Genomic DNA, 71,295 nt, shown 5'->3' with positions numbered 1-71,295 from the left:
CCCTTCTCCTAGTGCCTCCCCAAACTCCACAGCGGTTGTCGCTCGGGTTTAGTGTGTTACGTCTTTTTCAAAAGCTGCCATGTGGGGTGTTCGGGGTTTTTTGTTTGATAGTTTATTTCAAGTTTTGTATCAGATAAGCTCACCAGTTGGAAAAGAGAGGGCTTCACATTAAAGTGCCAAATGCACACCAATTACAGCACGCAAATCCCGGTGAGGAATATCATGACGATTCATGGGATAATTCATACATGCTACTGAATTGCCCATGTAGGGAAATCTGTTCTGTGTACAATTATTGCCATGTTTACTGATCCAAGAATTGATCTAAGAAACTGGAGCTAAACTGATCTAAATTATGTGGGTTTAGCTAAAGCAAGTTTTTGCAGTCTCTTCGAAGAGAAATGCAGTTGTAAACCATCACTTTAATTTCCCTTAAGTGGAATATGCGTAGGGTAGGTTTTGTATTTGATTTTTCAAAACATTGCAGTAGTATCATATGTGTATGCCAATCCTTTTACGACAACTCTTTTTTCCGCTTTTTCTCTTCCTTTTCTCTTCCAATCAGGATATGGCCAGATCTCTCACAAAAGTAAGTTTAAAAAAAATGCAAATAAGTAATTATTAGAAGATATTAAATAGGGAATAGTGTATTTGACGGGATTAGTTAGAAGATGACTGGTTTCAGCCGAGGAATGGCAGCACTTCTGGTGAAGAAATGTTCTGTTAAAGGATTGAAACCTCCACCCCAGTGCCGCTGTGAGCCTGTATCTCATCTGAGCTGCCGCAAGCTTTGAAATTTCAATCCATATTAATGTGCGGATGTTGCAGCTCTCACTTATTTCCCTAGGGGGGGATTCTGTAAGCCTTTCTTATAGTCAAGGCAGGCTTACTGCCAGACTCAGAGAGGAGCAATTAAGATGACAAAATCTGGAAAATTAGAGTATTGAATTTCCAAATCCCCAAGAATGCTTTCACAGGAGAGCCCATGTCCTCACATGCGAGATGCTGTATCTGTGCTCTCAGCATTGTCTGGCTGGGAATCAGATCCGTGCTCACAGTAGGGGCTGATTGATGATGTGCTGCCATATGAACAAGCCTATCTTGCCCCATTAATAGTGTGCTTTGCTCTGCTTCTGTGTAACATCAAGCAGGAGATGGTATCAGCACTGTGGTGTTACTTTGTTCTGTGCAGTGACAGTTTTATTCTCTGAATTTATCTGAAGATGTTTAAACAGAAGCTGGAAGACTTTTAGTAAGTAAAAATGATCTTGTATTCTGTGACACCTCCTCTGTCCACAGAGATCAACAACTGTCCCAGTGTTCTGTTATCCATAAGATGCTTTCACTAGGGTTATGCCTCTGAAGACCAATAAACACTTTGATACAAAGCTCATGCCAAATAACCTGCTGACAAAAGTAAAAAAATTATAGATTTCTGAAACTGCTTCAGATTGAATTAATACATGTGAGGTCTGAGGATCTTGTTTTGTAGATGAATTAGCCAAGCAAAATTCTTTCCAAAGAGAAATTTCTAAGTTTACCTCAAAAGTCAGTTTAGATGAGGAATGAAAATGAGCCATTCTTTTTTATCTGAAACTATAGCTACTATATCTTGCTTTATGCTGTAGGCCAGAACTTGGAGTAATTTATCCTCTGCACATCCAGTGCCTTGAGAAGTACTAATGGGACAGGAAGGTAATACCTGAACTCATAAATATTCCAAATACAAAGCCAGACTGTCTAGCTCAGACGTGTCCAGACATAGAGTCCCATTGGCTTCCTCTGCAGTAAGGGCTCTACCTGACCTCTGAGGGAGATTTTTCTTCCACGTTACAGAAATAAAACGACAACAGATAGAAGAGATGCCTCACACAGATGCAGGCTATACCAAGACACTGCCTTCTTGTGCATTTTCTCAAATCAGTAGGAATTGTACTGGGAGAGAAATAAGAATCCTTTAGTGGTCATTGTTTTTCCATTATACTTAAAGAAACAAATCCACAAAACGAAAAGTCTATCTAAACTAATGAGAAGATGTCCACTAACTGGCCTGTGCCTTGGTCTAACCTGTTAAGTCTGATTAGTCAGGCTGATCTTTATTTTTTGTTGTCTGAGAGGGATGTGAACAACTGGTCTGTGAGATAAACAGTTTTGGAGCCTATCTTCCTTCCTCGCTAAAACACGTTATCTTAGAAGCCTGCCTAGTTAAAATGTATTAAAACACCCCTAAATATATTTTTTCAGGGCATAAAACAGACTCCTTTGTTGGACTTATGGGCAAAAGATCTTTAAATTCTGGTATGTATATGACTAAATCTGATACTTGGTGATATACAGCCTCTTCATTCCGTTGCCTCTTTGTTCTCTCCCAGCGGATGGAAGAAGCAGTGTTTATGTAGTGTAGACTCAGAGTTCTCTGAAAAAGACCCAGGATTTTCTTTGTTACCCAAGATATTTCAGGGTTTGCTTTACTCCAGTTCTTGAGATAGTCAGGCTGGTCTGAGCTGCAGGAGACCTCAGGTAAAAGTCTCCAGGACACTTTCATTACTGCCCTGTCCTTGCATGTTCTGCTGGTCCCCAAAGTACTAATACAAGAAAAAAATCTAAATTTTACGGACATGCCAAGAAAAATTCAGAGTCTGAAAATGTAAAGTTCATTTACATTTGTGGTCCAAATCCAGACCTCATCGGGTAAAGGAATATCCTCATTGTCTCTGGAGATCATTATTCCTAAAACCTGGAGCAGAAGGTGGAAGAACAGCATCTCATTCTGCAGATCAAGCTGTTGAACATTCCCAACCTCTTCCAGCTTTTCACTTCACCCAAAGCATTTTAAGCTTTGAGTGGATACTGAGAATTTGTATTATTTTCCATAGCATCCATATGGGGCAGGATTCTCCTCTCCTCTAATGTGCAGAACTCCTGTGGGTATCTGCAAATTGGCTGTAGCTCTACCTTCCCTGTGCTATAGGGTTGTACTGAGGAAATCCCTCAGTGTGAACTAAAGTATCAGTTGATTCTCCAGAATGGGAATTAAAAAAATAAAAACCCTGATATATATTTTACATCTCTGAAATAGTTCCCACTGTTTTGTTAAATGGATGATAAATGTTAAATTACTAGCTGACACCTTTATATTATGTGGATACATGCTGTGATCTACATTCTGCAATTATGGTTGTCAGTAACTTTTATTTTCAATTAAACTAGCAATATTGCTCTCTGCATCATTTTACAAATTGCTATGTATCATGAATAATTTTATACAATTTTATCTGTGGTGGCAATAGCTGTTAAATGCATGATACCTGTAAATATATCTGCTATCACAAAAGTAAATAGCCTGGAAGTAATAAAGTGGGTTTGGCTTCCATTGGGATTACATTTACATTAATATGAGAATATAAATACAGCAAATGTTTTAAAAAATGTAAAGATTTTGTTGCCCTAATTTCAAATTGCTAGTAGTCAGGCTACTATTATGTGGTATTTCTAACAAAGGCGAATAATGAAGTTTTGCCCTGTTAAGCTATGTAATACCTGCCTGACAGGTTAAACTAGAATTCACTGCTTTTCTGCCTGATTCATTGGGAGGGAAATGGTAAGAAGTTGCTTCCCCAAAGGACTGTGTAATCAGAGCAAGATCAGGAGTAGTAAGCGTTAGGACTATCCTTACTTATCCCTACTGGAAAATGTTTAACTGGGCAGGATCTTTACCTGGTGCTATGGTTTTCTTCTGCAGAAAGCCCCTGAGAACTCCAGCAATGTGCAGGAGTTTATGCTGTCTTGCTGGGTGTGAGTGGGGTGCTGATTTGAAGTCTTGTGTGACAAAGCAGGGTATTGGATGCTGATGTCTCAGTCCCTGTTTTGGGGACAGACCTGACCAAGAAGGGCTCTCTGGGGTTCACTCTCATTTTAAAAGAGCAAGAAGGAGAGATCTACCACTACTAAACACAAAATATGTTACTGAAGACTATTTTAGGCTGCAACTAGTCCACAGGAAGTCTGAGTCAATTTGAGGAGCTTGGCTTCTGCCATAGTCTTTAGTAAAAGTTAACCCTGTGTGCAGGGCTTGGGGACATGGAGGGTTTAAACCTGAGAAAGAGCTGACTGTGCAGGAACGAAGGTGGACATGTCCATGCAGAAAGCCTCTACCCACAAATTGACCTGAATGCTCAGATCCCATAAATTAGATGGATTACTGGGAGGTAAATGGGCTCTGAGTTAATGGTACTTCAAGCAGCTCAACAGATGATAGGTCGAAAACACTGCTCAGACCTTCAGCCTCCAGGAGGACAGTGTAGTCTGAGAGATAAAACAAATCAAAGCAGCTCAGGGTTGGGCAGGGAGGCCTCGCCTCTGTTCCAAATATGCCACTGAGGTCCAGCAGTGACCCAGCTGGCTGCAGGTCTCTGACATTTCTTGTGCTTGCAGGGGTTTATGCAAGGCTGTACTGTGTGTTTCATTCTGCTTCATTTTTTGCAGGGTCCTCTGAAGGGAGCATAGCACAGAATTATGAACGGAGGCGTAAATGAGACATTCCTGCGCATTATTTACTAAACTTCATTTGTTCTGATGGCCAATGCAGTGTAATATAAACTAACCACTGTATGGAATAATTATTTATTTAACAACTGATGGGGTTTGGGTTTTTTTGAGTTGTACATTCAATAAAATTATTATTTTTCATATTGTGGCAGTGATACATGTTGTGTAGGTGTGTTGTGGTTCTGAAAGGACCAGCAACCCTGGTGATGTCTCACAGCAAAGCACATCATTTGATATGACCCATAAAGTTATGTTTACTAAACCAAGCAAATATTCTTTTGTTCATTGAAAGCGAGTCTATCAGCTTCACAGCCAGTGCAGAACAGAGCTGACGTTCAGTCTAGTGCCTCAATTTGTTTTCATGTTTATAATGTACTGTAATTTCTGTATCAAAAAATATATTTGTATCATTACAGCATGTTTTATGTTCTGTGACTATGTATCTATATATTTTAAAAAGGGGGTGGGTAATGTTTGAATGGGAATCCAAGGTCTTCATTTCATAGTCTGGAATTTTATGACAGTAACATTTTAAATAAAAACTACTCTGGGGCTTTTGCAACATAATTCTTTTGGTGATAGTAATGGAGTTATTTCCCACGTTGGTCTGGAATGAGATTTAGGTCCAAGCAAGAGCGGTCTGAGACTGGAAAGAAATATCAAATTAATGGTTTCTTTTTGCAGGGAGACTGTGAGCTTCCTCATGTGTGTTTGGTGAATGTTTGGAGGATATGCTACTGGACACAGGAATTCCTGAGATTGCTTCAGGTCACACAAGGTGCCATCCATCCTTAACCTGATGGAAATCAAGAAGCATGTTGTCTGAATGAAAAGGGCGTGGTGTACCCCCCAGCTCCAAGTGGAATAATTTGCTGTGGAATTCACCCAGTATTGTAGGTTTATTATTTGAAAGCTAAGCTTTTAATAAATTCTAGCCCTCAGATTCACAATAAAAGCACCTGTTGACTTGAATCCATGCAATATAAGAGAAAAAAAAGTGAGCGTAATTATCTTTTTAATTAAACTCTCTGGTTACTACATAAGCAGGACAGTCCTGAAATGCTACATACATCTCACCAGATGCCAGGGCATCTGGAGATCTATCTTCTTTCCCCCTGCTAAAAGCTATACTTCTCCATTTGATGCTATGATGTGAGCTTTCATCGCAGATGAATCAGCAATGAAAACAGGCAGTATATATAAACCAAGTAATAAGTAATATGAAGGGATTCACTGGGGTTTTTTTCCATTTTGGAAGTGAACTCAACAACCTCCATTTTCAAGGCTACCTAAGGCATCAGCAGAACTGCCCCCATTACGAGCGGGTGGGTGCAGGACTTCTCTCCTGCTAGGTTAGAAGCAGCACCTAAGCCTGGCCATGCTTAAAACAGATCCCACTTTCAGCTAAGCAGGAGGCGATCTAGCTAGGTGGGGGGGTGTATGGTAGGAAAACTGAAGCTGACTTACAAGAGGGACCACACTCGTGTGAGAGTGGTTGTACTGGCACTCTGCCAGTTCTTCATCTTGCCAGCGCTAATTTTCAAACTAATAAACTTCTGTATGAGCTCCCACTGTGAGGAGGGGAAGCTGACTGACTAACAACATGGCAGAAGGACTGTGGAAATGGATGTTGAATAATGCTCAGTGAAAAAAAAAAATTTAAAAAAAAGAGAAAAAAATTTAAAATGCTGTTCTTCCACCCTGGGAGCCTACAGTGCTCCCAGAGCTCACAGCCCATGTGCGCTGAATTGTGAGATGCAGAGAGTAAAGCGAAAGCTCCACTGTTCGCTCCCTGCAGCCTGCACATCTCACAAACTTCCTCGCAGAGGCAACCACTGCAAACATATTTGCATCCAGAGAAAACCACAGAGAGTGGGCTTTAAACGTTTGCAGGACAGCACAAGTACTATTTAACAGCATCCAGTAAATAGATAGGACTGACTTTTCTGGAAAAAACATAGATGGTTTGGGTTGGAAGGTACCTTTAAAGATCACCTAGTCCAACCCTCTGCCATTGGCAAGGACATCTTCCATTAGATGAGTTTGCTCAGAGCTCCAACCAAACTGACACTGAACACTTCTAGGGATGAGACAGACACAACTTCTCTGGGCAACCTGTTGCAGAGTCTCACCACCCTCATTGAAAAGATTTCCTTCCTTACAACCAATCTAAATCTACCCTCTTTCAGTTTAAATATCTGATCATCTTCATGGCCCTCTTCTGGACTCATTCCAACAGATCCATGCCCATCCTGTGCTGGGGACCCCAGAGCTGGACACAGTACTCCAGGTGGGGTCTCACTAGTGTAGAGTAGAGAGACAGAATCACCTCCCTCAGCCTGCTGCCCACACTGCTTTTGATGCAGCTCAGGGTGTGGTTGTCTTTCTGGGCTATGAGCTGCATCATGTTGTTTCACATCCACAAAAAACCCCAAATCCTTTTCCTCAGGAATGCTCTCAATCCATTCTCTGCCCAGCTTGTATCTGTGCTTGGAATTGCCCTGACCTTGCACTTGGCCTTGTTGAATTTCATGAAGTTCACACAGGCTCACTCCCTGTGCCTGTAAAAATTGTTATTGGTGGTATCCCTTCCCTCAAGCGTGTCATGGCACTACTACCATTGTTCCACTGCCAAGGCTGAGCCTCTGGCACCAAAGCAGTCTCCTTTTACTTGTCATTCTGATCAGTGGTTTTAATCTGGCATTTGGAAACAACTCATTTTAATTTCTGGTGGTAAAATAGTGTCAGATTTGTGCTAATTTGGGTTTTGAACAGTAAGGTTAAAATTGGCATTGATTTATATGTTTGTATAGATATCTATTCCAACTCAGAAATAAAGCAAATACACCAAAAGGCACTGTCTGAAATGTTCCAACTGACTCTACCAACAATACAAAAAAAGCCCTTCATTACATTTCAGTGCTGGCAGGGACTGCTTGGTCAAGCTGTGCCATGTTGGGGCTGTGGGGCTGTGCCTGCCCAGCAGGCCTAGGGCAGATGTGGAGATGCACAAACAACACATCTGCAAGCATCCAGCTCAGCAGCTGCCCATCCCTGCCATGGGCTCACTCCAAACATTTGTCCTCACGGGCATCCAGGGATCCTGGAGACTCACACAGGAATTCTTATTCTTATATCTTTTATCTGCCTTTAGTCTTAAGCAATATAGTCTATACATTACTGAGTAATTCAAAGGGACTTCTAAATAATTTCCATGGTCTTTAATCTCCCTTTTAAGGTTTCTTCAGCTTTTAAACACTTTTATGTATTGGACAGCATTGTTTGCAGCCCTGGGCCACTGGGCCACTTATGCTTTTGATTGCTGGGCAGGGCCAGCTTTCCAGAGCCATTGCAGGTTTTGGAGAGGCTTTCACTAAATCCCCTGCTGTCTCCACAACAGCCAGCCACGACTGTGACACACACTTAGCTCTTTCTGATGGCAACAGTCTGACACCCTTCAGGCTGCAAAAGCTAATCAATAACATTGCAGCAAGGGCATCTGTCAGCAAAATGCAAGTGAGCTTTAAATAAAGCAATAAAAATCTTCCTAGGAAATCAGCATGAAGAGTGAACTCAGGGTTATGCTGGCAATGGTCACCACCGGGGAGGTGCTACAGGTAGTTTGATGTAACAGCCCACCTCCAACATACTCAGCCCCCTTTTTGTTTCTTTTTTCCCTCAGAAACACATAATTCATCTGCATCCTGACAAGTGGCTGCTCTTCTGGTAGGCACTGTCTCCCTCACACACAGAAACTTCACTTCCCTTGGATGGGGATGCCAAAGTCAAGATCTCGGCAGCCTGCCTTGCCCAAGCATGACCCAGAGGACATAACCTCCATCCAGCATCTCCATCTCTCTGCTGTTCCATGGAGACTGGCCATCCCTGGTGCAGGTTGCAGCCAAACTTACCCTGGGAAGCCAGAGCCATGGCACACATACCCAGTCCATGAACTGGGAAGTTGGGAGGGAGATTTGGCTCCACCCTATGCATCTCACCAGGGGAGCTCAGGTTCTGCAGCACTTGCAAATCCTTCGCTGTACTCACATCAGGAAGCTGGAGATTTTCATCATGATTTTAACCAAAAGAAAAGGAAGAATCTGGAAATGTTTAGGCACGGAGATCTTGCAGGAATCCAGCCCCCAGTCATCATTAGCTAGAGCAGAACAACATCAAGAGGTTTTTGTAAATTATTAAAGTGATTCTTTAAAATGCTGTTTATTCAGAGTATGTCAGTAGCAGCTCCTTCAGAGCTACCAAGAGCCATTATTTAAATACAGACTTTGTCCCTTAAACTATGTCTCTTAAACTGTGGCTTAGACAGTGGTTTTAGCATTAAGAGATATCGAGCAAGTCCCAGTGCAAACTTTGGTAATGACAAAATTTTCTTCTGATGAGCCCAAACAGTTCCCTTAGCCAGCATATCACAGACTGCATTAGCAAACATCTCCCAGAGTGACAGGACAAAAGCACACAGCAGCTGCTTCCCTGGAGTTGTACTGTGTCAAGATGCAGCCACCTGCTGTTCCAGATACACTCGAATGTCCTCATATATCTCCAAAATAACTCACTCACCTTTGCAGAAAATAGTCTTTACTGGAAGATTAGGGATTTTTTAAATTTGTTTTCACTGCTAGCAAGTGTACAAATATCCTCAAACAACATCTTTCAGGAAAGACCAACACACTCTTTGCATTATTCTTTTAATGGTACTGATAGAGCATAGACTAAAACATTTGTCAACAGGAGAAGCTGTATGGAATTCATTATGATATTAATTCAAAATTATCACTGCTCCACCTCTGATAGATATCTGGTTTCCATCAGAATAAAAGAGCAACTCATCAGCTCAGAAACTCCTTTTTAAAGAGAGGTACGCAGAGCGTGTGCAACAAACCACCTCTTGTTTTCTCATCCATCTCCAAATTAAACAAGGTCACCACTTACTGCATATAGAAGAAATGAAATGTGAACAGACTGTTAAACAACAAAACACTTCGGCTGTCATGGTGCTTCATGCTCTCCCAGAAGCCTGGAGGGAGGTCAAGGTGAGATGGTTTGGCAAGAGGTAACTACAGCAGTTGAGCTAGAAATGCAATGCACACCCTGTACCTAACCAGTCACTTCTGCAAGGTGCTACCTAAGTGCAAAGAAATTTAGGAAATTACAAAAGAGAACACTGAATGTTTACAAAAACTCCTGCAAATTAAAAAAAAAAAAAAGCCTTTCTTTTCCTATCTAAACCATTTCTCACACTTATTTCAGAAGCATAGCTGTAAGAGATTTAAGAGGTATAAGATGTGCACCAATACATCATAAAAGACCCATAAGATCATCAAGTTCCAATCATATGTTAACCATTATGTTAACATTGGAGACACCATCTGAAGGCAAGAGAGGGCAGAATTGTGTGGAGTAGGTAAAGAGCTGCATAAATTCATGATATATATTCTCAACCAGAGCTTGAGTGCCTCAGTGCCAATATATGCTGATATAATTTTAACATTGTTTTCTACATGAACTAGTTTGCATTGAAAACATCTAGCTGGGTAACAGAAGAAACCTTTAATCACAGACGTTCAATTTTGGCACATAGAAGTGCATTTTATTTTCACTGTTATAACACTCAGACAACAATAGGCATATTGTATTTCTGTGCACCAAAGCATTAAAATTCAAGCAATACCCTCTGGAAGCAAATTTTGCTTGGAGAATATACACATTAATTACTGAAGGAATATATACATATGGTGTAGCTACTCTAAGACTGCATTTAAAAAGTGTTTATAATTCAGTGAATTTTAAAGCAGTGAATTTTTATGATTCCCAAAAGATGTAAGAGTTGTTTTGTGAGACCTGAGCATTTGCAGCTTGGATTTCCATTGCGTCAATTCAGCCCAGGAGAGGCCTGCATCATGTGAGCATGAGTGAGACCAGCCCAGGGCACCAGCAGTCATCACCAATATTGTATATAGGCACAAGACAGCACTTCAGAACAGTTTCTTGAAATATAACATAATGAATTCTGATGTCTGCAGATAGCAACCTGTTTATCCACAGCACATCTTCCCCACACTTCCTTGCCAACCCAATTCCAGCTCTAGGAAACAATCAAACCTTCCTGCCCTGCCCTCCCAGCTGCCAAAGGAGTTCCAATTAGTGTCAATTGAGATAATAGTTCTATTTGCATTTTTAAGCTATTATTAGCAAGTTGTCAGTCAGCCAGTAATTTGTATCCTTTTGGTATAATGAGTATTTAAATATTTAAAAAGAGAACATTCCTTTCTACCACCCCCTTCCTTTTTGTGCTAAAATAATAATAGTTTTAATCAAAAGTAATTTGTATTAATATACATTTTGCCCCAGGTGTTAAAGGCAGTCTTCAAGAGCAGTGGTGAGAGATGTTAAGTAATCATGGCTAGGTTTTGGAACAAAGATTTGGGAAAGGCTCTACTCACATTCATTACACGTGCACTGGTGGCTAAAAAGGCCAATACGAGATAGACACGTCCGACTGCAAAAGGCACAGCAGAAAGACTCCTTAGGTGGTATATTCTGCAAGGCACGATTCTTTCTGCGTTGTCTTTTCTCCTCGACAGTGACCCTGCGTGCGTTCTCAAAAGCATCAGCAGCGTTATAGATGGTGTGTCTCCAGACCTCCCGATTGGAGGCCAGAGTAGACCAGTTATGTTGATCAATATGGCCAAGGCTGAGATGTTGTTTCAGGCAGTTTACTAATATAGACAACTACTTCTACCCTCAATCGTAGCAGGAAGGCTGCTTTTGCAACCAGATCATTGTAGTCTCCTCTTGGCCTCTGCAAGTTGATTATGGTGTAAGAACTGAGGTCAGTTCCAATAATTTTATGTACCTAGGATTATAATTTTCTAAAGGACTATTTTGGACCCAATCACTCTATCTTCTTCTTGGTGAAAATTCATAAGCACCCTGTACCAAAACCAACAAAAGGCAGAAGACCTGCCTCAGAGCAAGCATGGAGTAGGCAAGGGGTTGTGTGTCAGATTGGACAGCCAGCTCTCCATTGTCATTACACCACTGATGATGACTGGGTGATGCTTTTTTCTGACAGGGTTCAAGTCTAGATGCTCAGGTATATGGAGTCTGCTGCTGAGAGAAAAGAGGCCTTAAACCTTTCTGATGTGCATCTGTAAAACTTTCTAGTAGGCTTCAGAGGTGAGTCCACATGAACTTCACGGAGTTCAAAAAGGCACATGGGTCAGCACAAATACAGACTGGGCAGAGAACGGATTGAGAATACCCCTGGGATGAAAGACTTGGGGGTGTTGGTGAATGAGAAGCTCAACGTGACCTGGCAATGTGCACTCACAGCCCAGAAAACCATCTATATCCTGGGCTGCACCAAAAGCAGTGTGACCATCAGGTCAAGGGAGGTGATTCCCCCTCTACTCTACTTTGGTGAGGCCCCATTTAGAGTGCTGCATCCAGCTCTGGGGCCCCCAAAATAAGAAGGATGTGGACCAGTCGGAGAGAGTCTTGAGGAGACCACAAAGATGATCAGAGGGCTGGAGCACTTCTCCTATGAAAACAGCCTAAGAGAGTTGTGGTTGTTACGCCTGTAAAAGAGAAGGGAGACCTTATAGCACCTTCCAGTATACACAGGGGGCCAACAAGAGAGCTGGAGAGGGATATTTACTAGGACATTTAGTGATAGGACACAGCGTAATGGCTCTAAACTGAGAGAGGATAATTTAGATTAAAGGAAGAAATTCTTTACAGTGAGGGTGGTAAGGCACTGGAACATGTTGCCCAGGGAGGCTGCGAATGCCCCATCCCCGGAAACATTCAAGGCCACATTAGATGGGACTTTAAGCATCCTGGTCTAGTGGAAGGTGTCCCTGCCCATGGCAGGGGCACTGGAACTAGATGATCTTTAAGGTCCCTTCCAACCCAAATCTTTCTGATTCTATCATAGCGTTCTCTCTGTAGGACTACCTGAAATTCTGTGATCCACATGTTAAAAATGAAGAAAATAAAAAAAAAAAGCCTAACAACTTCAGAGGTAAAATTAACATTGCTTATCCCCTAGCCTGGGAATTATCTTCCATATTCCCTAGAACTGACATTGTATACGGGTTCCAACTCACATTAATAATTTTTAATATAACTGGGTTTGAATTACCTCTAAACTGAATACTCAATGTCCTCAATACTAACGCAATTCAACTTTCAGCTGCCTTCTTACCTGCAGCACCAGCATGAGAAGCTCTGCACAACATCTTGAGCAAGATCAATTAAAAAACATTTTTCCTTTATGCTTGGCTTTATCCCTGTTCTAATCATGTACTTATTAAATTCCACGAGGCTCACGCACGAATCCCAGTGACAAGTGTGTGTGAAGGAAGAGACTAAAAGCAGAAGCAGAGCAGAAAGGATAGCAGCCTTCCCTAGGGATGAAGAGCTCATTTGCACAGATGCACTGACAGCGGCTGCCATCTGCCGGCTACAAAAAAAAAAAAAAAAGAAAAAAGTAAAAAGTTAGGAAATCGTTCTTGAAGCAACCTCTCAATCTGAATTCGAACTTTGACAGACACTTTTTGTCACGTGGGAGGAAATGTGTCGGTTTGTTGGCTTCCTGGAACACAGTGCAAGGAGCAGAGCCAGCTCCAGCCCACTTGCATGTTAGAAACATGATGGTCAGGTAACAACTCCAGGTACCGTCAACATCTTTTTTTGTAGCTCCGGGGATGCTTGGAAGACCCAAACCTGAGCATACAGTGCTGAAAAAAACCTAGTTGCCCAGGTAGTTTTCTCTTACTGGAAGAGCTTCCAGGTAACAACAAGATGGAAAGTGGCACTACAGAGAGGAGTGGGTGAAATACCACAAAAAGATCTTTGAAAGCAGCATGCACAAACCCTGTTAATGTATCACCACCCCTAGCTATTACCCCTACCAACTTACAGGGTATCACAGTAGCACAGACCACCTCTCTGCTCCATCCTCCTTTGCTCCTTCTCTGTTTCTTCAAGTTTTGTAAATAAAAAATTTAAATTACTATTTTAAATTGAAATGATAAATTTTAATAATTAAAATTCTGTGCATTACCTGCATCCAAACAGAGGCTCATACAAAACTAAGACTTTCCTAACTGCAGCCTTTTTGTCAACCACAATGTCTATGCAGATATGTAAATAAAAAACAATAAACCCCAAAAGAATTCCAAAATGAGGAACCAAGACAGGCATGGTGCATGTGATGTGCTTTGGCTATCCCTAGGAAAATGGCTGAGGAACAGACAGCCTACCTTACTACAGAAATAAGTAGCCCCTCCCACATTTCAGCCCCACTCTCCTGACAGACTGTCATTTATTAAGGGGAATCAGACATTAGGTCTGTATCAGAAAAAAAAGAGTAAGTCCACCTCTCCAAAGGCTCACTGTGATTTTTTGGTTTTAGCTACAATTTTACTTCAGTTCTGAGTGGAGAAAAACAACCACCTTGACTGATATTAATTCTGAATCTGAATAAAAGTATAACACTTATTGAGGAATTAGCTTCCACAGCACTACTGTGAAAAGGTTCAACATTGGTTCCTGCAGCCTAGTTTTGTAAAGTTTTTTTATTATTATTATTCTTGGTGAAGACAGTTACACACCTTGTAGATGATATTTCCCACACCAAAGGTCCTTCACAAAGACACTCCCCATATTCTATTAAAATAAGATGCTTTTACATTTGACTGTGATTTTAAACACAGTTTCAAAGATTTTATATAGCTTCAGACCATCCCACATAAAAAACCTCTGACCAATGGACTAAGGGTCTCCAAAGTCCTGTCAAGTGATCCCTGGCTCTTACTTACTGTCAGAATAGTCCAGCTTAATTTTACCCAAAAGAAATGGAGTGGAAAAAGAGGCAACCACAGCAGGAACAAAGACGAAGAGCAGAGAAGACAGCATTACACACTGGACCTGCATCCCATTCCCTTCTGTGACAAACTACAAACACATACGTAGTTCGCAGATGACCCAGCACAGCTGGATCTTTTTGTCTTACATTTTCGGGGTTTTTTCCTTTTTTTTTTTTTTTTTTTTTTGTTTGTTTGTTTGTTTGTTTGTTTTAAAGGAAAAAAGAAAAGAGGAAGTTCAGTGTCATGGAAGCCCAATAAGGCTGTAGAATTCAAGTCTGTACGTGGAGAAGGAATGACCAGATTTTACACTCCTGATATCCCTAGCATTTTTACCTTTTACAAGAATAAAGCAGCAACCACCGTATTCTTCCTCTGCACATCATTAAAAAGCTAAAATAACTGGATCACCTATCTAGAATATAGCCTTGATATGTATATGCCCAATGAATTAGGAATTAAAAAAAATTAGGCGGATTTCCTTGAATGCCTGACAATGTTGCAGCAGAAACTGCATTTGAGTAATGACCCAAAAATGTGTTTAGCCCATTTTCACTTCAGGCAAATGCTATTTTTTTATCTCAGCCTTGGGAAGTTTACAGTAAGTACTAAATCTTATCACATCAGCACCTAGTCAACATAATCTATACTCCTCTCTTCCCTCAAAATATACTTTACTGCTTCAAAGAAATCCAAAAAGATAAGTGCATGGCCCTTAGGAGGACTGCAGGGTATTAACTTAATACGTGCAAGTTTATGTCAAAATATTGCCACTATTGGCCATAACTGGGCAGTTCACGAGTGCTCTGGTGCCACCGAAAGGTTTCAGTAAAGTTTCCGGAATACACATGTAGGATTAGGGTGCAGTAACAAATAGACATCAGTCATTTCATGAAGATTTTAAATCAGAACAGCATATATTTTATTTTTTAAATAAAAAACGGCTTTGGTTTCCTAGTCAAGAGGGACAATAAAGCAGACTTGTCTTCACAAAGAGCATGAAGCTAATCAAGTCAATCTGTAGCACAGATATCTATCTCTTGACCACCTTTAAGTTACCTTTAAAAAAGCAGCCTCCATGACTAAGTAGTTAATAAAAAGTTGTCCTGGAGAAAAACGCAGGTGCTTTTCAACAGAGTATTACAAGTTCTCGCAGTTTGTGAAGACGCTTTTTTCCCATTCTTCCAAGCAAGGCATCTGATCCCGCTGTCATTAGTGACGCTTTGTCTGACTAAAATCTATGGTTAACAAGGTTGGTTCACCACAAAATTCAGCAGCAACACAGTCTACCCTTTCATCACACAGGTGGAAAAACTCTCAAAGTAAGTGAAAAATTTCTTAAAATACTCATGCAATTTCCATCAGACTGACACATATCATCCAGTTAACACCCTTTCTTTTTTTCAAGAATAATAAATAAATTTAAAAATTGAACTCCTTGAGTTAGAAACAAAGACATAACTTGGCTTCCTTCATCTGTTCTGCTCTTCAGTAACAGCCACAATATCTTTAGACTCATGGTATATTTATAAGACTCTAAACAGCCAGCCAGTGGCTTCACAGAAACAAATAAGATTCCCATTCATTTAATTAACACCCAGTACCACACCTATTATAATCTCTAGTAAGCATCTCTGCATAGCTATGAATATCTAAATACTTTTTGAAAACTACACCGAGGTGTGCAGAAAGACATTCAGAAGAGAATAATATAGAGACTATCCAAGTCCCACAGCCAGGAACACAAGTCACTAAACAGCTACAGCCAAATTCCCCTTTGCTCAGACGGCCTTCAGCAGTTTGCATCCCTCAGCCTGATTCAAGTCCTTGTAACAGAGCTCACACTAAAATATATTAAATAACTGCCAGGCAACTGAATACAATGGAGGTCACATAAGGAACAGAGTTGTCAAATAATGTAGTTTTCTATCCATAAAGTATTTTCCCATGAATTACAAAGTTTTGGTACAGCAGGATAAATCTTTAATAGTACACTAACTACAGAAAGCTCCCATTTCCAATAGCGTTTTCAAAATACATCTTAAAGACGATTTAAGCTTTAGGTTTGCATAATTTGGTTTTCTTAAAACAGTGCACACAAAATGCTTGCAGCACTTTCATTTGGGGGATTATTTCAACAGTCTATTCTTGGGTGGCCGACTTGTAATGTTTCAATGTGCGTGCAGAAGGATCAGTAGCCTTAACCCATCTTGGCATCCAGTAGTGGGGCAGCCAGCTGCTTCGCCCTGGGTAGTGCTTTTCAAAGATCTGGCGGTAGTAGTAACTTTCTTTTGTTTTAGGAGGATTGAAAGGATATTTCTCCGCTGCCTTTTCCAGCAAAAGGTCATCAACCTACAGAAACAAGCAAAATTCAAGTTAAGCTGCAAATACATTTAACTTTTAAAGATACACAAGAATTCACAAACCACTAAATGCCCACAGGTTTACAAAAAAAAAAAAAGTCTATTCCAGAGGCAGAGGTTTGACAGGTCAAACCTTTGTCATACACTCCCTTGATCTTTATGAATATGTAACTGTATTTCCAGTGCTGTTGATATTTCTCCTGCATGACACATGAAGCCCATTTGTCTGGGTTACAACCACCTTTGTTAGTAAACTCACAAAAACTTCTTTCCTATCCTTTCCTTTGCTGTGAAACAAGTGGAAAATCTTAAAGCAGTCACTTTGCCACATAAGTGGCTTCCTAGGGTTTTTTTTCAACTTGGAGAACTGTTGACTCTGTTTGTATAACCAAGCTCTTAGAAACAAAAGACCTGGGATGCAGAGGCAAAGACACCTGCAGTTGTTAAGTTGGCTCTGAAAGGGAGGATGAATAGTTGCACCAGTTGAGGCAATTTCTAAAGCAACTTCCATTGCCAAGAGGTTGTCTGACTTTTCACGGCCATGAAATAAATTTGCTCCTCCTACAACAGTACAGGCTCAGAACAGGCAGCACAACACTTGCCTGACCCAACTACTTTCTTGCTTGTGGATATAAAGAAAGAAAATGATATGCTGATAGGACAGACAAGCACCCATCCACAGGCTTGATTACACATATTTCTGTGTAACAGAGCTCTGGTGTAAATAGGGTGTTATTCCTTTTTCTTGGGGATTAAACTACCTCTGTACTCCAGAGAGGATTATACTTTGTCCAGAGCCAAAATGCAGGTTAGCAATGCAAGCAGAGGCTTTAAAAAGCAAAATGGCTTAGCTAGGAACAGCTTTGAAAAACGAATGACGTAAACGAAAAAGTACATTATAAAGTCATTATGTTGTTACTCAGCAGCAGAGTAAGTTCATGCAAGTGCCATCAGCTGAAGCAGCTGCTTTGCCTGTAACCCAGAAATTGTGTTTGTCAACACATAATATAATTTGCAATGCAGACACTTAAATGATGTTCATTTCCTTACACAATCATTTCTGTCAGGCTCTCGCATTTCTTTGTACCTAGCATTATAAACGCCTTCAACCAGCTCAGATACCTAGAAGAGCATTGACTAAGGTTTACCTTGCTCCTTCACATTAAATGGTATATACCCAGATTTATTCTGTTAACTAAGCATGTGAGCTGCCTCCCCTTGGTAACCTTTTCTAATACACTTAAATGAGAAAGACCTAAAAAAGTGATATTGTACCTGTTGATCAATATAGTCCTGAAGAATAGAAAACCAGGATTTCTTCACTGATGCTATACCATCACTGAAAGCTTCTTTGGGTCTCCAGAGTATTTCTTTGGGAAGTAAATTGGAATCTTCAAAGGACAATCTTAAAAGGTATTTTTCAATTCCATTCTGTTTGCAGAACAAAAAAAAAAATGTCATGAGTCTGAGGAAGTGCAAAAATCTGGATTTAAAAACTTATGAAACATTTCCTTTCAGAAGGTCTAGTCAGAAAAGGGTTCCAAGTAGTCCAACGATCCAGCAAAATATTTAAGAGCGTGCTTGACTTTGGGTAGAGGACTTAACCACTAAATTCAGCAATTTGCTCATGCTTAGAACATGTATCAATGAATTTGTACACTTACACTTGGGTCCAACCCTAGTTTTACATACCTTTGGAATTCGCAATTCTGCTGGTAGAGATAAATAATAAGAAGTAAATCGATGATCCAAAAATGGGACTCTCAGTTCAAGGCTAAACAGGAGGAATAAACAGAAAAGATATTGAATTAATCCCATAAGCCATCTACTTACAAATTCCACAACAGTTTTCCTGTCTTTCACACAAACACTAGGTTTTCTGCTTTTAATTAGAAGAAATTTCTCTTGCGTATTTATGACTATGTGCATTTAATTCACCAATTTGGAAACTGAGGTGTATGGTCCATGCAGATTAAAGACCATGATGATTTATGATGTCATATGCTGGGCAGCTTATAGTACCCTGAATTTAAAGACTACAGTACTGTAGGATTTGCAACAACCATTGCAATATCTATGCAAAAACACATTAAAAAAATCCTCTTGCTCCCAGAGAACGAACTAGTCGCTCAGGTGTCAGTCACACATATTGTATCCTACTACCTCTTTATTATAGTCAGCTACCTGACTATACACATACTTTTCTCTTTTCAGTATGTTGTTTTAGTTCTTTATATGCATGCTGATAATCAGATTCAAGATTCCTCTTTGTCTAAACCTCAAAAAAGCCCAAAGTCAAACACAGTCTCACTTTCCCGCCTCAACTCTGAATATTGGCATTTCTAATTCACTGCTTCTGTAAAGAACAGTACAGTCCCAGACAAAAGATATTTCCTGCATTGGTCGGCAAGAGTGGGCCCTATGGTCACAGACCAGATTAAATTTTGCAGTGTGCTTTGCTGTTGCTGAAATTCCTTCAGGCTACATCTTCAATTTCATCTTGGCATACAAATCCTCAGCAGTCTTTTCCTGCTACTCTAAGAATCAAGAGCTACTCTAAGCAGATGCAATTTATCGAGAGGTACTGTAAGCAGTTGCAATTAGATTCAGTTTTATTTCTCCTCTATTTGCTCATCCAACAAAACTTTCTTTCACAAAACGTTGTCTGTAGCAATTGCAATAGCAAGTTTGTCTCACGGTGTTTAGAACAGAAATGCGATTGATGATTCCTCTGATGACCAGATTTGCCTGCCCTCATATACTGTGCTTCCCACACACTCAGAGCTCAGGGCCCCTGAGTGCCTGTGCATACCTGGAACATTAGCAATGACTGTTCTGCCAAAGTGGGTCATGTCTTCAGTTATATTGAGATAGGGAGATCAAGCAGAACATGGGGTGCACCCCATTTGTTACTAGTATTCAGAAGACTGATGACTATCTTAGATTAGATTAGACCTAGACTGCAGGAGTAAAACTATCCTGCAGCACAATATTCTGAATCACTTAGTTATTCAGCCAACAGTTAACTGTTGTAATTTCCTCAACAGCAGCAGAACTTTTAAGATCTTCTTGTGCTTTCAAATCCCATGAGTCCTCACCATTCAAGAGAGTACATTTTACCCGTGTGCTGCAGTAGTTCTGTCTGCACGAAGTACATCAAACAGGTAGAGCTCCTTCAGAAGCCTCTCGCTCTCCTCTGCAGCTTCCTCGGGAGATGGTGCCTAAAACCAAACACATGCATAGAGCACATGGCTGGAACACAGCTGCACTGAGGGAGCCACTGCTTGCTGTCCTGCCCTTGTAGTGATCACAGAGTGATCTCAGAACTAGCAAAAACTACATACAAGAAGTAACAGTCTCAGGAATTGCTGAAGATTTAAAAAGTTACTTTTCAGGTGATCAAATCCCTTGGATTTTATGCCACCTCAGGAAAAAAACAGCAAATATACAGTTGTGACAACTCTCAAACATCACACCTTGAAATCTCGGAGATGTTCTGCTGAACGGGAGAACAAGCAGCTCGAGGGCTTTCTGTATAGTGAATATACTTACCTTATGGAAATATATATATCCTTGTGTCAGCTCATCTGATCCTTCTCCTGAAAAAATTACCACACTGTCTGTTTTCTTCCGAATATATTTGGAGACAAGATACATACCTTAAAAAAAAAAAAGTATGTTAAAGTACAGTTACATGTATGATGCTATATACAGCTAGTAGTTTTAAATTTAGCATTTTAGAAGTTTGTCTCCTACACCACTTCCTTCTGTAGCAAACAACTAATGTAAAATAACATCTTGCTATTCAAAGCCATCATCAGCCATGCTAAGTGCTGCAAATACATCTAAACTGTGTATCTAAACACTTAACCCTCAAAATATGAGAAAGATGTGTCTATTTGTGATCCTGGGAATGCTGAAGGATTCCCACGGAAACACACAGAGGAGCTGATTTGACTCAATTTGAAATTAAGCACGTGATTAATTCCAGTATAGTGCTGAATAAACCCTTTAGCCTTAGGGAACAAAGCTACCACTAAAAGTTGCTGTTTAAGTCTCTGCCACTGTGGGTTGAACTGGATAAAGCCCTTTTTAAATTTTTTTTTTAAAGAATTATTTATTAAATAGAATTATTTCTTCCCCTCAACGCATCTTTCTGAACAATATGCTTTTATAACATAAGTATTACAAATCTAATGAAAAGGATCAAGTTCATTATTTTTTATACTAAGCAGCAAATCACAAAGGAAAAATTGCAGATGAAAAGTTGGCTTTAAATTTTTAAAGAATTGCATTCAGCATTTCACATTTCACAAATTCAGTATTTCACAAATCCTATCTTCTTGGAGCAGATTTCACACAGGGAGCTCAGCCTTGAAAACTGTGTTGACTATTTGGTTTCATAACACTTTAGGATGACACAAGATTAACTGGGTAAAGTGTTGTAGCTTGCATTATGCAGAATTGCATTGGATTAGTGTTTTTCACTCCAATCAGGCTGGCAATGCTTTGTAAAAAGCTGCTGGTGACTTCCTTCACTTCTCAGAATCAAACATACATTATAAGAATCTGTGTTACTAAAGGGTGACAAGAAATACTTCCCATTAGTTTAAAAATTATGCAAGGAAAGGGTAATCATAATTGTTCTGCTATCACAACATTCAGTATCTCAGATAACTTATAAATTTCCCCCCTTTCTCCAAGGTTCTTACTCATCAGAGCAGAAAACCTAGACCTGCTGATTTAATATTTCTTCTTCATATAACTTTTGTTTTTCATCTCAAAAGCTTCGAGAACAATTTTTGACAGTTGTTTTTTGCAGTCAGGGATTTGGAAACTAGTAAGTGCTTTTGCCTCAGTGTGGTATCGTAGATCAGACTGGGAAGTAGACCTTCAGAGTCACAGTTCCCAAGTTCTGTGTCAGCTAAGGGATCTAGTAGATGACCACATGGTTTTGCATGAAATTTTATTTGGGTGATATAAACCAAAGATTACCATTAAAAAAATCTTACCAATTGAAGCTCTTATTGTTGTTATATCATAGGTTTCCAACGAGAAGATAACATCTTCTATTGCCTGAATTCCCTCTTCAGTATTAAGTATTACTTCATGATGTTCACTTCCTATATGTGCTGCCACCTGTTTGTAAAAGGTTACAATCATGTATCCCTTTTCAACTAGAACAGTTTATAAATATGCATTGTGTTTAAAACACACAAACTGAGCAAAAGCACCAGTTCCCTTCTGCTACAGTGACAATTATGACATTAGGCCAAGAAAAGATGTTACTTAGCAGCCACTCTGACTTGCAGTGATACATTCACCCGAGAGAACAGTCTCCCTGATTACAGTGTTCAATCATGATTGCAAGAGACCATCCAGCTGCTTGCCAAAAGCATAACCAAATCTGTAGAGGCTCTAAATACTCCAGATATTTGCCCTTAAGAGAAAAAGCAGCTCAAAAGGGGTAACCCACATGCCAAACAGTTTGTACAAAGAACTTAATTCAGAAAAGTGATGATTAACTTGCAATATATAACATATATACAAATGCCATAGTATAGGAACTATAGAATGGAGATCTACCCTAAAACCCAGAGGCAGAATTGAGACAAGTCCAAAGTACTGTCCTTTTGGCAACACAAAGGGACTGTGTCATGAAAGTCTTCTGATTTCAAGAGAAAACAGATAAGGTTCAGTTGTCTCTTTTGTAAGATTAAGCAGCAAATGTTGTACTAAATGATTTACTGCAAACTGATTTACATCCTAGTAATAAATGAGTATTCAGTGTTACTGTAAATGCCATACCATGAAGTTAGAAGCATTAATACACAGTTTAGCATTCAGCAGCTCAGAAGAAACTTAAAGCAGCGCTTAGGATACCTTTTTGGCAGCCAGTAAATCAGGACTGTTTTCCATCCCAATTGCAAAGGTTTGCAATGGATAACTGATGTTGATTTCTTTCATCAGTTTCAGAAGAACAGCTGCAACCAAGCTGGAATCTAAGCCCCCTGCCAACAAAACAAATTATTTGATTAGGCTTTTGAATGATGTTTTATTTCCCCCTTAAGAACACTGAATCTAGATATTGGAATCTTATGGGTGGGCTTCATTTTTAAGCTGTGTGAATACAAGGTACTTCTCATACAAGTGTACCTTTACCTCTGCTTAACAAGAGAATCAGGCAACTTTAGTAGAACGTCTTTAGTAACAGCTGTTACTTGGTGTCAGAAGCATCAGTGGAGATCCCTCTTTAAGATACACAGAAAGTATACTGAACACATTGTACTGCTAGAGAACATGCTCCTTCTCAACTCTGCCAAAATGGGATTTATTCTTCATTTCAAAACTGCTCCCTATCCTCTTCTTACCTACACATTTGATGGTCTACTGACAGGACTACGGAAGTTTTTTCTTCTGTTTGAATAAAAAAGAATTAAGTAACAAACCAAAATACTTAGTGTAAGCATTTCCCAATCATTCTTTTTTCCCTCGTCTTTCTAGAGGACAGTGAAAAGATTTGAACAATTTGGAAAAGCAAAAAATAAAACCAATACTCTAATACAATAAAGCCAATACTCTAATACAATAAAACCAGTACTCTAAGGCTCCACCTTCTTATTCTCATGAGCTAGTTCTGCTAATCCTTGACTAGTTCTACTTGCTACTCCCCTTTGAAGTACTGAGCAAAACACAGTACCTGTTTGCCCATATCTGCCTGCAGTTCTGACAAGCATGAGGCAAAACCCTCTTCTCTTTGCTTCCTACAATCTGCACATGTTTTTTCAGCTGAGTGCACTAGCATCAATTCCCACCCTGATCCACTTTGTGGGCATGCTATCTTGTAAAAAAAACATCCTGTTGAAATTATATGCAGAACCTGACAAAAGGAGAGCACAGAAAACAAACTGAGTGCTTAGGATGAAGAAATCAGGAAAATTGAACTTCCACTGTGATTGGAAACAGAAGCAATTCTCTAACCATGATGTGCCAAGCATACTCAAAACTGTGAAGCACTGAAATACTCTGGTATTATGCCAGCACAGGCACTTAGTTTTGCTACTACAGCTTTCTGCATGTGCATCTGAGGAGCTGCTGACTGCCTTCTAATTTGATATCTGAAATCTGGGGTTTAAACAGGCTTTTTTACTGAGATTTGGATCTCCCAACTCTCCGTATCTTCCTGTTTAATTTACCTCCTTCCTACTTTTTACGATGCCATAGTAGGGAAATGGTCCAACAGTATCTCCTGGTCAGTTCTCTCTCATTCAGATGCACATTTATTAGGGTTCATGACAAAAGAGTGTAATTACTGATGTTCAATGAATGCATGAACAGCATGAACTCTAACCATAAGTAAAAAGTGCTACACAAACACAGGAAATAAGGTGTCAGTCCCATGGCTACAGAGCTTTAGCTCTGTAAAGTACCTCTGTGACACTGAACCACCAGATCACAATAGTGATCAGCTAAGTCAGTGAACAACTTCCTGTACCACATGCTATTACCTCATCTGCAAAACAGTGCAGCAAATAATTTTGGTCCAGGTGGTCTCCTGTAATTTGGTAAATCAAGGGAGTTTAGGATGAAGACTATAGCAAAGGTGACAAGTAAAAATTTCAATTCCTCCTGCTATCTGAAACATGCCAAGCCTTTTTTTCTAGGCTCAATCTGTGCAAAGTGAACATAATAATTACATTTATCTTTTAGACACCAATGTAAGCATAAATCTCAAGTATTTAAGAATATATTGAGTGATTTTTCAATAAGAATATATTTATTTCCTCTTATTTAAAAATGGTGTCTCAACAAGAAGAGATCCCAGCCCAGAGTAAACTTTAAAAGCATAAGATTTTCAAGATATTTGTAAACTGGAGAACTTTATCCCAAACTAACAAGTTCTCTGTTGCCTGTTCTAAAAAGGAAATGAAGATAAAAAGCAAATGAAGATTCAGACCACTTCAGATACATCACAGTTGAAGAGCCAATTTACTTTCCTCTAACTAGCAGAGGATGGGCAAAAGAGAGAGAAGATACAGAATCACTGTGGTTCTTGTTACTTACCCGACAGAAGACAACCGATTCTTCTGTGAGCCATCAAACGTTTTCTAACAGCATTTTCAAATAGAATACGGATGTTGCTTTTCACCGTTTCAAGGTCAAAGCCTGCTCAAAAGAGAAAAGAGAAGGGGAAGAAAGTCCAAAAAGTGTTACTTAGACTTTAATGGATTATGCTAATAGAAAACAAAGATATTTGTTTGAATCTCCTCTGGTAACAAAGGCGTTCAAGTCCATCTTGGCACACAACTGCCTACAAGAACAACTCTAAAGTCTCTACATTTTAAAAGTTCTTCCAAGTTGGTATTTTTTTTCTTAAATGGTACTTTTTTAAACCAATCAGTACAAGTTTTATATTCAAAGACTATGATTTTTTTCACTTTTAAATCAGAATACATAGCAAAATCTTTGCTGTACTACCTGGAGGCAGAGCTTCCACTGTATCACACGCAACATGGAGCGGTTCATCTTTACAGCTATGAAATTTTACTAATTCCACTGACGCAACCTTGCCAGAGGGCTTTAAATCCAATACTTCATAATGACCCGGGAGAAACGGTTCCACTTTAGAACATAAGGATGTTGAATGCTTTAAGTTGATAAGTCCTGCACATGAAATGGGAAAAAAGAAAAATGTCAACGTTTTTGACCTAGGACGGTTAAGTCATACCTCACTCAACAGCCTCTGTACTAAAGCTATATACAAATATTTTCTCCAGATCCTAAATCTGGTATTAAAAAATACCCTTTTAAGTCAGAGTCAGTCCTGGCTATAGCGTGACTCTGCTTCTGGCAGGATGCACACATAGATCTGAGCTGTCTCAAGCTGAGGCAGACAACAGAGAAAACAAACCAGAAAGTTTTACTAATTGGCAAGTAGCAATTTATCCCTGTGAGCATTAAGAAGATCACTTTTCTAACTGACTACATGATGTCCAGGTCAAGGTGTAATATGCTTATAAAAATTCAAATGACAATTATGAACTGATTTTGTATTTAAAATTAAGTGTAGTCAAGCTAACAAGGGGGTTGAAATAAAACATCACTGACGTGATAACTTAATTGACATTGATTTAGTGATTTCATAATTCATCAGTTCCAGACTTTTCTACTCCACTGGTATTGAATGTCAAGAATCAAACTTTATCTACATTCCTCTTGTGAAAGAGGATGTTGAGCACTTGCTGGTGACCTGGATGCCCCTTGAGGAAGTCCTCAAAGAGATACTGAATTGATGTTAGAGAGGGACTGGTAATTCACTGCCATGGTTATAGGATAGTCTCCAGAATATTCACTTCCCTTCTTCCTTCACAAGAAGCAGAGATGGTACAGCTCTTAGTACTAGTACACAGTACTATTAGAGGAGTCAACCTCTATTGCAGCCTGATAATGAAATAGATACACAGTAAATGGGAGAAACACAAGCAATCGTGAAAGTAAATTTTAGCCAAAGTGCATTTTAGGCAATAAATTCCCCTTTGACACTGTTCAGATTCGTTTATGAAAGTGCCAAGATTACTTTAAAAAACAGAGCAGTGGATGTGTCCTCTCAAAGGAAAAAAACTGTCATCAAATAAAATAAGTGATACTGGAAAATTACCCAATGCTGCAGGCAATTTCAGTAAGGTTTCAAAATTATGGCTTTTACAGATTAGCAGTTCTTGTGGCATTATTTCCCAGTTCATTATAGAACACCAGGAACAGTCTAATACATTTATTGTAGCATAAATCTACTCTAACTCTATAGACTGAATTTAACTTTGGGGTAACATAAAAAAAAGTCTTGATTTCAATACTGCCATAATTCCAGAACACAGAATTTTAAAATTAAATAAACAAGTTATTTTAGAGATATTAAGGACAATTAAACATCTTGGAGGTTTTTGTTTTAATGATGTGTAGTTCTTATACTAGTAAATATAGTTCATATATTACTGAACTTACAGTTCATTTTCTCTTCACACTTAGAAGAAAAGCCTGACAAAGCAGTTTGTCTCCAACACCAATACCTAAGATTATTTAGGCACTAAACACAACTAGTTTTACCTTTTGCCTCAGAACAGACACCCAAAAATCCATCATCAGTCAGCACCTTAAACAGTGGTCTGACTCCATAGGTATCTCTCGCCAGAAACACTTTTCTGTTTGCAGTGTCCAGAAGAATAAAAGCAAATACACCATCTAGCATGGACGCTGTTTGTTCTATTCCTCCTCTGTTGTAAAGATGAAGGATAACCTCACCATCCACTAATGTTTGATATTCAAATCCAAACTGCTTCTGCAGCTAAGAAAAAAGATAAAGAAGAACATGAATAAGCATTTGCAAACATTGCCTGCTTACCAACTGAAAAAGCAACACCATTCATGTAATTGTTTAATAAGAAAACCAATTTTTTTTGTGTAAAATCACACTTTAAAAGTTGCATAAATATTTCCACCAAAGAAGGAAATTATACTTTGGTGTTCCAAGCTGTATTGGGTTTGCATGGCCACGTTTTGGTAGTGGGGGAGCTACAGGGGACGGCTTCTGTGGGAAGCTGCCAGAAGCTTTACCTGTGTCCAGCAGAGCCAATGCCAGCAGGCTCCAGGACACACCCACCGCTGGCCAAGGCTGAGCCAGTCAGGAATGATGGTAATGCCTCTGTGATAATGTATTTAAGAAGAAATAAAAAAGTTCTTCCGCAGATGAAATTGTGGCCAGGGAAGAGTGGAGTGAGAATATGTGAGAGGAACAACTCTGCAGACACCAAGGTCGGTGAAGGAGGGGGAGGAGGTGCTCCATGTGCCAGAGCTGAGGTGCCCCTTCAGCCCGTGGTGCAGCCCATGGTGAAGCAGCTGTGCCCCTGCAGCCCACAGAGGTCCACAGTGCCGCAGAGATCCACCTGCAGCCCATGGAGGAGACCCATGCCAGAGCAGGTGGGTGCCTGAAGGAGGCTGTGACTCCACGGGAGGCCCATGATGGAGCAGTATCCTGGCAGGGATCTGCTGACCTGCAGAAAGGGGAGCCCATGCTGGAACAGGTTTCCTTGGGGCCCTGTGGGGGACCAATGCTGAAGCAGCCTGTGCCTGAAGGAACGCAGCCTCGCGGAAAAGTGAACCACGCTGGAGCAGTTCCTGCAGAACTGCTGCTGTGGGATGGACTCATATTGGAGAAGTTCATGGAGGATTGTCTTCTGTGCAAGGGACCCCATGCTGGAGCAGGGGAAGGAATCTTCTCCTTGAGCAGCTGCAGGAACAACATGTGATGAACTGACCATAACCCCCACGCCCTATCTCCCTACACCGCTGGGGGGGAGGAGGCAGAGCTTGACAAGGAAGGAGGGGTGAGGGGAAGGTTTCTTTTTTAAGACTTATTTTACTTCTCATTATCCTGCTCTGATTTTGTTGGCAATAAATTCAGTTAATATCCCCAAGCTGAGTCTGTTTTGCCCATGACAGTAATTGGTGAGTGATGTCTCCCAGTCCTTATCTGAGCTCATGAACCTTTCACTATATTTTCTCTTCCCCATCCACTTGTGTGGGGGAGTGATAGAGCAGCTTTGGTGGATGCCTGGCATCCAGTGAGGGTAAACCCACTACAAAAGTATTATCCAGTATGATCTCTTAGGCAATGAGACTGTCTCTGTAGTCTTAAGGAATTGACATTATGGCAAGTTTTCAGGGATACACTTCTATCTGAGGATGTGAAGCTGCAAACACATGACCCCGGTCTTCAGAAGCACTAGCCAGCCACTGTCTCAAAAAGAAAAAAAAAAACTCTAAACACATAGACACTTGCAACACTTGCAGGGTAAAGTATTTCGGAAAGAAACTTTGGTTTACTTATGCAGTCACTGCAATTCCTCAGTGTTTTTTTTATGCACAGAGAATGTCCTTCTGCCTAATCTTCCTCCATTCCTCAAACTAGCCCTTTCACTCTGCCTGTGCAGATGGAGTGGGGGAGGAAGCAATTAGCTGTCAGACTTAGGTCAGTCCAAATATTCTTCATGTTCTTGTGGTGCTTCTCTAAAAGTCCTTTCAATACATACAAGACAAAGAGAAGTAGAGGGTTTCAATACAACACTAACAAGACAAGAAACCCCACAAAACCAATACTTTAGCATTTTAACTCAAGTTCTTTGGTTTTAATTGTTATTTATGGGGCAGTCTTAGGGCAAATTGAGCCAACATTAAAATAACTAAGTCATTTCCCTAAACAAGACACCTGTTTCTCCAGTGATCCTTTCCTAGATAGGTTTCAGCCACAAGTTTGAAAGAAAAGTCTCATTATAAAGAAAGAGGATACATAATGTAGCGACAATGACCGAACAAATTCCTGCAGATGGCAATGCAAGTTTTGCATAATTAAAGTCCGTTTGAGACTGTGTGTAGCATGATGGAGAGTAATTCTTATTGCTTTCAACAGCAGAAAAGCCACAATGCAAATCACTGCAAGTATTACAGACTGTTGGTACATTTCACATCTATTGCAGGGCAAAGTTTATCTCATCTTTCAAACAGCCAGACACTTGAAGACTGGGAAAAAAGATAAAATCTCCTGCCTATTCAGTCAAATTCCCAGTGTCACTGACATGAGTAACAGGATCCTGAGTCCGACTTCAAAACTGTGATATTAGAAATACTATGACATCTCAGATTATTCATACATTTCTGATACTACCACACTTGGTATATGATACACTTTACACATTCATTCAGCATGATTCCAAATCAGACACAATTTTAAGTTGCTTTATACATCGAATTTGGATTATCTGAAGCATCTTCCCAAGTAACACAGGCAGCATGGACATCTCAGCAAAGGGACGAAGGCCCACTGACAATGTTTAGCCCATCAGGGACATTCGGACACTTCAGGAAGTAAGTAAAGTTGCTGCTAGTTTTGTGCCTAAGAGACTTACTTAGGTGGCTCTCAAAAACCCCACAAAGAATATGGCTTTTGCTGCAGACATCTAAGGACTTTGGTAGCATAATGGAAACAACTTGGAGTTTGACGACCCAAAATAACTGAAGAGCAAGACAGTCTAAAAGCATTTGCATTATGAAGAGAAAATGGGAGAAAGAAGTTTGAAATTCCCCGACCCAAGAGATAATGAAGAATGTATCTTTATTTAAAATTGATCAAACCTGAACATACAAATACCTATTCCCCTTCTTGTCAATTAAGAAGTGATTTTTTAGTATTAAAGACTAAGTATGTTACTAAGCCACCAGATTCACAGCTCATCATTACTCCTTTACCAACTTTAAATTTTTTTCTGACATTCTAGTCTACCACATTTTAAAGATTTTCCGAATATCCACTAATTTTTAAATAAAAAAAAAAAAAAAAAAGACAAAAAAAGCCATATCATCAATACAACACTTACTTGTTTGAAATTGTAGATTTCCCCATTGTAACACAGCCACAGATACGGGAATTTCTTCACCCGGATAGGCTGCATACCATATAACTGATCAACAACTGCAAGGCGGTGGAAACCAAAACAACAGTTGGTGAAACCATTGACGTTCTCAAAACGAAATGCATCAGGACCTCTGTGTGCTATCTTCATGGCACTGAGACACTGGACAGAAAGGCATTCATCGCTCCCAAACAGGGCCCAGATCCCGCACATTGTGAGGCTGTCGTTGTACGCGCAAGTGGAGAACCTGTTCAATAAAGATACGAACATTACAAGCAAGAGCTGACACTTTATACTGGGTCTGGTTGAGAGGGAGCTCATTTTTCCCTCAGTGCTGTGTTTTGTACTGGTAGTTAGCGAGGTGATAGTATCACATCAGGGATTTGGCTACTGCTGAGCAGTGCTCCCACAGCATCAGTGCTCTTCAATTCCCCCTCACCAGCAGGCTGGAGGCAGGCAAGATGTTGCCTGATCATAGCCAGGCAACATACCCAGGACAGCTGACACAAATGGTCCAAAGGGATATTCCTTTTCATATGATATCTGCTCAGATAAAAAAATCTAAGGGAAAGGAGAAGGAAGGGGGGCATTTGTTATTTATGACGTTTGCCTTCTAGAGCAATCACTATGTGTGCTGAAGCCTTGCTTCTCAGGAAGTGGCCAGATGTCGCTTGCTGATGGGAAGGAGAGAGTAAAATCTTTGGGTTTTTTCTTCCGCTTGTTTATGACCTTCACTTTTGCTTTAGTAAACTGCCTTTATTTCAACCCATGAGGCTGTGTTGGGCTTTTTTCATCATATTTTCTTCCCCCACCCACCCCACCCTGCTGAAGAGGGGAGTGTAAGAGTGGCTTGGTGAGCACCTGGCATCCAGCCAAGGTCAACCAACAACATACCTACAAAACACAGATAACAAATGTAGGTTATTAATCACTTAACTGCCAAGAAGACTGATCAAGAGAATAGCAGACTTTACTAAGTAAAACCTGGCTTGCCCAGAGTATGATAAACAAACTTTGGACAGCAAGAAATTAGGTTTAATTTTTATCTTTAGATACAGCAAGGTTGTCTATGATTTGTTTCATAGAGCACAAATAGAACAAGTAATTACTGGGAATATAGTATGATCTCTTGAAGAAACATCATCTCAGCAGAATTTCTTTCAATTTCTTGCCTTTACATACAAAGGGGGTTTATAACAAAGACAGATGCTCTTTAGCAAGACCCGTAGTGACAGGACAGGGGGGAATGGTTTCAACCCAAAAGAGGATGGGTTTAGACTGGAGTTCCCCAGCAGCGTGGTAGCCCCAAATGGGAAAGATGTGAAGGAAGCAATTGTTGCAGTGCCGTGCTCGCCCCGGCATGCCTTTTGCAGTCCCAGGGTCCCTGGAGATATACACAGGCCTCACAGCTGTCAGAGTAACAGTAGAGGTCTCTAATAGTACAGGTGGGCTGCAGCTGGGGACCTCCAGACCAAGTGATGTTGCTGGGGACCTCCACCCGAAGGGGCCATTAGGATTAGGGTTCAGAGAGCCACAAAGCCTACAAAGCCCAGGGACTCTGGGGCTGTAAAAGGCGTGCCAATGCGAGCACGGCACTACCACACTGTTCCTTCCCTCCGCATCTTTCCCATCTGGACAAGTGATGGCGCTCCGCACCTCACCCTCAGCACATGGAGCTAGGCTCTCCCACCAGCTGGAGCGTCCTCCCGGGAACGCACGGTCTCCGTGCGACCGCGGGTACCGGGAGCAGGTTCCCTCGGCGCACGCTGCTGCCCCGGGCTCCCTGCGGCACGGGCCACCCCTCCCTCGGCGGCTGCCGCTCTCCCGGGCCCGCCGGCCCCGCCAGCGGGCCCCGCAGCTCGGGCCCCGCAGGCCGCTCTGTGCGGGCCTCGGCTCGGCCGCGATCCTGGCGGGGCGGCGGCCCCCGGCGGCCCTGCCGGCACAGCCCCGCGGCCCGGTGGCCCTTACCCGCTCCGCTGCCTCACCCGCTCCGCTGCCTCACCCGCTCCCGGCCGCCGGGCGCAGGAGAGCCGCGGCCGCACCACGCCGGAGGATGGGAAGAGGCGGCGCTTCCCGGCGGCTCTTCCCCAGCCGCCAGCTTGCTGTTGAAACACGCCGCGAAGTTTCATCATGTGCCTCCCTGCCCTGCCTTTCCGCCCTTTTCCTGCCCGCAGGGCCGGCGAAGCGGGGGGAAAGCACGGCCAGGGCCCGCATGCACATCTGCATTGACACCCGCATCTGTATCCGCACCCGCACCCGCACGGCGGCCCTTCCTGGCGGCCCCCGCTCGGGCCGCCCCGCGGCGGGCAGGAGCTCGCAGGCCGAGCAGTCCTGGCTCTGGCTCCTTCCCCAGAGCGCTGTGAAGAAAAGCGTGCCCCAGCAGCGCTGCTGGGCGCGCTGGGCTCATGAGGGCGACTCGCAGCCATCAGAAATCCTGTCTCTGCAGATCTTGTGTGGCTCGTGTGCTGTCCAGTGCAAAGAGCTTAGACACCTGCGTTGCCGTAAAGCCGCTTCATTTGTTTTGGGAGAGGGAGCGCGTGCGAAGCTCGCACCTTTGGAAGCGTTTGCTGAGGATGTATGATTTTGCTGTGCAAAACTCAGTTCTGAATCATAGACACAATGGGTAAAATAGGATTTTGGTACTTACTTGAACTCTGTTATTGGACAGTTTTGCCTGTTTGCCTTTGAGAGTGCTAAAGTAAATGCAATTCAACTCTGAAGACTAGGATGTGAAGTGCTAAATACACCCCCTAATTCTCCATGTATACTTCAAGAGTCATTAGTAATTTGCATGCATATGCTTTCATAGTTAGTTTTAATGCACTTAGTGTAAAACTGCAGTGCTGTTCTTCAGGTCATGCAGACTGTCAGCAGTAAGTGTGGTCTGGGTGTTGAATTTTAAAAGGACTTTTAAGAAGCCATTAAAAGATATTTTTAGGCTTTAGAAAGAAAAATGCCTTGAAGTGTCCTGTGCATGAGAATTAGACTCCAGTGCTGATCAGGAATAGATATAGGATAGTTGTGTGCGGCACAGCCTCACCTGAACACAGGACTGGCCTTGGCAGAGGCCGTGTGTGCAATTCTCAGAGCTGTGCACTGACTGGAAGATGGAGTCACTGTGCATAGAAGAGTAATGGTTGTGCTGGAGAACACCTTATATCTTAGTGTTCTGATTTTTTTTCCCGTATATCTAATTGTCACTCTGCATTTTGAAAAGGTACAAGAAATACTGGACAAACGTTGTATTATCCTAGGTTGTATTTAGGGTGTTTGCTTGTTTGCCAGAGACTTTTGTAAATTGCTATTTACATCTTTACTTCTTTTCTCTGCACAGGAAAGATTTTTGGATGGGTCAGATTAGGTTTAAGTTGTTGCCTGGGCATTTTCATTCAATGAACAATTTCTAGTTCATAACTAGATCTCATACAGTGCTTTATGATAGTAAGTAACAAAACATTTGCTAAAATAAGAATATTTTCATGGAGAAACTGAAGCAGGGAAGTGAGAAGCAACTTGCAGAAAGTGGTCCAGTAAGGCTGGGCAGATACAGCCAGGGAAAGAGCAAAACCTCCCAAGTCCTCATTAATGTCTGCATCATTAGGGCACACTGGGTAACAGTCACATCTTTATCCTCCCCTTTACTTTCACTTCTAAAAACCGGGGATAGCTGCGTTTCACTATGTCTTACATGTTAAATTCCCTATCTTAATGGCGTTAATGGGACTAATGGTAGAAATACTACATATGATTTGTTTTTAAACACTGGCAATATTACTGTTTTGTAGTTACAATGGTGCAAGTAATAACTGGTATGTCCCTGGCCTTTTCTGGCCTTTTCTCTACTATTGTCAAGTAGCCCATTATAGTCTGTTTACATTGTGTTGTTCTTCAATATCCAATCTTTTTTTTCCAGTGTATCCGCAGACAGCACTAGATGTAATTACACCCCAGTCTCACACCTCTGTTCTTCTCAAGTCACATGAGAAACCCTCTGGGTTTTTTCATTCCTGCAGACATTACTATGTGTAATAGCTTTACTGAAGCATTGTCTTCTCCACTCTTCTCCTTTAAAGCTGATTTTTTCCTCTATTTTTGTTGAGAGAAATTTAAATTGATGCTAGATGGGTGGAGAGAACAGGTTTGAATGTAAATGTTGGGTGCCATTAGTAGCTAGGAGACTTTGCACTCATGATATCATTTGTTTAGTATCTGAGAGTAACCACTTGGCTACAGACTAAAACCATTTAAGAATGGCTGAAAAACACTGTAAGAAAGTTCCTGATTAATTAGTTAGAAAATGCTTGCATTAGTTTTGTTTCTAATCAGCTGAAATGAAATGCTAAGAGGTTTCTCTGCAGGCAACAGGTAAGTGAGTAAATGCAAGGTCCATAATGTAGAACAAATGTGCAGCCTCGTGACTTACACTGAGCTTTTCACTGGCAGCTCAGTTCTCAGTTGAACATTGCTCATTAATGAAATCTGTGCTCCTCATTTTTTCCCAGTAAATATACACATCTTTGCTGCATCCATTGGATATGGTGCCATCAACATGCCTGGAAGACTGGAAATATGTGAGTTTTGTGAGATTGGTGAAATCTGTTTGAAGAGGAGACAGAGCTGAAGGGGAAGTGGAGAAGTCAGACACTGTGATTAGGAGAGACATACAGTGAAGGTCTTTTGCTTTCACTGTGGTTAACAGAGAGTAGCCTCCTGATGGTAACCCTCATGATTTCTGGCTTTTTGCCTGAGAGAACACATTTCAGCTGTTTTTGTGTTGGTGGCTCTCCCAGCTCTCTGTTCTCATCCTTTGCTCTCACTGGAGCTGTGCAAGAAAACAAGATCTGAATTAAAAACAATGGCCAGACTCAAATATGAGAGAAAGACTTTCCCTTTTCTGTCAGCATCCAATACATATTCTCTGCAGTTTCTTAGGCAGGAATTGAAGACCTTTTGTTGATGGTCAAGGTTATCACAAGTGGATTCATGGGCCAGGTCATTATGATGGGCAGGACTGTAAAACATCAGAAATTCTATTGGTATGCATCAGCTCAGCCTTGTACCAGCCCTTTACACAAAAATTACTAGTAAGTAGCAGTGGAACATTCTGCACCCTACCAAACCATCTATGTAGTCATGGACTGTTTAAGATGCTTCATCACCAACAATTTGAGAGATAAAAAAGACAGTGCTGAAACAATTTCTATTTTTGAAAAATAGAAATTGAAGATTGTGGTTGTGGGAAGGAGAAGGATGTATCTTGTCTACAGTCTTAGGACTCCCTTTGCATCCAGAATCCAGTTTTAGCTTGGACCAACTACTTGGACCAGGTGGACTCTCCATCTGGCCTTGAATACACTGTAGTAGCAAGACTTGGCTTTTTCTTCTCCAATCCTAACTTATGTAATAATGGATTTGTGGGAATAGGCAATTCCAGGTTTCCGGATACCTCAAACTATACTTTTCGCAGCTCTCAGTGACTGAATGTTGATGACGTGAGCTGGGCAAAGATCACCAAGAATCCTGTATTTTCCCGTCTGAATTTTTTCCTTGATATGTTTGCTGCACAAAACTTTGCCACACATTGTTACAGGCCTAGCTGAATGGCATGTGGTACTATTGGTTTGCTTGTGATTGTCAGCATCTACAATTTACTTTGGTGTTGAAGTCTCTGTACTTTACTTTGTGTATTTATATCTATTCCTGAATGTGCTGTAATAAGAATCTAATGCCATTCTTGGTGCAGGGAGTTAGTGTATGGCTTCATTTCCACCAGGAAAGAATAACTTTAGACAGGCATTGCTACATGATCCAGCATTGTAGCAATAACAGAAAATGAAGTGGCAAATGCTCTTTCTGGAAGCAGCCTAGTCTATTTTCTCTGACAGGGACTGAGCTTGAAAGCAGAAGGTTGTTTCTCTTAATGGAGCCACACAGAAACATCCATATACCATGGCAGCATTGTGAGCCTGTTATACACTGGGATAGATCAGTGGTGGGCAGGACTTAGGGGAAGGTGGAGATCAGTTCCTCCTCCCCAGTCTCATGGGTTGATATAAATAGCATAACTCATACCCTGGCTGTCTTTCAAATATAAAGGCTTATTGGATACTTGTACATTCACCAGGCAATAACTGTAGTGCCAGGTGTTCTGGCACATCTGAAACGTGTTTGCATGTCAAGGACATGTGTATGCAGAGAGCAAAGATCTTTGCCTATATTGGTTTTCTGTCCCCAGGAGACTAGTAACACTATGTGCTCTTAAAGTTTGAGTGCTTGCACTCAAAATCTCAGGCAGAACCGTACTTTAATTTCTGTATCTGAGTGGAGAAAAAAAAGAAAAGACAAACTGTCAAATTCAAAAGCTGTTTGAAGATCTGTAGTTTGAAGTAAGGTAGGCTCCCATTTGTATCACTTAGTCTGGCTTTTACCCAGTGGAATACACCACATGCCAGAGAGCTTGCAGCTTTTAAATAACTTATCAACCTAACAGAGCTATTTGTTCCTACAGTTTGAATATATTTATTTTTCTTTTTTTTTTCTTCTCCGTTTTTTTTCTCTTCCTTTTGAAGACATTTAAAGGACATGCAGTCTACTTGTCTCTCCTCCAGACAAAATCTTTTCTCTCATAGTACAAATAGTACTTGTCTCTCCCACTGGGAGTTCCTATTGCTATAGTCTCTCTTATTTAATCCTTTTTCTTTCCTTTCTGCTTAATTATGTTAAGCTTCAAAACAAATAAGACTTGCTCTGACCCTGGAGTTAAAGGTCACAGTGCTACTGAAGTGTTAAAAGAAAATCTTTTCTAGAGCCCAGGCATTCAGGACTTCAGTAAAGTACTAGGAAGACACGTCTAGTGTAGCAGCAAGAGAGAACACAAAGTGAGGTGATTTGTTATTGCCTGCACAAAAGACTAAGCATTTTTTCCCTACAGCCGCATCCTTTTTTTAACATCCCAGCCCTTCCATTATCCCTCATGTTTCTTAGCACAGACAAGAAAGGGTTGTTGAAAGAGCTGTTGGCCATACAGTGCACATGGCAGGCACGGCATATGGCATACCAATGGCTCTATTGTCAGAAGGCCCAGGACCACAGAGGAATGAAACATTGCTGACTTTAACTCAATAGTGGTCTTGGCTAATGAGAAGGAATCCAGTGTAATTTATTCTCCTCCTGGGGAAGAGGAGAGGGAAACAAACCACAAAACCAAAGCACTATACGTATGCTTTTTTAACCACTTACAGGTTAAGAAAGAAAAATTAGCTGTCTGATATTGACTCTGCAACATAAAACAGCATAATTCTCTAGAGTTTTAGAACCATAATAGTAGAACTAATTTAAATTCTGGTTCTTTTTTATACAGTGGTAAAGATTGGGTGTCAGCTGAATTAGCATTTAAAGTAACTCTTGTAGTCAATACTAAAATCTTCAGGTCACTTTTACATTGTAATTAGCCCATTGTGAGATTTTGCCCTGTTCAATGGATGTTTTGTTTAATACAAACAAGATTTATTTTTACCTAGAATACAACTAAATTCAACTGTAAGAGACATAGTTTGCTGGTATAAAGCTGTAACAGCTAAATTCATGCTTGAATATATATAACTGAGTTTTAAAATACACTAAAATATATTTTTTCAGCTGGAATAAATGGACATAATTCTAATAAAGTTATTTTGACACCCTCAGTTGTGCTGCTTTAGTCTTTTAAAGCACTGTATTTAATTTTGTGATTTGCGTCTTGAGGACAAAGTGTTTAGTAAAATGCGCTAAAAAAGGAACCTATATGCTCTCTTAAATAAAATTAAGAACAATAAAGAAAGAATAATAACAGTTATTGAACACTGCATGAGAATTAAAGAAAGTTAGACAGTCTTTGGTTTATAAAAGATTGAGGAACTGTTCTAATACATATGACTGTAGCAGCTCTTTCTCATCACTAGGTCGAGCTATTACCTCAAAATGAGAAACTGTCACCCTGCTAGTACTGTTGTTACCAGAAACAGAGAGGTAGAACAAATGCAACAAAGGTCTGCAATGAAATAACCAGACTGGCAAATGTAACACTGCAGTGTGGAAAATAAAAAACTACACTACCACATGTACTAAGCCAATTACTTCTGTAAAGAAAAAAACTAATAATGAAAGAAATTTCTCCCCATTTTCTCATACAAGTACACACTAAAATAGAGCTCACTTCACAGTATGTCTTAGCAATTTTGTTAAATCCAGCAGCATTGAACCCTTCAAATGTTATATAATTATTACAGCTACTTACTCTCCTTTTTTCCTAGGAATTAATTCTGAATTCTGTACAGAGGTAAAATGTCTGTTGTTGTCCCTGCTATCATATAATCAGTAAAATCAAGTGTCTCTCCTCCTGTTTCTTCCGTAACAAGAAACTAACAACAGACTTCATAACAATAGCTTTGTTTCTTTACATATAAAAAGAAGAAAGAGAATTCTTCCTGATTCAAAAATAGAAAATCAAAAAAAGAGAAGAAAACCAATTCTAAAGGAACTCAAAATGCAGTACCAATTAAAAAGGATTAAAAGAATTAAACGGTGGGTGATTGCAAAGGAGAGTTAGTTCTGCATTCCAGTTCTTACTAAACAATATCTCATCTCTTATTGCAGATGCCAGGTAATAATGTGGTTTCCGGTATTAATTCCAACATTTTTATTAAGCTTTCTTTTTTACCAAAGAAAAGAAACACAAGTCAACAAAAATCTTCTATCAACTCTCATAGAAATGCAGTTATACAAGACTGATACCTTATAGCAGCATTACTTGGAGTCCTGGTTCACTACAACCCTCTGAACCTCTTTGCTTTTGACAGGTACCAAACAGGCAAATAAAATAATCTAACTGCAAGGGTTGGCTACTCCTTGATCTGTTCTGAAATATCTCTCTCTTATCAGAGTTTTTATTATTAGGGAATATATTATTTTATTGCTATTGTAGGATTTGGCAGAGAAAATATTTGCACTTGCCCTAGCTAACTTTTAAGTTGCATGCATATGTAAAATAAACGGAAATATACTTATCTATACAGAAATATATCAGTAATAAGAATAAAGAAAGATGCATTTTTCTAAAGTGCTTAAAGAAGGTTTTGTGAGGCTGTTTCTACAAATAAATCAGGGTGAGAAAGTAAATTCAGGTATGGGAGCCTGACTATTAGCACACTGATTAGTGGGATTTATGTCCCACTAAGTAGCATTCCTTGAGAAAATGCCTGGGCAAGGTAATAGAGTAACACTTGCCAAGTGCTACTTCTAAGGAGCAATATGGACAGGGCTGACATTTTGGTCCATCCACCATGCAGCCCTCCCGGGGAATCCCAGCAGACTTCCTAAGCTGTCAGTGCTCCTGCATGCCTTCCCATCACTTTCCACAGCACTGAAAGTGAGTGTGATTTTCTCAGTTTCATGATATGAAAATCTCATTTCGAGGTCTGCAACACAGCCCTCAACTTACTTTGAATGGTCCCGGGCACTGTTTCATCCATAGAAACATAGATGTAGCCCAGACCTTTCTGAAGTGGGTTTTGGGATAGGTCTGTAAACAGGATAGAAACATTGTGACAAGTGCTTTTCTTGCAGAATTTCCAGAACGACCGCCTAATACATTTTGTCTGATACTTCCCATCAAAATAAAAGACGTTTAATATTTTTTTTAGTTTTGATAATGAAAAAAATCCCTTTATTTCAAACTTTTAAAAAATGTTATTTTAAATTTCACATTTTTTTAGCAAGATTCAGTAGTTAATTTCTTATTCTGCCATTCAAAATGTATCACTGAATTTTTTGGCACACACTGAATATTGATCTGGAAGTTCACAATGGCTCATTTTAAGACAAGTATTTGTTGCAAGCAGATCTGGTTAGCACAAACAGCAGCATAGAGATTGTACAATTGTTTAAATGCAGACAGTACTTCTAACTTCAGTAACGTGTATTATTCCACTATTGGCAGTTCCACTATTGTTTGTTCAAGAAATACAATGAGTGAAGTTCCGTATCATAACAAGATGTCAGACTTTCAGCCACCTGGTGTTCTTACACGTAAAAGAAAGGTGGGGTTATACACTCATGGAATCCCAACAATCTCAGTTGGGAGAGACCCAAAAGGCTCATCAAGTCCAACTCTTAAGTGAATGGCCTGTACAGGGATCAAACCCACAATGGTGTTATTGGCACCGTGCTGTAACCAACTGAGCTAGTCTCAGGGTTTATTATATTATATTATACCTTATTTCACACAGTAATCAGATCACGGTGAATAAATTATTCTTACAGCTCCATATGTGGTTCTAACTGTTCCAGGAAACCACAGCACTTTCCTAAAGACCTTTGTTCTGTTCTAGGAATTAGGGTAGGTATGTGTAACATGATCTTTATAACTTGATCCAGGTCCAGTGTGCCTCCAATTTGTGGGTTCACAAGTGGGCACAGAATGAGTAATAGGTTCTGTAGAGAAGAGTGGCCTTACTAAATGTGAATGGTCAAGTTAGTGAGGTTTGTTTTTTTTTTTTATATAAATAATATTAAGCAAATAAGGTATTCAGTTTAATCTGGTTGTCTGATCAAATAGGAGTGAACAGAGAACACAAAAGTAGCTTTCAGTCAAAATACATGGAAATTACTCATATAATATTTTCATGGTCTTGCTGATGATCCATAAAAGCAATGGCATAAACAGACTCAATATAAGACCATTTATAATTAAACAAAGTGTTAAGAAAACAAAATGGTGTGTAGAATTTGATCTGGTAAAGCTGATTACTTATCACCCATTAGCTTGTAGAAAGCTAGCTACAGAAGGAAATCACAGTTTCACCGTAGATATTTATTAGAAATCCAGTTAAATATTTAAATGTTACGTATGTAGTCAGTGACTTGTCAAATTGCAGAGCCTCACAGCAGCTGTTGCATTTTGCCTTCCACCTTAACTTTGTGTCAGCTTTCCTATTTAGAAACCTGTGTTCCCAGACTCCTGTGCATGGAAATGAGGAGAGTCGAGAGCAGTAGCTGATCTGTGAGTGGGCTTTTATGGTTGGTCCATACTACAGAGTGCTCTCCAGAGGATGTAGATGTGAAAATGCCCAGACAACTATCTCATGAAGACCTACCTAGTGATGAGCAGAGGGATTAAGGACCTGCTACCCTGCTTTTGCCCTGCCTCTTTTGGAATCATGCACAAAACAGTCTTTATGTTTGTCCTAGTTAGGACAGCTGAGATCAGTTCATCATGGTGGGTGTAACCCAAAACTGTATTCTATAGCCTTCCATGTCATTTCCCAGAAACTAGACTATTGTTGTCAATAGACTATTCGCACCCTCTGCCCATAGAGCATGGTGGGTGTAACCCAAAACTGTATTCTATAGCCTTCCATGTCATTTCCCAGAAACTAGACTATTGTTGTCAATAGACTATTCGCACCTTCTGCCCATAGAGCCTGACTCCTCAGGCTATAAACTAGGTGTTAAGAGGCCTGTGAGATAGGAGGATGTTTCTGTCCTCACACCCTTTGTGAAACTCCCCGCCCTGAGGGGAGCACTGAACATTCCTGCCTGAACTGGAGGATATATAATCTTGGAGTTTTGGAACATTTTTGCAACCCACTCGTGGGATCCAGAGGACGGCTGCATCTCATCGCTCTCAACCAGACTTAGACCACCACTGGACTGCGATCACCAGTTCTGGCCAGACTGCAGCAGCTCTCCCACCAGCAGGTTCTTCCCCTCTCCCTTTACTTTGGACTCAAACAGGGCCCAAGGAACACCACTTTGTTCAGGCCCCAGGGTACTGGGTTACACATTTGGGTTTTTTGTGGGTTGAGACCAATTGTTTGTTTGTATTATTGTACTTACTGTATTATTTTAATAAATTGTTATTCTGACTTATAATCTCTCCTTTGAGTTGGGTTCATTCCCCCTGCTGGTTAACTTTTAAACCAGCACAATGTTGAATATGGCTGGCCCTCCTAGGCAAAGACAGATCTCCTTCTTTTCTCTTTACTGATGTGAAGACCAAAGTGATTGATTTCCTTTCAAATTAAAATACTAGAAATTTAATTTCCCTCTCATTTGTTCCTAGCCACACATGCCAGAAGGTAATGATATGAATCTCCTTGACATATTATCATGATATGATTGTCCCCCACCTCTGCTGGGCATTCTCAGCACCTGAGGAGCCTCCTGTAGCAGTAGTATATTTATATAGAAAGTAACTGTGGTCAAGCAGATCTGAACACCCTGCAAACAAGAGAGAGCACCAGGCCTGCTTCCCCTTTCTGACTCAGAACAAGAATGGCTTTTCCCTCTATGTATCCACCCACAGGCAGTATGTTATGCAAAGCAGTGCTGAACAGTAGAAGGTGTGGAATTGTTTGCTACCACTGCATATGCAGGACAGTCCCTTGCAGGGGCACATTTCCTTACTCTGAACTGTAAGAGATTGCTCACCTATCCCTGAGTGAAAAAAAAACCCAAACCAACCAAACAAAACCTGCTCGTATGTGTGGTATGTAAATATCTCCCTAAAATATTAAACAGCCATTACAACGTGGCCAAAAAAGTCACATCTGTTAAAGCAAACTTTATGTACCAATGTTAATAGGCAAGCTGTGAGAGACTTTTGTTAAATTACAATACATTCCACCTTCTCTCTTTGAAAATTTCCTTTCAAACTAGCCTAACAGAGACTGAAACAGCTCAGTGAACACATCAGTATGAAAAAAGTGTAGCACTTCATGCATAAATATATGTGTATGTAATATACATGGGATATAGTCCTTGACAGTAGAGCTCCTGTGATGCAAGACCAGGCTTTAGAGTTCACCAAGCAAAATGGAAGTCATGCGTTCAACTCAGACATGCTGCATTATCTGTAGTATAAGACAGTTTGAAAACTTCACTTGATCTATTTCAGAAATTTAATGCATGCTCTGGAAATGGGATGGACAGTACTCCTATCAAAATGTGGTGGGGATGAAAAAAAGGGAAACAAGAAGGCAGACTTTTTTTTTTTTTTGTTTCACAGACTCTGCAATTTCCATTTACAGAAACACTAGGGGCCTTCAGGAGGGACCAATTCTTGTTTGCACGTACCTGCACCCAGTACCCCCCAAAAAAACCCGAACCCCCAAACAAACTACAACACAAATACTCTCCCTATTAACTACAGAGATCCACTAACTACCCACTGTTAGCAAAAATTCTATCCTTCAGTTACATGGTAATGAAAAACACCTTTTAAATCTGCAATCCCTCTTATTTAAGAAATTTTTCTTACGGAAAGACACCGAGAGATAAACGTCAGAGATGTTGGAAAGGTAGGCAGCGTTAGCACAGGGAGATAAGGAGCGATTGCAGAGGGCTCGGTATCCTAGCAACACCCCTTGCAGTTGCCTAATGGTATTTCGGAAGAGCAGCAGCTCCAGACCGGCTGAAGTGAGGGAATGAGGGGCTGGAGCGCAGCGGAGCTCCGCAGCCCGGCCCGAGCGCCTAGCACAGCCGCTCCCAGGCAGGGAAGAGCAAGGTAACGCGGTGGAAGGGTGGGCGGACAGTGCCCGGGGCATTTCCCTACTGACCGTGCCGGGCATGCACTGCTGGAGCGCCGCGCCGCTCACCGACCCTGGGCGCCGCGGGGAAGGTGCCGCTCTGCGCTCCCCCGTTCCTCCCGCACCCTCCCCTTCCCCCGGCACGTTTTTTCCCCGCACTGCTCGAAGCCGTGACCGAAGCACGAGGGAAGCGCGGCAGCCGAGCTGCCCGCCGGCCCTCCCGCTGCGGCCCCGCTCGGGTTTCACCGCCCTCGCCCATTCGCCCGCCGCCACGGCCGGGGCCTCCACTGCACGGGAGGCGCCGCTGCTACTCGCGGCCCCGGGCCGGAGCGACGTGGCCGCACTGCCGGCGGAACGAGAGGAAGGGCGCATTCCCGTGCCCGCGGAGGAGCGAAGGAAGGAAGGAAGGAATGAAGGAAGAAGGAAGGAATGAAGGAAGGAAGGACACAGCGGGGTGGCAGAGCCCAGCGCGCGCCGGAGGCGGGGGACGCGGCGCGTGCCACGCGGCGCAAGCCGCACCGCCGCGCGGCGGGAAAAGTGTGTTAAAAGCGCCCGTGCCGGCCGGCCACGCCTCCCGGGCGGCTCGTCCGCCCGAGGAGCGGGCGGCGGGCGGGTGCCGCTCCTCCCGCCCGCCCCGGCGGGGCCCGCAGCGCGGCGGGGCGGCCTGCGGGAGGGGGGCCGCCGCATGGGCCACCGCCGGCAGAGTGGCCCGCCGGCACCGCGGCGCGGAGGGTCCGGGTCCCGCGGCGGCGCTCGCCCTCGGCTTCCCCTGCCTGCGCGCGGCCGCGGGTGCCGCGCAGCCCGGGCGCGCGGCTGATTCGCGCGCAGGGGCTCCCGCCGGCCTGCGACGGTGAGGGGGGAGCGGGGCCGGGCCGGGCCGGGTGCGGGGGCGGTTCAGGCCTCGGGGGCAGGCGTCCCCGCTCGCGGTGGCGAGCGGAGGTGACCACCGGAGGGGGGCCTTTCCTGCCCTTGGGGACGGGGCGTGGGAGAGTGCGGGGCCGGCGTGTCCCGCCGGCGGCGGAAGCAGGAACCGCGGTGTGCGCGGACAGCAGGTGCCCGGCCGCCCGCCGGGGAAGGAGGGGCGCCGGACGAGCGGTCTCCTGGGAACAGCGCCAGTGCCGCGGGGCTCAGCGCAGGCAGCGAGGTGCCTGTGGAGGGGGGAAGCGCTGAGAAGCAGCGCGACTTCCTGGGCTGACGGCCTGGGCAGGGGCTGGGCTGCGAGAGGTCTAGGAAGCCGCGGGCGCGGGCTTTTGGAATGAGGAAGGAGGTCACCAGATCTTCCTTCCCGCGCACCTGTGCTTTGGATTGATACGCGTCTGGTTTCAGTGCAGGATTTTTTTGATGTGAAGAGTTCCTCTCCAAAGAAATGCTCACAGCATTGGTTTAGTTTTTTTGTTTAAGTGGAAAAGTATAATCTGTGCTTAGTCGATGGAAACTGCAGCACCTCACAGTAATTCTCGATGCATGCAACATTATGTACAACTTGTGCATGTTTTCATTTTAGAAGCATGTGAATATCTAAAGCACCTAGCAATAAATGTTGCTTAGCAAAAGACCTTTCTCATGCATTGCACAGCTAACTATGTTTTTTTCTCCATTTTGACTTAAATTATTCTGATGTGTTGCCTGACTGTTAAGGACATGGTGGTAGAGATCAATTTCATTGCTATTTGTGCAGCTCTCAGGGGATATTTAGGTCCTGTTTCATCCTGGGGCCTCAGAGCTTCCCCCTCATTTCCTAAGTAAGGGATATAAGAAAGAGCTAGCTGTGTATATAGTTTTAACCACATTTCTCATTGTTGATTCATCAAATCTCAAAGTGATTACAGAATGATACTGGGATAAATATGGGTAAAATTAGAGTTATGTTCTGCATTCTGTAAATTTCAAAATCTCAGATTTGATGGTTGGCTGGTTGTGGGTTTTTGTTTTTTGGGTTTTTTTTTTTTTGGTTGGTTAGTTGGTTGGGGTTTTTTTGTTGAATGTGTTTCCCCTTTAAACAAGCTCAGAAAGTTACATGGTTCAAAGACTGTGTGACAGTATTAATTTTAGAGGTGGTTGAGTTGTTTCGTTTTGGGCATTTGGGAATGAGGCAAGCTCCAGTATCATATATTCCTGTTGCATGGGTGTTCCCTAAGTTTCCATTGGCTTGGGAAGGTGACTTTAACACACTGTTGTAGCAGAGTGAGAGCAGTAATTTAGATTGACATGTTAAAAAGCTTGTCACCAGGACTGCACAGAGGCACAGCAGGAACAGGAGGGATCCAGTCTCATCAGAGGAAGCAGCCCCTGGTTCTGTCACCGGAGAGCCACCAGCCCCACTGCCCAGGTGTGATGTGAGCAAGAAAAGTCACCAGGAAGGCTGTCTCAAGCAGCTCACAAGATTGAGGGGGCTAACTGCCTAGAAAATAAGGGACATATTATGGGATTCAGGAGCAAAGTATCTTGTGACTGTACAGAATTTATGGGGTGCTCAAGGGTGAGTCTAAAGGAAGGAAACAAGTACAGGAAAATAAAAGGATAAGATAAAAGGCCTGGTCAGTTGGAAACAAGTGGCTGGTCAGTATGTTTGACTGTGCCCTGCCTTTGCTCATTAAGCTGCACTTCCAACTGTTTTCCTGGACAAGAGGACTTTGTGCTGCATTTATGTGTGCATACTGAGCTCTAAGTGGCAGCAATTGGAGACGCACAGTTAGTAAGTAGCACATACAATAAGTCGGGACTTGTGTCTGGTGTGCCAGCAACTGGAGACAGTGGAGTGAGTGAGGGTCTAAATGCCAGCAGCTGGAGTGGAGACCATAAGTCACAGAGGCTGGTGTGTTGGGAGTGCTCATAACTGGGGACACTGGGGTGCAAGGGTATTGTCTTGGCAAGTATACCAGTGTGTGATTGCTAGTGAATGTCACTCAGAGCTAGCCAGTGAGTGGAATTAAGAGGCTTGGGAGCCAGGTTTTGAGGCAACTGAAAGTGTGAGACAAGTGCTAGTAAGATCAAAGAGTCTTCAATTTGAGACAGAGTAGGGCTCTGGGGACGCTGAGGATCTCAGGTTGGTTCCTGAATAGATTGAGGGTCTGAGGCCAGTTACTGGAGGTATCCACCTTGTACATATGTGCGTATTACCCACTAACAAACTTTTGTGCTTGTCAGCTAAGGCGATGAGCAGCATAAGGCTGGACCATGACTGTGTTTGCATGAACACCTCTTTTAGCTGTGTTAATCTGTGTGATCAGCCATGTGTGTATCCATCTTTGCATGCATAAGTATGGGAATACATCCTCAGCCTGGCTGGATCTGGGGACATGGAGTTGCAGCAGCCTTGTCTTCAGTGGGCTACCGGGTTCAGCAGTTTTTCTGTAAGCTTGAAAATGTAGAAACCATTGATTCACAAAACTTAAATTTGGAGCCAGATCTAAAATGACTGTTATGTTGTGACAGAATTAAGTTTTCTGTCCAGTTTACTGTTGGAGTTTATAAACATATGGATACACACCCACACACATTTGTAGTTATCCAGTCTGTTGGTATAAAATTGATAGAATGATAAGCAGATTATTTTAGATTGAAAACTGTAACTGGAGGCATTTCATATCAAATATGAAACGCAACTACCTACCTACTCTGAGAAATCCTCTTTGTGTGTGAAGTACTGCCAAATCAGCTTCTGATTGACAGAGCATCTAATGTGATGCGCTTTTTTATTTTTTAGCATTTCCAATACATTTAATTTTTTTCTGAAGAATCCCATTTAACTTAATTCCATGGTTAAATAAGCTGCAGCTATTTTCAATTGGTTTTCTTTTTTTTTCTCTCCAAGCAAGAGTAATGAGTTGTTAGAGCAGATAACTGAAATCGTATGGCAGAGAGACATCTAATATTGAAAAGTAGAACAATGGAGAAAGTGCTGTAGCTACACTGTGTGCATGCATGGGTTTTTATTTTTTTCCTCCTTTTAATATGCTGAAGGAAGGCATTGTTTTATTGTGGCCATTTCCCTTTGTGTATTGCAAATTTTGAGGGGACTTTGTGGAAAGCAAACCCAAAAAACTAATAATTTTATTACAATTGGTCTTTTGCATTCTCAAAGGCTGCTCAAAATCCTCGTGTTTTCTTCTCAATTTAGTGGCATAAAAGGATAGAAATAGAGCTGGAAACCAAGTAATTTTTTCAAGGCCTGGGTCACAAATGATTATACAGTCAATTTTATACTTTGAGATGTGCTGTCTAAAGGCAATCATTCATCTCCACCAAGATGTAGCACTAAAGTGAGGGAAGACAATATGCGATTAACAAATTGTATGATGTGTTTTCAGAGCTCCTTATCAACCACAGTTATAATCATGTGAATTTTATACAGCCTTTACATTTCTTGATTTTTATTTTGTGTATCAAGCTGTGTTTTCAGTTTTATTTCTTTTTTCTAGCAGTGCAGAAAGAAAAGCATTATCACGTTAGAGCCGCTTCACTCTCAAATGATCTTAATCTGCATGTGTGCAGTAAATCTGATGGATTTCTGAAAGTGCCAACCTAGCAACATGCACACTTGCGTTCTGTCCTCTCTGCTTTTCCTTCAGGAGGGTGAAAGGACAGACAGACAGCTGGACTTTTGCATGCATGTTACTGCACAGTGATTCATTCTTGCTTGCTTGGGGACAGCCTGTTTCCGATAGACCGTACAGCCAATGAGAGAAGGGGGGAGCAGGCTAAACGAGTTGTTTTGGTGGCTGTAGCTCTGCTCTGATCGATGGTTTTCGTCGATGCTCTGTACGTTCCATAATTTTCTTTTTTTTGGCTCCCTAATGCACTTATTTGGGTTCTGCCCGCTGTCATTAATAATGATCCTAAGGGAGGCAACATCATCGACTTGTTTGCAAGGCTCTGGCTTGAATCCAGTATATATTTAGCAGTCAATGTTTTTGTAGTTTAGTCATGAGTTATTAGAAAATATCTCCACTCTTTGCAAAGATGAAAAAACCTCAGGCCTTAGAAATTGGTTTTCAAGTGTTTAATATATTAAAATTCATACTTGTTTTGGATGTATAAAGCTCCCTTTATGCAGACGTACATGCTGATTTGGTTTAATAAAAAATGGTCACCCAAATCCTTTAGTTTCTGAGGAGCAAGGGTGTGGCTGAAATGCAGGGTTTTTTTTATTACTGGAATACAAGTTTTTGAAGTGTAAAAGAGGCCTTAAGGCTGATGCACTTTCTTCTCTTCATTTTAAAAATGGGTGTTTCTGTATGAAAATTCAGATGTCATCTTACTCTTTCTTCTGAAAGTCTATCCTCACTGCTTCCTAAAAGTTTAAGGAAAACTGCCCTAATTTGGGAGTAGATTTGCTTTTATAATCTTCAAAACCTACTTGTGATTGACATCTGCTAAAGAATTCCTGTAATATACTTACTCCTGGAAATTTAAGAACACCTCATGATCATGCTGTATCTTGACCTGTAAATTGCTATAGATCATCATCTTTTAGCTCATAGAAGATTTGGGTATTACATTTTAAAGCGCAGTTTCGTGGGATGAAGAGAATAAAAAAGTCAACATATATTACAGTTTTATAAAGCTACTGCACTTCAATATACATTCTTATATAAATGTCATATAAACATAATGAGTATTTTTTTTATATACAGCCACTACTGTGATTTATTACTGTACTTTCTAATTTTAAAATAAAGAATATATGATAGGCCTTTTGCACTAAACTTATCAATGGATGTACAATGGATGTGCTTAAACTTCTGTGCGAGCTCACGGGAGCTGAATCTGAGCTAGAACTGAGTTTGCTGCTTTCAGAGATTTAGTCCTTGATTTTTTTGGATTTGATTTCTGTGTTAAGCTTTAAGCTTAGTGTATTTTTCATTTGGTTTTTACAGTGTCTTACCTTCAGGAGATGGCCTCTTCTAAGTCTTTGATGAACCTTCTAACCTTCACTTTTGGATCAGCAATAGGATTTTTCATCTGCTATCTTCTGTTTAGCATTATACTAGAAGAACAAGTTAAGATCCAGCCTCATGTTCTTCACAACGATCCACATGGTCAACACTCAGCAGATATTGATAACAATCAGTTGCAAGGACAAATGAATTTCAATGCAGATGCTGGACAGCATAAAGGTATTTTGTTACACCTACCTAATGAGATAAAGTCCTCCCTTTTCATGCATTGCAAAATGCTGCTTTCTTCACTGCCAAGGATTTATATGAATAATTTTCTTTTCCTTTCCCCATGTTCAGGTTGTATCTAAATAACTTTGTTTTCTTGAGGTTCTACTGAACCTCGTTTTCTTTGTTCACATTTTTATTACAGTAATGATTTTTTTTTTCCGAGAGTACAACTGTTTGTCCAACTTCTGTATCCAGAATTGTTTATAGCAGTGACTTCTGAAATGAAATACTGACGTCAAATGACAGTTTTACCAAGCAGATATATTTGCTGGCATTATAGATCTGGCTGAATTGCTTTTTAGCCATAAGGAAGTAATTTTGCACCGCTTCTAACTTTTGATCTAGCCTCTAAGATAAAGCTATAAAAAAAGAAACTCACTTTTTGATGTGATTAATAAAACATGGAATTGGGGCCGGGAGGGAGGACGGAGGGAGTCACTGTGGACATGGCTTGCCAAGCTGATTGTGCAGCAGTCCAAGCACACTTTGCTGTTTGCTGTCAAAACCAGAGAAATTCTCTCGCACTCTGATTATTTTTATTTTTCCAGAGAAGGTAGACCCTTCAGATACTTCAGGACTGCTTTTACATTTGACATATCTCATTAAATAAGTTCATTCTAAATCCTAAATACAGATAGTTTTTGAGTAGGGACAGCTTGGATGAGAAAAACTGCACTGTAATGCACATGCTGAAGATGTTAGTAAATAGTTGGTTATTTAAACACATTTAAACTCCGAACTTTGTAAGAGGAGTTTGTGAGTGTTTCACATTGCTACAAATGTGAGTAGCACATTGATACAAAGAAATCTGATCTGTAGTTGCATAAAATGTAAGCAGGGATATTTTATGATACCAGTTATGCAGATCTTACTCTCCATGGAATATTCTTTTACATGAGTTAAAATCTTTCTGTATGTATCTAGTGAAAATGTTTCTTTGATGGAAATGAATGCTTTGGCAGCTTGAAAAATGTTATATTACACACCTCAGGTAACTGTGTTTATTCTGCTGGACTGTCTGCAAATAAAAACATTTTAGCACAACAATAATACTAGTTTCATAGTATCCTAACTTATTTAATCTGGGGTTTTTTTTACAAATAAGATTTAATTTGGTTAGGTAATAAATTATTTCTGGCTTACCATCTACTTTGTTCTTGAAAAATATGTTGCTATTTTAGAAATATTCATTAGGCTTTGTGAATATATGTAAAAAAGCTTATTAGCTTTTTGGCCTTTCTGTGTTGTAATCGTTAAGTAGTGTTCACTGTGAATAGCAAAAATATTTTAAATTTTCATTAGTCCTCCAAACACCATAAAGAGGTTGCTTCTGAACAGCTTTTATATAGAAATCAAGATTTGCTAAAGCCACGCTTCCCTGAACAGATAATCATTTTGATATGACTCTTATGGTGTCCTTTACCCTGTGAAGTTGAAGTAACTTTAAGAATTTTAGTGTCTTGGTTTTTAGTCTTGCTCGTTTCCTTCTGAAATCTAACACTGAGTTCATTAACTGGTACATTTGGAACCAAAAGCCTCTTTTCTGTCTACATGTTTTTTCTGATCTGGAAACAGAATATCTGGGGGAGATTGCTCCTAGTTTGTTTTGCAATAAAGTCTAATACTGGTTTCCAACTTTCCTCTTTTTTTTTAGATGAGGATAAAAATATTGCAGAGGGGCTGTATCAGAAGGTGAAAATACTGTGTTGGGTCATGACTGGACCTCAAAATCTAGAAAAGAAAGCCAAGCATGTTAAGGCCACTTGGGCTCAACGCTGTAATAAAGTACTTTTTATGAGCTCTGAAGAAAATAAAGACTTCCCAACTGTGGGCCTAGAAACCAAAGAAGGCAGAGACCAACTGTACTGGAAGACTATTAAAGCTTTTCAATATGTATATGACCATTATTTTGATGATGCTGACTGGTTTATGAAAGCAGATGATGATACATATGTTATATTGGACAATTTGAGATGGCTTCTTTCAAAATACAGTCCAGAACAACCAATATACTTTGGAAGAAGATTTAAGCCTTATGTGAAGCAGGGCTACATGAGTGGAGGAGCAGGGTATGTTCTGAGCAAAGAAGCTCTGAAGAGATTTGTTGCTGCATTTAAAACAAATAAATGCTCTCATAGTTCCTCTATTGAAGATCTAGCACTAGGAAAATGCATGGAGATCATTAATGTGGAAGCAGGAGATTCTAGGGATACAAGTGGTAGAGAAACCTTTCATCCCTTTGTTCCAGAACATCACTTAATCAGAGGATATCTACCAAAAACATTCTGGTACTGGAATTACAATTACTATCCTGCTGTAGAGGTAAGTCCTTAGGAACCTGGTACTCATTTTGTGAAGTGTATCTTAGGATGTGTATGAGCGTGTGATGTGTTAATTAGCAGTTTAATAGCAGCTCAATATATTTTAGAAATAAAGACTTTTTTGTGACATCCTCTGACATCTACGTGTGTAGATGTGTTAAATACACTAATCAACTGAAGTTGATGCTAAAAAGTTAATGTTCCAGAAGAGGTAGTGAATCTTAAACTATTTTTGCTGTGCTTTATGGACAGCAAAAAATTGTGAAACCTTTTTGACATGTTTGTCAAGTGCTACCAGTAGTATTGTCCTTGCAAAGTTACTGTTCTGTTCCCCCATATCTCACACAAAGTGTTCCTAGCTTCTCAACCCAACTTGAACTCTGCACTGCACTACCTGCCCTGCCCTCACTGTTTTATTGAAAGTTGTTAAAATGTACATGTAAGTGAATTGCATTTAAAAAAATGCAGAAGAATAAACATTGCCTGGTACAGAAATAAAAACATGACTCCAACAAGGAAATAGGATCAGATTTCCTTGTATAGTTGTATTGGACTCAACTCCCTTCTGTAGAAATGAAGGCAACCACAAGAGTTGGCAAAACTTTTTTTAATTCTTTTGTTGTAGCATCAAAAATAGCATTTACAAATGGAAACATTCTTACAGGAAGAACTTCAGGATTCTCCTTTATGTTCCACATCTGAAATTTCCAGGGTCAAAAAAAAAAGCATGGGTGGGGGAGCAGTTATTTTTTTCAGAGAGCTTCGAGATCAGCATAGGTGGAAAAATTCAAGGACAGGATTTGGGATTTTTTACATATTAAAGCTGAAAAAAAGAGAGTCTAGTTTTTTTAGTGGATTCTTTTCGTTGGAAAGCAGCATCTATTTTTATACTTGTATTCAGGAGCTAGAGCATTTCTGTAGCTTAAACCAGCTATGATATACTGTAGTGTGCCAGGATGCAGCAGCTTTAGCTGCAGTGTACAGGTAGCTGAGCTGTGGACAGTTCCATCTGTAACTGATCCATAATGGAAATCACCAATTTGATTTGTCCTGTCATATTTGTCTCATATCAAAGCCTCTGACATTGATGAGGGCAACTAGTTTTTTCACTGGCTTGATCACAGAAGCAAAAGACTTTGTCAGCTTTATTTTGAAAAGATGCTGTGGCAGATTTGTCTGGTACATTTTGCTTGCTTAACATTAAGTTTTGAAGTATATATGTAACTGATGATAGTGAATTTCCTACCATTAAATCAAGTATTTCTTTGAATTCTCCCTGAATCCATGGTCCAGGGCATGCTTTGCAATTCTTGGTGATTATTTTGCCTTGTTTTGTGTTTCAGGGTCCTGGATGCTGCTCCGATCTAGCAGTTTCATTCCATTATGTTGATTCTATGACTATGTATCATTTGGAATATTTGATTTATCATCTTCGTCCATATGGGTATTTGTATCGGTACAATCCTGATTTGTCAAAGAATCCAGAAGAGCAGAGCAAAAATGAAGTACTGGAGGATAATCAAAAGCTAAAGCAAAAAATTTCTGAGAGATAATTAGACTTCGAAGAAACCAAAAAGAAGCCAGTACAATGAGTAAGAGTCTCCTCAAACTCGTGCATGAAGCTTGTGGACTGAAATTACTCCTGGCAATTCTTATTTCAAAAATCAAGTTGGCAGTACTTCCTGTCACACTGTGTCCAATAGAGTCTGGTGCTGGCTCTGACTGTTTGGGAGAGTGTTACCTTGGAGCCCTGCTTACAAAGATTTGGGGTCCTAAAGCTGTGAAATAGGAGATTGTTCTGTAGCACTAATACCTGGAAGAATTTGTATAAAAAACATAGTGGGTGGGTTCACAGATAATCATACAGTATATCTGTTCCTTCTTCTGTTCTCCGCTGTTTCCTCTGTGTTCAGTCAGTTTTAATACTCGGAATTGGATGCTGCCCAGTCAAACACTTCATGATGGCTTTCTCTAGTGTTACCAACATCTTGAAGATACTTTGTGTGTCTTGCCCTAAAAGGAAGGGAGAGGCACAATAGTAAGAGTCTCAAGTCTGCTTTGCCTTAACAACAGACTGGTTATTATGAATAGGCAGAAATTCAGACACAAGATTAATCTGAGTTGTTTCAGAAATGGTATTCACTGCTATGAGTTAGTTTTAAAAATTTTAAGTCTCTGTTATACAAAACAGTACGAAGTTGGATCACTACTGTTTTAAGGAGAAACCTAGAAATAGTTACTGTTGTTTAAGTTGCTGAGGTGATGCAAGCTGCTTACATATTTGCCTGTGGCTTTTTTTTTTTCTCTTATTAACTCATCCTGTTGGTTGAATGGAGATAAAAATTAATCTGAGTATTTCTTAACATAAGGTAGATGCTTTTTGAAATAGAAGTCTGTCTTCCATCCCACCTTCTAGGTAAACCGGAAAGAATAGTATCTTAGCAAAGTTACAGTGGCATTGTAACAACCTGGTTTCAGCCACTATTATAATTAGTTTGTTTCTGTTTAATTTTCACATCGCTGTACTTAGAGATTAAAATTTTCAGATACGAACAAGTCCTGTTCTAAAACTGCAGGAAAGCCAGTTTATTTGGCTGAAGTACTTAATTGCACTTTTCTGAACGTTTTTTTCTCCACTTAAAAAATTTCTTCTTTATCTACTTCTTGTACCCTTTTTCAGTACAAAGTGGTAAATGATCCTTATTTTGCTCTTTCTGAAGCTGAAGCATATAGTAATTCAGGTAAGCCAACCTGAATGTAGGAATCTTTCCAAGTGCATTAACTTTCTCCACTACTTCATAAGTATCTCTGCCTCTTAACTGGAAACACTTTCTTGGTGTGGGACAAAATAGGTGTTTTAATTACTGAATTTTTTTCAGAGGCCAAACCTATGTTTTATAGAGTTAACATAAAACTTTCTGGTTTTCTCCTTTTCAAATTGAGTGAATAGCAGTAGGGGGGGATGGGATTAAGCATGACATGTAATGTTTCTTTATTCCACACTTGAACAAAAGTTTCTTCATGTTTTTATTACTTTTCACCTTCATCATATTGATGAATTTGGACACAACCTAAATACCTCCAGTCATTGTTTTGGAAAGGGCACATACTGGTAGCAGACAGCCTTAATTACTACTGCTGTCCTTCAGGATGTTCCTGGAAGAAGGTGTTACCATAAAGTACTGGAATTTTTTTTTCAAAGGTAGTTCTAGTACAGATTGAGGTTCTATATGTTGTCCAACAGTAAAGTCATGACTTCCTTTCTGACCATTGCTCTGCAACAATGGTAATTACTGAAACAGCTCATGGTGTTGAAATGCTGCATACATCATCTCTGCCTGAATGTAGGCTGAATTCATATAGTATTAATTAAACACGTAGTTCTTGCAGGGTTAAATCTATTGGTCTTTCATAAGCAGGACTGCCTCTGAAGTACTGATAGGGACATGAGCTTTATTTTATGTTCATTGACTTTAGCAGAAAATTATAACTGCATTGGTTTAAAAAAGGAAGAAGTTTTCTGTTTGCTCTAGGCAGAGGGATGCTTGTCCACAGGACAGTGGATGTTACCATGCTGAGAGGGGCTTCCTTTTGTGAGCTAAATGTTTATCCCATGTGCAGCACAAACCAATCATATTGTGAAATCCATATGGAATTGGTAACTCCAGTGGCATTGTTCAAACATGCAGTTAAAATATTAAGAATACTTAAGGAAGGTATAAAATGAAATCAAGATCTCAACCTAATCTCTTTGTAAATTCAGCCCATGTAGAAGAGCTACTGAACTACTGTACAGTTCCTTTGTTCCTGATTTCTTTCTCAGTTCATCTGTGGGGATTAAAATATTTTCTACCACAACAGGCAGAACTAATCCTGCATATTTTCTGCAGATTTTTGTCATATGTTTGCCCTGTGCTGCCTTATGAAACAACATCATTTTCTCTTCATATTCCTTACTATCCTGACTATCCTGACTCTGGCTTTGCAGTGTCATCCTGCATAAGTCTCAAGTGGACAGGAGGAAGCAGGTAGTGGGATGTTTGAGCTTCACGCAGGTTGTTTGCTGAGGTGACAAGGTAAACCAGCCACTGCTGAGCTCATGGTGAAGCCTTTTCTCAGCAGCAGTTCTAATTCTTATCTGCGGCCCAGCTGGGGCTTGTAAATTTAGCAGAGCAGGGCAGGAATATCCCTTTCCACAAAACATGCAGGACCTCAGAGAGACTGGAAAAATAAAGAGACAAGTTCCGTTTCTGAAGGGAATAAGGCTAAGGACATACTACCTTATGGTAAGTGGGTGTCCTGTCTGGAGAAACGAGTAGCCTTTTCTTGAAATGTCCATTCTTGCTTTGTTTTAAAGTGTCCTTGTACATAGGTCTCTGAATCTATTTCTTTTGCCTTTTTAACAGCACTACAGAGAATTTTGTTTCCTTCCAGACAAGGTAGAAAAGTATCGGGTTTTACATTCTGTGATTATAACAGAGGCCTGTTGTTCGCTGTTGAACTGTATTGCCATAACCATGAGCTGATACCTCTGGAATAATTGGTTTCTTTCTCACTGCCTTCAGAAGCCTCAGTAGACAAGATTGGAATGTGAACAGTTAGTATAATTTTCATGTACAGTACTATGCTCCTATTAGTACTTTGTTATTTCACTCTCAGATCTTTGTGCTTTGAGAAAGTATTTATTGAGTTTGAGCATTTTTGTGGCCCAAGGAAGGCTGTATTTCAGGTGGAGAGACTTTCTGAAGCACAGGAACGTGGACTCAGGCCGTGCAGGTTATTGCTCTCTGGTTTGGTTTTGTTTCTAAGAGAGATTTATTCATTTTATAAAAACTAAAAGCTTCTGTTGGCACTGTAGTGATTTAAATGATCCATTTAAAAATTTGGAACTGTTTTCTTGAAATTACTAGGCAGTGGATGTGGAAATGTCTCTTAGTGTGACAGAGTAACATTTTAACCTTGTATTAAGTGCTTTTCAGTTCACAAAGATTGAGAATGCCAAGAAGTTACCTCCTGATCACTGTTCTTAATCAGAGGAGAATATTAATCTTGGTTTGCAGAAAAAGACCAATTTTAATCTTCTTTCACTCCCAATTCATTTTTGCAGTCTGTATTGGTCTTGTTTAAGAGTTTACACACTGATGATGTTAATACCTGTTCTCATTTTGTGGAAGCTCTTTTCCCAGTACCTTTTGCCTTTAAGGACACTTTGTTTTGCTTTGGTGGGGGTGTATATTAAAAATTACTTTTTCTTCACATGTTGCCATTTGTTCTGTTTTGCTTCCAGAATTATAAATTTCAGTGAGTAGCTGATAGAGTAGCTCTTACAAACAGTTTGTTATCTGAGCAGAGTGTTTTGCCTTTGTACAACAGAAAAGTGTGGGTTATTTCTCTGCTGTACCTGCTACTGATACTGATAATGCACGCACAGATGAAAATGGATTCCTCAATACAGGACCACTGGGAAAGGCAGTTTTGTCCTTTTTCTGTCAAAACATTTTCTGTGGAACTCTAAAAGTGTAATTTGCTTTGTTCTACCATACTGTATTTAAAATACTCCACAAATGTTATTAATAGTCTAAAAGAATTGAATCTTGCTGCTGGACAGTATACTCCACTTAAAACCTGTGAATGTTTCACTTTGCAGTAATGGGTAGCTGTGTTCCTAACAGTAGATAAAAGTTGGTGACTTGTCTGGAATGATCACCATAAGGATTTGTTTCTTAAATATCTTCTTTGAAGTGCCTTTGACCAATTTTTAGCATCAAAATTAAGTTGAGAATTGAATAAATAAAATAAGTTATCTCATACACAGTTCATGTCTGTCTTCATTTCCCCTCCTGCATGCTAGCTGTGTGGTATAGCAGAACAGTTTAGCCTAATAAAAACATTCTTACTTTTTTTTTGGGGGTGGGTACAGGAAATTAAAAAAGATTCTCACACTTGCTATGATTCTGTGATTCTATATTTATGCTATTAACAAATAGCAAGCTACCTTCAAAACAAAGATAGTAATTTTTTTAAGTGTTAAATAAGTATTTTTTAAGTGCTAGTCCCAGATTCGCATAAGCAGTCAGTTGTTTCTGCATTGTCCTGATTTTTCAGTGTCTCCAGACACTCCAGAGTCCTGAGTGAACTGACTACAGCTGATACCTCAAAGATAAAAGCAAAACTGTTCAAAATTAACCACCTTTTTCTTTTTTAAAACGATTTATTTTTTCAGTGAGCCTCTTATTTCTGAAAAAAACCCTATTAAGATTTAAATGTTGTGCTTTCTAACCTAGATGTTCATGCAGAATAGTATTCAGCAGTAAAGAATATTACACTTTGGCAGATGGGAGGTGTCTTGATATCCAGAATACTGGTTATTGGATAAGGTGTAGGCACAAGCACAGTACAGCTGTGTGTTGTTACCTTAGCACTGCAATAGACCCCGCTAATACTATTAACCTGAATTAATTAGCTGTTTCATTTCAAAGTACAGGAAGTGGGTGGCAACCAATTAAACTATGCTCAAAAGCTGCGATATTTCAGCTAAGGAACAAGAGCCAGTTGAATAGATGATAAAAGCTCCTCTTGAGTTTCAGGCACAGGTTATGTTTTTATGTGGTGCTGCTGTAATTTTCAAACTCTCAGGATCAAACTACACCCAGTGGATTGCAGGGCAGAGCAAAAGCTATAGCTGCTACTCTGGACAAAGAGTGTTTTGCAAGTGTGGGTTTGCTTTGCTTGCTTTTTTTGTTTTGATATTCGTATGTAACAGACACCACCTATTTGATTACCAGAAGCTGTAGACACAGTCAAATATCTTTAAAAGTGAGCTCCTGTAGCCAGCTCACTTACAGAAAGCTTAACTGGCTCAAGAGAATTTTCCTAGAGTTCTTCCCTGTGCACTAGTGCCAACTAAAAGGTGATTTAAGTAAACATCTTACACCCAGGAACTGCTAAGTTTGTTCTAAGCTGCAAGGAAGATAAGCCTGTGTATTGTTCATCCTGGCTCTCGCTGCAGAATGTTTAGCAGCCTTTCTTCCCTTCTGACAGTTTCACCTTCATGAGGCCCTCCCGTGAGTTCCAGAGATTTGGTGATGAGGGGCTTATTCTGACAACTATATATGAGGAGTAAGTGAGAAAATCAGAGCCCTGCAGTGAACACTCATTGTTCCACACAAAAAGAAATTTAACATAGACTTGGGAAAACAGATGGATCATGGGATCTCACTTTTAGGTTACAATGATATTTGGCATTTATAAAGGAAAATATGTCATTCAGAAATGTAACCTGAGCTCTTCATTTTTTCAGCTTTCTAATATATATTCCTGCAAGACTGCTTAAAACACCAATAAAAACAAACTGTAAAGATGCTCTCATCACTGGTTAGTAAAAAAACACGGCAGGAAGGCTACTTTTATGTATGCTTTTGTTAACACTGGAATTTGGATCTGATGTGGTTTTGAGCTGTGACCCACAGGCTCTCCTTTTAACTCTTGAGACTCCCTCAGCCCAGTTCTGTTGTGTATAACACTCCACCTTTGTGGTGAAAGTACAAGACAGAAGTGCAGTCCCTTCTTTCCTTCCTCCCCCAAAAATGCTTTTCTGTTTATTAGGGAGGCTGAAGCCTCAAGTGCCAGACTCTGCACTGTACTGACCAAAATGTCACGCCTCAGTGTCCCAGTTCTACCCGGAGCTTCTCATGTGTTACACAGCTCTGGGGATGAGAATGTGTCAATTCTTTTGCCATATCTAAGGTGTAACCTTCTTTGGAGGTGCAATTTGTCTTTTAAACCTTCCCATTTTCTTCCCTTCCTCTTTTTTCCTTTCCTTTTCCTGTCAGTAGTTCCACCACCTGCTCTGCCAAGTGCCTTTTGAGGAGTATGTGGTACCAGCTGGAGCACTGTCATGTTCACAGTCCGGAGTGGCGGCAGCTCTGCAGGTCTGTACATGAGATGGTACGATGCCTTCAGTAAACTTATGGACTTACAGCAGGTTTTAAAATCAGCTTAAAGCTGATCACTTCCAAAGCAAGAGCTGGAACCAGGTTTTATCATTTTGAGATGGGGGTTTCACAGTAATAGTTTTTAAATAAGAAGTTGATGTGAGCAGCTTGCTTATTTCCTCTAATTTAATCTCTAAAACTGCCAGTTTGCAGTACTATTCTGGAGTTGTACAAAACCAAACTGTTTGTATGTGTGTATGTGTGTGTGTGTGTGTGTGTGTGTGTGTGTGTGGCCATCACTTTGGCATCTTAGAACCAAAAAGTCTGCTTTGCTGCTTTGAATTTCTAACCTTGCTTCCAGCAATGCCTCGCCTTCTGATTCTTTTCTGCTCTTAAGATAAGATCCTAACTGACTGCAAGGAAAGGAGCTTAGTCAATAGCTTCAATCACATGAAGAACCAGATCGGCCTCCTGGTGCTGCTGTTTCCTAGTTCCATCCTGAGTTTTCAGTGTTCCCCAACAGCTGCTGGATCCTGCATGGTCTCAGGTAGTCAAGGTTTTCACTTTTCTTCCTCTGTCTAAGAACTGATCAGAAAGACTTAGATATTAATGTGCATGAGTACCCTACAGCTTTAAAACCTCAGACTACTAATTTTTTTATTTTTTTTTTTTCACTGTCCCACATGAATTCTTAACTGGGAATCACCCAAACGTTGTGCTCTTAAGTGCTGTCATGCTGCTCCCTGCCCCTGGAAATGGAGAGTCTAACATTTAAGACAAATGTTAACTTAGGGCCAAATCCTGAGTACTTGGTAGAAATCAAAACAAATAGATATGTCTCTAATTTTTTTAATGAATGTTTTATTAATCAAGTTACACTAAATATGGTAGTACTGTTAAATGTCTGTTCTCTGACTGTTCCCTCTCAAGTGGAGGATGTGGCTTTAAACTGGAGGCCATATTCATCCTAGATTTGTAGTCCAGGTGAGCACTCTGCAGGGATTAATCATAAATCATATGAAAATCACACCTGAGGATCTGAAATTTTTCCCAGCACAGAAGAGTGCTTCACCAGCATTTGAACACTTACCATTGGAAACAGCAGGCTTCACATATTCCACTGTAGGTTCTGTTGAAATCCTAGTGAAATATGGTTAGTGTTTCAAGGACAGGTAGGGTAATCAAATCTAAACCAAATTTTCAAACATGGTTTAGAAAAGCAAACTCTCCTGTTCAGAAGCTGGCAGTCCTTCCATGGGAACAAGGAAGCTTTTGTTCCTGCTTGTCAATGCTACCATGTTTTTTAGCAGAGAATAGGCGGTGTCTGTTTACCAAGATTAGAACATCATTTGTCAGTCTAATCAACAGCATCCTGCTTTTAAACTATTTCCCTGTCAACGAGCTTGGGCTTTATGAGCTTTATCTTTGTCAGCCTCCAAAGCTGAATTTCATAAATTACGTTCAGACTGATTCAAGTAAATATTTCCAAAAGTCATTGGCCATGTTTCATTTTAGCTAAGCCTCATGATTTTTAAATGTGGAAGTTGTCTTATCAAACATAGAAGTTGTCTTATCAAATGTAGATCTGAGTGTTCACAAATTCACACTGTTCCCAGTGGGAGGAGTCTCACGCATCAGCTGTATCTTCTTGCTTTAAAACCGTACAAAAGTACATTTGGATCTCATTAGTAACTGTACAACTCCTAATACTTTCTCCAGGAGAGTTAGATTCACAGACCCTTTATTATTTCATACAAACTTATTGTAATTGCAGAAAATTCCCAGTTGTGCCAGTCCGTGCATTGGCCAGCACTTCTTGATCAAGGAACTTTTAGCAATACCAGCTGAGAACCAGTACCTTGCAGATGTGTAGTGGCTCTCTGGTTTGATCTAATCTTTGCCACACTGATCAGTCCTGCAGCAAAGAGTTTCAATACTGCTGCATGTTTGTGGTTTTTTGGTGAGTCAGAGTTGTAGATTTTATGAGTATAAAAAAAAGCAGGGCTTTTAAAAATATCCATATATACTGGTGGCAAGCTGCCACCCTGAATGCTTGGTCTCTGTGAGCCTCGAAGAAGTGGAGGGAGCATGAGTTACTCTTACATGTGGCATCTAGGAATTTTATTCCTGACATCACTGTAAAATGAGGAAACTAATAAAGATGTTTAACAGCATGAAAAAAAAGAAAAAGAAAGCAAGGTTGGAAAAAGGACATTATTTGCTGCTGTGTCCTATTAGCCAAACATATTTGTGGACTACATGTCTGGGCCCAGGAGATACTGATAAAGCTATTGCAGCATATAAATGAACCAAAAATATTAGCTGGTCCTCTGGCTTTTGCAATTAGACAAAGTTAATTACATACGTTCAGCTGGACCACTTGTCCTTTGACTTTTTAATATATAATTGCATCGTCTCTAAGATGAGCATAAGGTCAGAAAATGCTGTTATAAAGAATGGGAATGTCCCATGCTAATAATCAGTCAGTAGTAGAGAGTGGGAATCCTGGATGGACTAGATGACTCCTGTGATCTTTTCCTACCTGAATTATCCTACAATCCTAAAAATGTCTTGTCAGCTTTGCGGGGAGATGTTTTGCACCTGCATGTTTTACCTTCAGCTCCTCTGTGTCCTGTTGGTCCATGCTGCTCCCTTCTGCAGCCCCGAGCGCCCTTGCCTGACCGTCAGCAGGGCTGGGTGGTCCCCTCTCGCCCTTCATGCCTCTTCATTTCTCCCTTTCCTTCCAGAGGAACTGTGGTATTGTGAAAGTTCTGCTTATCATTCTGAGCAGTACTACACAAAATATCTCTTTTCTGTCCCATTTTATAGAAGATTAAACTATCTTTTGCCTCAGTGCCATTTCCTTCATGTGGGAAAGGAACTGTTCTGCTAGATTGTGTGACTAACTGTACGATGAGTTTGCCCTCCTTCCAGTGTTGTATCCTGGTTAATGCATACTGGAGTTTATGGCGGTAAGGGTCCCCTTCTCGCTCTGTTCCTGTGCAGTCACCGTTCCTATTGCTTGCTGAACAAAGAGATCACGTTTCCTTGGTGTGCAGAGCTAGAAGGTTAACCCTGGTATTGACACAGTTCCCTTTTACGTTACAAAAGCCCCTAATCTCTCATAGCTGTGACGTAGCTGCTGTTAAAAATGCCATAAAAACCAATCATAGGCAATGTGAGAACAGGATCAAAAATGTTTTTTCCTGCTTGGAAGTAATAAAGTGGGGCCTGTGCTGCCTGCAGAACCTGTGCCTAACTTGAACCCAGTGCTTATGAATTACTTGTTGTAACTCTTAAAAAGCAAATGCATAAAGGAAACAATGCAACAAGGCAAGAAGCACTTTCCCTTGATGTTCAGCAGCATTGTGCTCATATTTAGCATTTCACTGCTGTTTCACGAATACATCTGTTTCCTATTAGTGCAGGAAGCAAGCTGGTTAAAGCAAGCACTGTTGAAGAAACACAGCCAGGATCCCAAAACCACCAAGACCCACAGGAAGAAATGTCCAAACAAATGCTTGCCACCCTATGATAACCAGCTGGCAAGTACAGCACCTGAAAGATATGGAGATCATAGAATCATAGAATGTCCTGAGTTGGCAGGGATCCACAAGGATAATCAAAGTCCTACTCCTGGTCCTGCACAGGACAGCCTCAAGAATCACGCCATGTACCTGAGAGTATTGTCCAAATGCTTCTTGAACTCTGTTAGGCTTGGTGCTGTGACCACTTCCCTGAGGAACCTGTTCCAGTGCCCAACCACCCTCTGGGTGGAGAACCTAAACTTCCCCTGACACAATTTCAGGCCATTCCCTCAGGTCCTGTCACTGGTCACCACAGAGAAGAGATCAGTGCCTGCCCTTCCACTTCCCCTCATGAGGAAGCTGAGAGACCGAGAAGTTGGAGACCAAGATGTGCTACTAGCATGTCATTAGTGTGAAAAGTCAACATACACCTGAGAGTAAGAATAATCCTGATGTGACTTTTGGAATGAGTTTTATATCACAAATAACTTCTAGATCTGATATTAATGCTGCCCTCTCCCATTGCAGCTGTGTGATGAATAGGCACTGCTGGAGTGGGCTCCCATTATGCAACAGGATGCTATGGAAAACAGTCTAAGATACATAGAAATAAAAATATTTCCCTGTGCATAGAAATAAAAGTATTTCCCAATTAAAAACAAACAAACAAAAAAAAGAGTTGAGTGAAATGATGTTCCCAGAATGAAGCCTTGTTCTCAGGGCTGTAACAGAGAACAAAGCTTTACAGAGAACAGGTGTGTTGGGGCACTGCTAGTTTGAGCTAATTGGAGTGGTAGGTTCAGCTTGTGTCCAGGAGGGATCATGCTGTAGAGGCACAATCCAAAAGCAGAGACTGAAATCTTTATTCCTGTCTCAGACCTCGTGCACCTCCTGCACACCAGCTCATGAGCTCTGGAGCCCTTCACTTTTTATTTATTTACTTATTTATTTATTTATTGTTAGATTTTTTTCTTGATTTGCTAGATTCAGCAGAATTGCAATGGTTATAGGCAAAGTGGGGTTCTGCAGGGGTGATTATGGGCTATGTTACTTTTTGGCTTTAATAGTATGGTATAGTGCATACAGGCCCTTTTTATAGTTGTTTTTCTGCCTTTATGTAAATATCCTAGGCCTACAATACTCAGAATCTGGTTTGCAGCACATCCTGTTTACACAATGTCCAGGTTAAACCAGTTGTAAGACAACTTATGAATTTGTCAAAAAGACCGAGGAGCATGAAGTATCTACAGTGGCCGGTAGAAAATGTAATTTGTGAGATGAATTAAGAGATGATTTAAAAAGTCCTCAACCTGCTACTGCTGCTGAGCAGGGTTTTGGAAGTTGTTACTGCAATATGGCTTGTAAAAAGCTCTTGATGTCTTGGTGTTTGTTTTATAGAGGCATTTTGTTGTTTTCCTCCTGGTGGCACTGCAGGATAACACCGTGGTCCTTGGGGCCCTGTACTACAGCTGCATCATTTAAGCATATCTTACACAACAACTGCTGTAACGCTTGACTTGAGGACCATGACAACATCCTTTCTCCATGATAACCTAAATTACTGATGTGGACTTTAACTTACTTAAGGGAACTTTTGTTGGGTGATTTTCTCTTCAAAGAAAAAAGGAAAGTTTCAACAAGCTTATGAACTGTAAAAAAATCCAACGCGACACTGAGAGTGTCAAAAAATCTCAAAAAAGCCTGACGTACGACTGCTAAATTCTCAACAACTCTGCTCAAAGGATGGTTTTCACTCACACAAGTTCACCTGTGTGCTCTAGAATATCCAGTGAGTACTGTGACTTTTGGTCGACTATATTTACAGTTCATCCATAAGAAAAATTAAAATTTGTACTTGAAACAGTTATTCCCTTCAGGCAGAGCTCAGTGCTGCCTCCAGCACCACCCTCATCACTATACTTTCTGTTTATTACAGAGATTTGTGTATTTTGGCAGCCTGTGTCTTAAGTAACTTATGATCTGCACAACTATGTGGTGTGCGGTCTGATGCCATCACAGTTGTAGTTCTCTGAGGGACACTGCAATGAAAATACTGATTTTCAAACCCAGATTTTATATGTGAATCTCATTATGCATTAATTAATTGGAAAATGCAGCCTCTCTGGTCAGCAGAAATATATCTTACCTATTAATTTGCAATGTAGTTAAGACTTGTAGAAGCTATCCTTTGAGAAAACATGATGCACTAGGGAGTTGCCCTGAATGAAGTAAGAAGTAGCTGAAATTGCCAATTATGTCATTAATGTAATTCGGAAGAATTGCTAGCTATTTGCCTTCCATGGAAAAATCTGTCCCCAGCCTCTCTGCCCTGCTCTCCACACCCATGCCTGTGTGCCAGGCCAAGACACCCCTGGGCCAGCAGGCAGCAGCTAGATGACAAAATGTGTGAAATCCTTCTCTGAATTGATGCTTTCCAGGTGCTGAGCATTTCTCTCCCCTGCAGCCCCTCTTCCCCATCCCTGCTATGGGAGGGGACATACTCAGGCACATCCTGGGGACTTTTATGAATTGTTTATCATTTATTTACTGCTCTGGCAGGTTTTTTTAAGTGCCCTGCAAGCTTTAAGCTGCTGAGAGAAGAGCACCAGCCAAAAAACTCCCAGCAGCATCTGGGATTAGCTGAGTTATTTTAAAGCTAATCCAAAACTCTTTTGGGGGGCTTACTCACATGTTGAGCCTTGTGCTTGCCAGATTTAGTCTTGTCAGAGAACTTACTAACCACTATTTTTACAGTAAGAAATTATTTTCTTTGTGTCCCAGGGTCAACCATGCCAGAAACTGGGGATCCCTTTTACAAAGCCAATAAAATGCAAAAATCTCTCTTCTCCCTCCCTGTCCATATGTAGGGAGGTTACAGCTGCTAAAAGCAGGGATTGTGGGACAATGTACTCTCCTCCTTTCATCTTAGAAATCGCTCTAAAATAGGTCTTATATACGTTAGAAAGCCAAAATAGAAAGTCTATGAATTACATTTTAGAGCCTTACCCACTTTGCTGAATTTCTACATATTCCTGGTTAAAAATAAAAGTCACACTTAAGTAGAATTTGGCTCAAAGTTTGGGTTCCATTTATCCCTGAAGCTTAGATCTTATTCTGTCCCTACGAAAAGATATACTACTACTTCTGGAAGTAAAGACCTTTTATTTAGGGCAGTCTCGAGTAAAAAATTTAGTAACTAAATATAATTTATATTTCTCTGTCGAGCTATCATGTATGGTAGCTGAGATATCTGCTTATATTTGCCTGTGGGATTTCAAAACCTTGTTCTGCTACAGATCAGCTTCAGCAGCACCTGGAAAAGCTCTACATCATCATCATCATGGCTAGGCTTCGCGAACGAAGATTTGGGATAAGCTCTGCAACTGGGAAGGTAAAATGTCACAGAATTACAGAATGTGCTGAGTTGGAAGGGACCACAAGGATCAAGTCCAGCTCCTGGCCCTGCACAGGACCATCCCCAAGAGTCACACCACACGCCCAAGAGTATCATCCAAACGCTTCTGGAATTCTGCCAGGCTTGGTGTTGTGACCACTTTCCTGTGAAGGACCTTTTTCTAATATCCAACCTAAACCTCCCCTGACACAACTTCATGCTGTCTCCTCAAGTCCTGTCACAGGTCTCAAGAGTGAAGAGATCAGTGCCTGCCCCTCTACTTCCTCTCCTGAGGGTGTTGCAGCCTGCAATGAGGTCTCCCTTCTCCAGGTTGAACAGACCAAGTGACCTCAGCCATTCCTTGTAAGCCTTCCCCTCTGGACCCTTCACCATCCTCGCGGCCTTCCTTTGGATGCTCTCTAAATAGCTTAATGTCTTTTTAATATTTTGGTGCCCAAAACTGCATGAAGTACTCAAGGTGAGGCCACACTAGTGCAGAGCAGAGCAGAACAATCCCCTCCCTTGACCAGCTGGCGATGCTTTGCCTGAAGCCCCCCAGGACATGGTTGGCTGTCAGGAGGCAAGTCAGCCCAAGGAGAGTGAAATCATCATAAATAATGATTGCTAAGTAGCTGCAGGAGGAATAACAGTAGGTAATGGGGATGTCAAAGATCTCAGTGCTGGACCTACAGCATCTCATATCAAGAGAACTTAGAAAAGTTGCTCTAACTTGCAGGTAGAGCTGGGGTGTCCCAGCACACGCACCTGCCCATGAAGACTTTGGCCCTTTCACTGAGGGATGGAGGAAGAGGAGTTATTTGGTTTGCTTTAAAAAGAAATTAAAAAAAAAATTCATCAGGTTACCTGTGCAAACTTGCTTTAAACTCTGTACTTTGAGAAGGTTGTGTTGTATGTACAGATGGTACCAAAAAAGTTAAGAAAGAAACCACGCAAGAAAGTGTAGGAATGCTGCAATAAATCTATATTGTCCATAAATTTTTTCTTTCAAAGTGTAGGTGTTGGTATCAGTCATGCTATTAGTAGCATTTTTCTTTTTTTTTTTTTAAATTTTTTCCCCTCCAAAGAATGTGTTTGACAGCCACTTCCAAATGAGGAAACTTGTTAATCAGTTTTCCAAGGATGCTCAAAACTGCAGTGCAGGAAATGTTGCATACCTTCAGTCAATTTAGGCTGACAGAGGAAATTTGTAGATGTAGAAGAAACAGAGGAGTGCAGACAGCAGGATGGTCAATACAGAGGCAGTGTTAATGAAACAGTCTGAATGAGCCCTAGGGACAGACAGTGACTGAACTGGGTTAAGGGAGATGAATTCAATTAGATAGTTGTTAGCAGGAGACTGGCACAGCTTCTCAAAGTGAAAAGCTGCTGCTGTTCTGTGATGAGCAGATAGGGTACTATTTTCCTGTTAATTTTCCAAGTCTTTTTCTGAACTCTTAGAATCAAGGATGTCAAAAAAAGAATTCATCTTACAATCATCAGTTCTATAGGAAAATCTATGTTATTCACTTCTTTTAGCTTTTGTGGTTTATACCATTTGGCCTGGTCTAGCAGAAGATGTAAGGATTTAATGGTTAAACTGTTCTGGCTTTTAAAATTCGCCTTTGACATAAATAAAGGATTTGTTTGCCAGTGGAAACTGTAATGCTCTCAGCAATGATGATGTGTGGTTTTACACTACTCGGGAATAAAGCAGACGTTTGGCAAGCAGGGCCCTCTCCTGGTTTATTGCCTCCATGACACCTTTGAGGAGGCAGAGCTGCGTGAGGGACACAGGAGCCAATGCTGCCAGTCACAGCTGATGCAGATTTAGAGAAGACTTATGTGCTTTTTCGTGATTTACTAAATATCAGAGCATATATTCAGAGTTTGCAGTCTGGGGATACACAGAAAGATCTGAACAGAAAAGGATGCTCATTTCGAGATAATCTGATTTGAACAGCATACAACTTTTAAATAGCTTTATAGCCTTTGCTTTTACTTCTTCGCTACAGAAGGTTTAGTCAACTCTGCATGAAAGTGGAAAATAAAGCAGTGGTCTTCTCTACAGCACTGGTTTAACTGCATTAAGAAGATTCCTTGTATGCATGTTAAAGAGTAACTTTTTTAAAAAACCTTGTTAAGTAGCAAATACTGTTGCTATTAGTACTTACTAAATCTTGTCAGCTTTACCAGAAAGGTTTTCAGCAAATATTATCAAAGATATTGCAAACCCATAACTTACATCTTCATATTTATTCCCAAACTCATTATCCCCAGTATTTCTTAGGCAGATGTATGTCCTTGTCTGGAGATCTGTAGCTGAACACAACAGCTAATCCCATCCCCAGAGCAACCGCCCAGGCACAGAAGATTAAAAGAGATTTGAAAGATCCTGCAGATTCCTAGACTTCCTTGCAATTCCAGTGGGCTTTGCTACTGTGGTTTCCAGGTGCAGCTAAAAGTAAAATATTCCTGGTAGGTATAAAATGAAGTGGATCATCATAGTACACATAGTACAAGGTGATATCTTTCAGTTTTACTGTTCCATGTCTCACAGAAATTAATTGTGCCCTCTGGTGTTTTTTGAGTAAGCATCATAATAGTTCTAAGTATAATAAGAACAAGATGTTTTCTGGGGCTGCTGTCAGTTTTTTCTTTTCGAATTTAAAACTCACTTAACAAGGCCAGATTTTTGGGAAAAAAAACTTAAAACTTTTAAACTACTTCTTCTCTCTGAAAAAGAGAAGTAGTGTGTTGTAGTTGTTTGTAGTAGTTTGTTGTGTGTTCTAGTTTTACGAATGCTGAAATATTTATTTCTTTATTTATTTACAAAAATGCAGGGAATGCATTGTCCCATAAACAACTTTGTGTAAGACCACATAACCTTTAAACATTTTTCCCCAAATAAACTCCTATTGATTCAAATTAATTAACTGTTAAAGTAATTCATTTACATACTTACCATAAGACCAGGTTCACCTTTTCTTCCCCAAGTTCCCTGAAAATGTGTACAGTGAGATAAATTAACAAAAGCCAAATTTGTCTAATTTCTATTGTGTATAATTAAGTAATATGAAAATATGTTTTACCTTTGGTCCCGGAGGTCCTGGGTCTCCAATTTCTCCTTTGGCTCCTTTGCTCCCTGGATCACCTTTATCTCTATAGTCTCCCTAATTTAAAACAACCGTGTTAAACTCATAAACTCAGTCATAACTACAGTTTTGGTGATTGTTAGAGCTGGAGGTAAGGTAAGCTTTTAAGATGAATTTACTGATTTTTGTGTGTGTGGCTGGTTTATCTTTCATGTATTATGAAGAGAATATCTGAAAGCAGGCTCTCATAGAAAGCAAAATGGGCAGTAAAAACATCTTTAAGAAATTTCTATGGAAAATTATCTTAGTTTGGCAGGGGGGGCTTAAAGACATCTTTGTGCAAATGTCAAGAATATATAATATTTACTGTTCATTGATTTTCTTGAACTCTAAAACAATGTTTATACTGGACCTATGTTGATTCAGACCTATGGAGAGATGTCACTGCCTCAGATCAGCCAATGTGCTGAAACTCACACCAGCTCTGTAGAGAACCCAAATGAAAAACTGCAAGCTTGCAAACAACAAAGGAAAAGGCATGCCTGGACTGCTACATCCATTGGAAAATACATAGTTTCACATTTAGAAGCAATTCTGCACTTTTTCCCTCAACTGACTATACCTCCTGATTTCCAAAACCTGGGAGGGTTCCATATTATGAGACAGTTTTCACATGATGCAGGTATAAAACATCCTGTAAATAGTTTTAGGTTCTAAATCAGACATTTTTTCAAGAAGGATGTTGTTCAGGACAGTTTTTTTACTTCTCTCTGGAAGTTACTAACCAGTTTACATTGCACTCGAAACTTTAAAGCTTAGGAATTTATCTAGATTACTGTCCGTGTTGATATTATTCCTCATTATTACCCAGCCAATGGAATCACATAGGTAGCTCCTGTGTTATAGCCTTCACTGTGGTGATTGTTACCTATTTTAAGGAACCCTTTTGACTCTCTCAGTCTGATTCTGATCTTATTCAAACTGGTATAAACCTGAAAATTGTACGTAGCTCCTCCACAGCTGCTTTAAGA

General features: G+C 40.6%; 3 protein-coding genes across 8 annotated transcripts in view; 2 read left to right on the top strand and 1 right to left on the bottom strand.

Moving 5' to 3' along the window:
* Positions 1–5,115, top strand: part of TAC1 (tachykinin precursor 1) — a 6,273-nt gene extending 1,158 nt beyond the window's left edge. For 2 of the 3 annotated variants that reach the window (XM_018075195.1, XM_018075196.1), the window contains exons 4-6: positions 566–589; positions 2,245–2,298; positions 4,486–5,115. In XM_018075195.1, the coding sequence (XP_017930684.1) occupies positions 566–589; positions 2,245–2,298; positions 4,486–4,535 (128 nt within the window). In that variant the 3' untranslated portion in view covers positions 4,536–5,115. The remainder of the gene's footprint in view (positions 1–565; positions 590–2,244; positions 2,299–4,485) is intronic. The other variant, XM_018075197.1, reaches the window with a different exon arrangement.
* Positions 5,116–15,327: 10,212 nt separating this feature from the next.
* On the bottom strand, positions 15,328–32,306 carry ASNS (asparagine synthetase (glutamine-hydrolyzing)). Of its 4 annotated transcripts, none has more exons than XM_029961909.1 (12): positions 32,247–32,306; positions 30,226–30,508; positions 26,903–27,140; positions 25,277–25,462; positions 24,863–24,964; positions 22,682–22,809; positions 21,811–21,937; positions 20,351–20,457; positions 19,919–20,019; positions 18,491–18,572; positions 18,074–18,229; positions 15,328–16,787 (listed from the first exon to the last, which is right to left on the bottom strand). In XM_029961909.1, the coding sequence occupies exons 2-12, from the start codon at positions 30,472–30,474 to the stop codon at positions 16,578–16,580; spliced, it is 1,686 nt and encodes a 561-aa protein (XP_029817769.1). In that variant the 5' UTR covers positions 30,475–30,508; positions 32,247–32,306; the 3' UTR covers positions 15,328–16,577. The 4 variants fall into 4 exon arrangements, with proteins under 4 accessions (XP_029817769.1, XP_017931331.1, XP_017931332.1 ...); XM_018075842.2 differs by having other exon boundaries at positions 32,264–32,305; XM_018075843.2 differs by lacking the exon at positions 32,247–32,306 and adding an exon at positions 32,230–32,246.
* An 11,377-nt stretch (positions 32,307–43,683) lies between these two features.
* Positions 43,684–57,573, top strand: C1GALT1 (core 1 synthase, glycoprotein-N-acetylgalactosamine 3-beta-galactosyltransferase 1). Its single transcript, XM_008925940.3, has 4 exons — positions 43,684–43,804; positions 49,706–49,945; positions 51,651–52,318; positions 53,661–57,573. The coding sequence occupies exons 2-4, from the start codon at positions 49,723–49,725 to the stop codon at positions 53,868–53,870; spliced, it is 1,101 nt and encodes a 366-aa protein (XP_008924188.1). The 5' UTR covers positions 43,684–43,804; positions 49,706–49,722; the 3' UTR covers positions 53,871–57,573.
* Positions 57,574–71,295: the final 13,722 nt, after the last annotated feature.

This window comes from Manacus vitellinus, unplaced genomic scaffold, assembly GCF_001715985.3.
Source record: "Manacus vitellinus isolate BGI_N305 unplaced genomic scaffold, ASM171598v3 scaffold_3_pilon, whole genome shotgun sequence".
NCBI classification, from domain to species: domain Eukaryota; kingdom Metazoa; phylum Chordata; class Aves; order Passeriformes; family Pipridae; genus Manacus; species Manacus vitellinus.
The sequence above is the reverse complement of the archived record's forward strand: the minus strand, read 5'-3'. Positions and strand labels throughout refer to the sequence as shown.

Bases quoted from the DNA above. Each gene is read 5' to 3' on its own strand.
- C1GALT1 (XM_008925940.3), top strand. From the start codon at position 49,723: ATGGCCTCTTCTAAGTCTTTGATGAACCTTCTAACCTTCACTTTTGGA. The intron at 49,946-51,650 runs GTATTTTGTTAC...CTTTTTTTTTAG, and splicing joins AGATGCTGGACAGCATAAAG to ATGAGGATAAAAATATTGCA. The intron at 52,319-53,660 runs GTAAGTCCTTAG...TTTGTGTTTCAG, and splicing joins ATTACTATCCTGCTGTAGAG to GGTCCTGGATGCTGCTCCGA.
- ASNS (XM_029961909.1), bottom strand. From the start codon at position 30,474: ATGTGCGGGATCTGGGCCCTGTTTGGGAGCGATGAATGCCTTTCTGTC. The intron at 25,463-26,902 runs GTAAAACTAGTT...TTTCATGTGCAG, and splicing joins TGTCTGTTCTGAGGCAAAAG to GACTTATCAACTTAAAGCAT. The intron at 22,810-24,862 runs GTAAGTAACAAG...TTTTGTTGGCAG, and splicing joins AATCGGTTGTCTTCTGTCGG to GGGGCTTAGATTCCAGCTTG.